Source organism: Salmo salar, chromosome ssa04, assembly GCF_905237065.1.
Source record: "Salmo salar chromosome ssa04, Ssal_v3.1, whole genome shotgun sequence".
NCBI lineage: Eukaryota > Metazoa > Chordata > Actinopteri > Salmoniformes > Salmonidae > Salmo > Salmo salar.
The window spans coordinates 4,218,127-4,281,078 of NC_059445.1; the positions used below are offsets into that span (position 1 = coordinate 4,218,127).

Here is a 62,952-nt window from a genome sequence, read left to right on the forward strand (position 1 = left end):
TATATTTTAACTTTGAACTTTCTTCTACTACAAATCTACCATTCCAGTGTTTTACTTGCTATATTGTATTTACTTTGCCACCATGGCCTTTTTTGCCTTTACCTCCCTTATCTCACATCATTTGCTCACATTGTATATAGTCTTATTTTTTCTACTGTATCATTGATTGTATGTTGTATTACTCCATGTGTAACTCGGTGTTTTTGTATGTTGTCGAACTGCTTTGCTTTATCTTGGCCAGGTCGCAATTGTAAATGAGAACTTGTTCTCAACTTGCCTACCTGGTTAAATAAAGGTGAAATAAAATAAAAAAATATACTACCAGACAGGTTGGTAGTAGGTACAGTATATATCTACCTGGTTTATGGGTTGTAGAAGGGTCAATATACTGCCAGACAGGTTGGTAGTAGGTACAGTATATATCTACCTGGTGTATGGGTTGTAGTAGGGTCACTATACTGCCAGACAGGTTGGTAGTAGGTACAGTATATATCTACCTGGTGTATGGGTTGTAGTAGGGTCAATATACTGCCAGACAGGTTGGTAGTAGGTACAGTATATATCTACCTGGTTTATGGGTTGTAGTAGGGTCACTATACTGCCAGACAGGTTGGTAGTAGGTACAGTATATATCTACCTGGTGTATGGGTTGTAGTAGGGTCAATATACTGCCAGACAGGTTGGTAGTAGGTACAGTATATATCTACCTGGTTTATGGGTTGTAGTAGGGTCAATATACTACCAGACAGGTTGGTAGTAGGTACAGTATATATCTACCTGGTTTATGGGTTGTAGTAGGGTCAATATACTACCAGACAGGTTGGTAGTAGGTACAGTATATATCTACCTGGTTTATGGGTTGTAGTAGGGTCAATATACTGCCAGACAGGTTGGTAGTAGGTACAGTATATATCTACCTGGTTTATGGGTTGTAGTAGGGTCAATATACTACCAGACAGGTTGGTAATATGTCAAATGGCAATGGAAGAGTTGGTTAGATTATGCTTTTTAAAGTTTATTTGAACAGGGACAATGTACAACAAAAACACAAGTCTCAATTCCAGTTGAGAAATGATGGTTAGAAGCCTACCAGATCTAGCTAGCAGCTATTTCCATCTGCAGTCCCCAGGCAGGGGAACAACCAGGGCTGGTCCTCCAGGGCTGGTCCTACATTCAAATCAAATTTTATTTGTCACATGCGCCGAATACAACAGCCTGACAGTGAAATGCTGAATAATCAAAATCAAATCAAATGTATTTATATAGCCCTTCTTACATCAGCTGATATATCAAAGTGCTGTACAGAAACCCAGCCTAAAACCCCAAACAGCAAAAAAATGCAGGTGTAAAAGCACGGTGGCTTGGAAAAACTCCCTAGAAAGGCCAGAACCTAGGAAGAAACCTAGAGAGGAACCAGGCTCTGAGGGGTGGCCATTCCTATTCTGGCTGTGACGGGTGGAGATTATAACAGAACATGGCCAAGAATACAACAGGTGTAGTAGACCTGACAGTGAAATGCTTACTTACAAGCACTTAACCAACAATGCAGTTTAAGAAAATACCACAATAAAAGTATGAGATAAGAAAAACAAATGATTAAAGAGCAGCAGTAAATAAATACATGGGGAGACCTGTCTGATTGGCTCCTGTCTGAGTGGACTGATCCATTGTGGAGGCTGTGGGGATGGACCAGTCCATCAGTCTAAGACACCTGTCTGATTGGCTCCTGTCTGAGTGGACTGATCCATTGTGGAGGCTGTGGGGATGGACCAGTCCATCAGTCTAAGACACCTGTCTGATTGGCTCCTGTCTGAGTGGACTGATCCATTGTGGAGGCTGTGGGGATGGACCAGTCCATCAGTCTAAGACACCTGTCTGAGTGGACTGATCCATTGTGGAGGCTGTGGGGGATGGACCAGTCCATCAGTCTAAGACACCTGTCTGAGTGGACTGATCCATTGTGGAGGCTGTGGGGATGGACCAGTCCATCAGTCTAAGACACCTGTCTGATTGGCTCCTGTCTGAGTGGACTGATCCATTGTGGAGGCTGTGGGGATGGACCAGTCCATCAGTCTAAGACACCTGTCTGATTGGCTCCTGTCTGAGTGGACTGATCCATTGTGGAGGCTGTGGGGGATGGACCAGTCCATCAGTCTAAGACACCTGTCTGATTGGCTCCTGTCTGAGTGGACTGATCCATTGTGGAGGCTGTGGGGATGGACCAGTCCATCAGTCTAAGACACCTGTCTGATTGGCTCCTGTCTGAGTGGACTGATCCATTGTGGAGGCTGTGGGGATGGACCAGTCCATCAGTCTAAGACACCTGTCTGAGTGGACTGATCCATTGTGGAGGCTGTGGGGATGGACCGGTCCATCAGTCTAAGACACCTGTCTGAGTGGACTGATCCATTGTGGAGGCTGTGGGGATGGACCGGTCCATCAGTCTAAGACACCTGTCTGATTGGCTCCTGTCTGAGTGGACTGATCCATTGTGGAGGCTGTGGGGATGGACCAGTCCATCAGTCTAAGACACCTGTCTGAGTGGACTGATCCATTGTGGAGGCTGTGGGGATGGACCAGTCCATCAGTCTAAGACACCTGTCTGATTGGCTCCTGTCTGAGTGGACTGATCCATTGTGGAGGCTGTGGGGATGGACCAGTCCATCAGTCTAAGACATTCTCCTGTCTGAGTGGACTGATCCATTGTGGAGGCTGTGGGGATGGACCAGTCCATCAGTCTAAGACACCTGTCTCTGATTGGGCTGCCTGTCTGAGTGGACTGATCCATTGTGGAGGCTGTGGGGATGGACCAGTCCATCAGTCTAAGACACCTGTCTGATTGGCTCCTGTCTGAGTGGACTGGTCCATTGTGGAGGCTGTGTGGGATGGACCAGTCCATCAGTCTAAGACACCTGTCTGATTGGCTCCTGTCTGAGTGGACTGATCCATTGTGGAGGCTGTGGGGGATGGACCAGTCCATCAGTCTAAGACACCTGTCTGATTGGCTCCTGTCTGAGTGGACTGATCCATTGTGGAGGCTGTGGGGATGGACCAGTCCATCAGTCTAAGACGTGCTACTGAAATTGTACGTGGTTGTATTATATAAGAACAATGGTCTAACACTAATATAATTATTATTTCATAACAAATGCTCTTTCTCTCCCACGTTGGATAGCGGTCGCTGTCCGCTGTTCTGAAACACATCAGTGCACTGTTGAATCGTTGCCTTTTCCTAGACCATGTTGCTATGTGCATAATAGCAAAGTTAACCAGCATATTGGCGTTGGGAACAATGTAGTGGAAATTAGGAGACGAGGAAAACAGCCCTTGTCTTAATTGTTTAACAAAAGTGAGGAGAGAGGAATCCAACTTAATTAGATCTATAATCCTAACTGTTAAATTATGTCATTGGGCAGGTAGCATAGTGGTTAGTCTCTGCTTTGCTGTAATAAGGGCTTTACACTTTGTTTCTGTTAGAACAGCCTCTCTGGTATTACTTATCATTTATTTTGTGTTTACACTGTTCCAAATTGTCAGACAAATTATAATAATAATCCTCTTTTTTCTTGATCTCCTTGTCATTATTACTATGATCATCATTATAATTTGGGGTGGCAGGTAGCCTAGTGGTTAGAGCAGGTAGCCTAGTGGTTAGAGCAGGTAGCCTAGTGGTTAGAGCTGTCACGTCCTGACCAGTACAAGGGGTTGTTTGTTATTATAGTTGTGGCAGGGGGTGTTTGTTTAGGGTGTTTCGGGGTGTTTTTGTTTATGTTCTATGTTAGTGTATTTCTATGTTCGTTCTATTTGTTCTATTTCTATGCGTAGTTTATTGGGTTGACCTTCAATTGGAGGTAGCTGTTCCTCGTTGCCTCTAATTGAAGGTCATATTTAATAGAGGTGTTTTTGTCATGGGATTTGTGGGTAGTTGTTTCTCTGTATAGTCATTTTGTCCTTACGAGACAGTTTTTTCGTCGTTGTTTTTGTTTAAGTGTTTTGTATCACGTTTCTTTATAAATAAAGAAGAAGATGAGCACTTACATTCCCGCTGCGTTTTGGTCCACTCCATACGACAAACGTGACAAGAGCAGGTAGCCTAGTGGTTAGAGCAAGGCAGTTAACCCACTGGTCCTAGGCCGTCATTGTAGATAAGAATTTGTTCTTAACTGACTTGCCTAGTTAAATAAATAAAATAATAAGTAATGTCTATCATTAGTAGGCTTAGTATAGCAGCCTTGTATAACCACCATCCTGTTTAGTCTTAACTTACTAAGGCCTATATTTCAATACTTACAGTGCATTGGGAAAGTATTCAGACCCCTTGACTTTTTCCACATTTTGTTACGTTACGGCCTTACTCTAAAATGGATGAAATAGTTTTTCCCCCACATCAATCTACACACAATACCCCACAATGAGAAATCAAAAAGCTGTTTTTTTAAATTTTTTTGCAAATGTATTAAAAATAAAAAACATGACATTTACATAAGTATTCAGACCCTTTACTCAGTACTTTGTTGAAGCACCTTTGGCAGCGATTACAGCCTCGAGTCTTCTTAGGTATGACTCTACAAGCTTGGCACACCTGTATTTGGGGAGTTTCTCGCATTCTTCTCTGCAGATCCTCTCAAGCTCTGTCAGGTTGGATGGGGAGCGTCGCTGCACAGCTATTTTGAGTCTTTCCAGAGATGTTCGATCGGGTTCAAGTCCGGGGTCTGGCTGGGCCACTCAAGGACATTTAGAGACTTGTCCCAAAGCCACTCCTGTGTGCTTAGGGTCGTTGTCCTGTTGGAAGGTGAACCTTCGCCCCAGTCTGAGTTCCAAGGATTTCTCTGTACTTTGCTCTGTTCATCTTTCCCTTGATCCTGACTAGTCTCGCAGTCCCTGCTGCTGGAAAAACATCCCCACAGCATGATGCTGCCACCACCATGCTACACCGTCGGGATGGTGCCAGGTTTCCTCCATACGTGACGCTTGGCATTCAGGCCAGAGTTCAATTTTGGTTTCATCAGACCAGAAAATCTTGTTTCTCATGGTCTGAGAGTCCTTTAAGTGCTTTTTGGCAAAATCCAAGCGGGCTGTCATGTGCCTTTTACTGAGGAGTGGCTTCCATCTGGCCAATCTACCATAAAGGCCTGGTTGGTGGAGTGCTGCAGAGATGGTTGTCCTTCTGGAAGGTTCTCCCATCTCCATAGAGGAACTCTAGAGCTCTGTCAGAGTGACTATCGGGTTCTTGGTCACCTCCCTGACCAAAGCCCTTCTCCCCCAATTGCTCAGTTTGGCCAGGCAGCCCGCTAGGAAGAGTCTTGGTGGTTCCAAACTTCTTCTATTTAACAATGATGGAGGGCATTGTGTTCTTGGGGACTTCCAATGCTGCAGAAATGTTTTGGTACCCTTCCCCAGATCTGTGCCTCAACACAATCCTGTCTCGGAGCTCTGATATGCTCTGTCAACTGTGGTATTTTATATAGACAGGTGTGTGCCTTTCCAAATCATGTCCAATCAATTGAATTTACCACAGGTGGACTCCAATCAAGTTGTAGAAACATCTCAAGGATGATCAATGGAAACAGGATGCACCTGCGCTCAATTTTCAGTCTCATAACGAAGGGTCTGAATACTTATGTAAAAAAGGTATTTCTGTTTTCGCTTTGTCATAATTGGGTATTGTGTGTAGATTGATAAAAAATATATATATATATATTTGATCCATTTCAGAATATGTTTGTAACCTAACAAAATGTGGAAAAAGTCAAAGGGTGTAAAGGCTGTCTTCAGGAATGGACCAAAATGCGGCGGAGTTAGGGTTCGTCAAATTTAATTGAACGATCACTTTACAACTACACAAAACAAGAAAAACTGACAGCCAACACAGTCCTGTCAGGTGCAACCACAATGACAAGAACAATTACCCACGAAACACAAAGGAAACGTAGGCAACTTATGTGTTACTCCCAATCAGCCACAACCCTCTACAGCTGTGCCTGATTGGAAGTCACACGGCCAAAATAAACGAAACAATCAAAAACAACCCTCTCTTCTGCCACGTCCTGACCCAACTACACCCTCTACTGGTCAGGACGTGACAGTACCCCCCCCCCCCCTCAAAGGTGCATACCCCGAAATGCACCTACACAACACACAGAAAAAAAACAGAACGACAACAAACAAAAAAATCCCCTAAACAAAAAGGGAGGGAAGGGAGGGTGGCTGCCGTCAACGACGGCACTGTGCTACACCCTCCCTCCCCCAACCCACCTATCCTGGAGGTGGCTCAGGTGCGGGACGTAAACCTCGCTCCACCTTCGGCGTCGTCCACTTTGGTGGCGCCGATAGCTGCGCCGGGCAGACGAGCCACTCGGGCTGACCCTGGCAGACGGACCACTCGGGCTGGGCCGGAGGACAGGCGGGCCACTCGGGCTGGGCCGGAGGACAGGCGGGCCACTCGGGCTGGGCCGGAGGACAGGCGGGCCACTCGGGCTGGGCCGGAGGACAGGCGAGGCACCCTGGCAGATCCGGGCAGACGGGCCACTCGGGCTGGGCCAGAGGACAGACGGGCCACTCGGGCTGGGCCGGAGGACAGGCGGGCCACTCGGGCTGGGCCGGAGGACAGGCGAGGCACTCCGGCAGCTCCGGGCAGTCGGGCCACTCTGGCAGCTCCGGCACGACGGGCCACTCTGGCAGATCCGGCACGACGGGCCACTCTGGCAGATCCGGCTCAGGATTTACCAGGCTGGGGAGATATGAAGGAGGCCTGGCTCTGGGCGCAGGCCCTGGACTCACCAGTCTGGGAAGACCCGCTGGAGGCCTGGTTTGAGGAGGTGGCACAGGAGAGACCAGGGTGGAGAGATCCACTGGAGGACTGGTCCTTGGAGGAAGCACAGCCTTGACCAGGATAGGGAGACCCACTGGAGGACTGGTCCGTGGAGGAGGCACGGGCTTGACCAGGATAGGGAGACCCACTGGAGGACTGGTCCGTGGAGGAGGCATGGGCTTGACCAGGATGGGAAGACATGCAGGAGGCCTGGTTCTGGGTGTAGGTACAGGACGTGCAGGGCTGGGAAGACATGCAGGAGGCCTGTTTCTGGGCGCAGGCACAGTCTTTACCAGACAACCAGCACGCACCTCAGGACGAGTATGGAGAGCTGCCTCAGGTGACATCATTCCCACGACACGCTCATTAGGGCGAATGCCGTACTTTATGCACCACACTAGCAGCTCTCTCATCTCTCTCTCCTTTAATTTCCCCATTAACTCCTTCACAGTCTCTGCCTCGTACCCCTCGCTCACCTCCAATGTCAACCCGACTGGCTCTGGTTCCGACCTCGGCTCCGCCGACTGTCCCGTGTGCCCCCCCAAAAAAAATTATTGGGGCTGCCTCTCGTGCTCGTTGCGCTCTCTCTCCTCGTAATAGCGCCTCTCCGCTCTCGCCGCTTCAATCTCCCACTGCGGGAGGCGATAATCCCCAGCCTGAGTCCATGGTCCCTCTCCGTCCAGGATTTGTTCCCATCACGCTGTACTCCTGCTGCTCCTTCCTCCTCCGTCGCTTGGTCCTGGTTTGGTAGGTAATTCTGTAACGGCTGTCTTCAGGAATGGACCAAAATGCGGCGGAGTTAGGGTTCGTCATATTTAATTGAACGATCACTTTACAACTACACAAAACAAGAAAAACTGACAGCCAACACAGTCCTGTCAGGTGCAACCACTATGACAAGAACAATTACCCACGAAACACAAAGGAAACGTAGGCAACTTATGTGTTACTCCCAATCAGCCACAACCCTCTACAGCTGTGCCTGATTGGAAGTCACACGGCCAAAATCAACGAAACAATCAAAAACACACACTTCTCTTCTGCCACGTCCTGACCCAACTACACCCTCTACTGGTCAGGACGTGACAATAATAGACCAATGAGAAGAGGAGACACTAATATAATATGATGTCCATATAATAGACCAATGAGAAGGACAGACACTATGATGTTGTCCATATAATAGACCAATGAGAAGAAGAGACACTAATACAATATGATGTTGTCCATATAATAGACCAATGAGAAGGAGAGACACTAATATAATATGATGTTGTCCATATAATAGACCAATGAGAAGGAGAGACACTAATATAATATGATGTCCATATAATAGACCAATGAGAAGGAGAGACACTAATATAATATGATGTTGTCCATATAATAGACCAATGAGAAGGAGAGACACTAATATAATATGATGATGTCCATATTATAGACCAATGAGAAGGGGAGACACTAATATAATATGATTTTGTTCATATAATAGACCAATGAGAAGGAGAGACACTAATACAATATGATGTTGTCCATATAATAGACCAATGAGAAGGAGAGACACTAATATAATATAGTGTCCATATAATAGACCAATGAGAAGAGGAGAGACACTAATATAATATGATGTTGTCCATATAATAGACCAATGAGAAGGAGAGACACTAATACAATATGATGTTGTCCATATAATAGACCAATGAGAAGGACAGACACTAATATAATATTGTCCATATAATAGACCAATGAGAAGAGGAGAGACACTAATATAATATGATGTTGTCCATATAATAGACCAATGAGAAGGAGAGACACTAATATAATATGATGTTGTCCATATAATAGACCAATGAGAAGGACAGACACTAATGTCCGCCATTTTACCTACCAAGAGAATTCTCGTCAGTTATAGTCACAGCTGTGTACATTCCCCTTCAAGCGAACACCAAGACGGCCCTCAAGGAACTTCACTGGACTCTATGTAAACTGGAAGCTATATATCCGGAGGCTGTATTTATTGTAGCTGGGGATTTAAACAAAGCAAATTTGAGAACAATGCTACCTACATTTTATCAGCATATTGATTGCACGACACGTAGGGCTAATACTCTCGACCACTGCTACTCTAACTTCCACGATGCATACAAAGCCCTCCCCGCCCTCCATTCGGCATATCCGACCACAACGCCATCTTACTCGTCCCGGCTTATAGGCAGAAACTCAAACAGGTTGTGCCAGCGACGAGAACCATTCAACGCTGGTCTGACCAATCGGAAGCCACGCTTCAAGATACTTTTGATCTGGAATGGAATGTTCTGGTCAGCCTCAGAGAACAACATTGACCTATACGCTGACTCGATGAGTGCGTTTATAAAGAAGTGCATTGGAGATGTCATACTCACTGTGACTATTAAAACCCTAACCACAAACCGTGGATGGATGGTGGAATTCGTGCAAAACTGAAAGCGCAATCCACCGCATTTAACCATAGAAAGATGTCTGGAAATATGGCTGAATATAAACAATGTAGTTATTCCCTCCGCAAGGCCATCAAACAAGTGAAATGCCGGTACACGGACAAGGTGGAGTCGCAATTCAACGTCTCAGACACGAGACGTACAGTATGTGGCAGGGTCTACAGGAAATCACGGACTACAAAAACAGCCACGTCACAGACACCGACGTCACGCTTCCAGACAAATTAAACATCTTCTTTGCCTGCTTTGAGGATAATACAGTGCCACCGTTGTGACTTGCTAACAACAACTTTGTCCCCCCCTCCTTCTCAGTGGCTGACGTGAGTAAAACATTTAACCTGTCTGGTACCAGTGGGACGGTAGCGTCCCACCTTGACAACAGCCAGTGAAATTGCAGGGCACCAAATTCAAAACAACAGAAATCCCATAATTAAAATTCCTCAAACACACAAGTATTATACACCATTTTAAAGATAAACTTCTTTTAAATCCAACCACAGTGTTCGATTTCAAAAAGGCTTTACGGAGAAAGCACACCATGCGATTATGTTAGGTCAGTGCCTAGTCACAGAAAACCATACAGCCATTTTCCAGCCAAGGAGAGGGCTCATAAAAGTCAGAAATAGCGATTAAATGAATCACTAACCTTTGATGATCTTCATCAGATGGCACTCCCAGGTCTCCATGTTAGACAATAAATGTTTGTTTTGTTCGATAATGTCCCTCTTTATTTCCAAAAACCTCCATTTTGTTGGTGCGTTTCATTCAGTAATCCAAAGGCACAATTCGCACTCTCTACATCAGACAAAAAAGTCAAAAAAGTACAATAAAAGTTAGTAGAAACATGTCAAACGATGTTTAAAATCAAACCGCAGGTTGTTTTTGTCATAAATAATAAATAATATTTCAACCGGATAAAAGCATCGTCAATAGAAAGGAGAAACAAGAAAGGCGCGTTCCCGATCACGCGCTGGGCTCATGGCTGGAAATTTCCACTGTCCACTCATTGAAAGTGCTGTATCTCCCTCATTTCTCAGAGTAAAAGCCTGAAACAATGCCTAAAGACTGGCCACATGTAGAGGAAGCCATAGAGATCGTGAACTGGTTCCTAAGTCTTTGTATGTTGGATAGGCTTTCAATGGAAAAACAGCCTTTCAAAATAATAGTACTTCCTGGTTGGATTTTCCTCAGGTTTTCGCCTGCCATATCAGTTCTGTTATACTCACAGACATTATTTTAACAGTTTTTGAAACTTTGGAGTGTTTTCTATCCAGATATACTAATTATATGCATATCCTAGCTTCTGGGCCTGAGTAGCAGGCAGTTTAATTTGGGCACGCTTTTCATCCAAAATTCCGAATGCTGCCCCCTACCCTAGTGAAGTTAAACTTGTTAACCCTCGCAAGGCTGCTGGCCCAGACAGCATCCCTAGCTATGTCTTCATAGCTTGCGCAGACCAGCTGGCTGGTGTGTTTACGGACATATTAAATCTCTCCCTATCCCAGTCTGTTGTCCCCACATGCTTCAATATGGCTACCATTGTTCCTGTACCCAAGAAGACAAAGACAACTAAACTAAATGACTACCGCCCCATAGCACTCATTTCTGTCATCATGAAGAACTTTGAGATGCTAGTCAAGGATCATATCACCGCCACCTTACCGGCCACCAAAGACCCACTTCAGTTTCCATACCGCCCCAACAGGTCCAAAGATGACGCAATCGCCATCACACTGCACACTGCCCTATCCCATCTGGACAAAAATAATACCTATGTAAGAATGCTGTTCATTGACTAAAGCTCACCATTCAACACCATAGTACTCTCCAAGCTCATCATCAAGCTGGAGGCCCTGGGTCTCAACCCCTCCCTGTGCAACTGGGTCCTGGACTTCCTGACAGGCCGCCCCCAGGTGGTGTGGGTAGGAAACAATATCTCCACTTCGCTGACCCTCAGGAAATCTTAAGTCTTATTACATACAGCCGGGAAGAACTATTGGATATAAGAGCAATGTCAACTTACCAACATTACGACCAGGAACACGACTTTCCCGAAGCGGATCCTCGGTTTGGACCACCACCCAGGACAATGGATCGGATCCCAGTAGCCGAACCAAATCAATGGCGCCGCAGAAGGGGCAGACAGAGCGGTCTTCTGGTCAGGCTCCGTAGACGAGTACATCGCTCACCGCTCCCGAGTATACTACTCGCCAACGTCCAGTCTCTTGACAACAAGGTAGACAAAATTCGAGCAAGGGTTGTCTTCCAGAGAGACATCAGAGATTGTAACATTCTCTGTTTCACGGAAACATGGCTCACTCGGGATATGTTATCAGAGTCGGTACAGCCACCCGGTTTCTTTACGCATGGAGCCGACAGAAACAAATATCTCTCTGGTAAGAAGAATGGCGGGGCTGTATGCCTTGTGATTAACGAGTCGTGGTGTGTGTCACGTCCTGACCCTTGTAAGGGGTCATTTTCTATAGTAGACTGGTCAGGGAGTGACAGGGGGTGTTTTGGGTGGTTTTCTTGCTTTCTGTTTCTATGTGGGTTTTCTAGATTTCTATTTCTATGTTGGGGTTATTGGGATGATCTCCAATTAGAGGCAGCCGGTTCTAGGGCGAAGATGGACATTGAGCCAGGAAGGAGTAGGCCTGCTCAGCATGCCTGGTCTCCAGTTTGCCTCCATCGTCCGGTACGTACTGTGCCTCCTCCCCGCACTCGCCCTGAGGTGCGTGCTACCAGTCTGGCGCCACCTAGGCCAGTTCCACGCATCAGACCTCCAGTGCGCATGCCCAGTCCGGAGTGTCCTGTTCCTGCTCCCTGCACTGGTTCTGAGGTGCGTGTCACCAGTCTGGCGCCACCTAGGCGAGTTCCACACACCAGACCTCCAGCGACGCTCTCCAGTCCGGAGCCTCCAGCGACGCTCCTCAGTCCGGAGCCTCCAGCGACGCTCTCCAGTCCGGAGCCTCCAGCGACGCTCTCCAGTCCGGGAGCCTCCAGCGACGCTCTCCAGTCCGGAGCCTCCAGCGACGCTCTCCAGTCCGGAGCCTCCAGCGACGTTTCCCCAGTCCGGAGCCTCCAGCGACGTTTCCCCAGTCCGGAGCCTCCAGCGACGCTCCCCAGTCCGGAGCCTCCAGCTAGGCCTCCCAGTCTGGAGCCTCCGGCGATGCTCCCTAGTCCGGAGCCTCCGGCGACGCTCCCTAGTCCGGAGCCTCCGGCGGCGGTCTGCAGCCCGGAGCCTCCGGCGGCGGTCTGCAGCCCGGAGCCTCCGGCGGCGGTCTGCAGCCCGGAGCCTCCGGAGGCGGTCCGCAAGCCCGGAGCCTCCGGAGGCGGTCTGCCGCCCGGAGCCTCCGGAGGCGGTCTGCCGCCCGGAGCCTCCGGCGGCGGTCTGCCGCCCGGAGCCTCCGGCCGAGGTCTGCAGCCCGGAGCCTCCGGCCGAGGTCTGCAGCCCGGAGCCTCCGGCCGAGGTCTGCAGCCCGGGCATTCTGCAGCCCGGAGCCTTTGGCGGCGGTCTGCAGCCCGGATCCTCCCGCGGCGGCCTGTAGGTCGGAACCTCCAGCGGCGGTCGGCAGCGCAGAGCCTCCGGTATTGATCTACAGTCCGATTCCTCTAATGATCCACAGGTCGGTGGTACAGAAGCGGAGGGATCTGTGGGCGGAATGGGGGTTACGCCCTGAGCCAGAGCCACCTCCGTTGCTGGAGGATCGGAGGGAGAGGAAGGTTCTGGGTGTAGCACGAGAGCCGCCATAGACTTTTTCACCCTCCCTACCCTCCCTTTGTTTTTGGGGTTGTTTTGTTGGGTTTTGTTTGGGGTGCAGTCGGGGTCTGCACCTTAGGGGGGGGGGGGGTACTGTCACGTCCTGACCCTTGTAAGGGGTCATTTTCTATAGTAGAGTTGTCAGGGCGTGACAGGGAGTGTTTTGGGTGGTTTTCTTGCTTTCTGTTTCTATGTGGGTTTTCTAGATTTCTATTTCTATGCTGGGGTTATTGGGATGATCTCCAATTAGAGGCAGCCAGTTCTAGTTGTCTCTAATTGGAGATCATATTTATGTAGGGGGTTTTCCTTTTGTATTTTGTGGGTTGTTAATTTTTGAGTAGTGTTTGCCTGCTCTGCGTTACGACTTTTGTTGTTTTGTTATTTAAAGTGGTTGGTGTATTGCATTTAGTTTCACGGTTAATAAATAGATGTGGAACTACGTACACGCTGTGTTTTGGTCCGATCAGTCCGACAGCTGTGACAGTGTGATCATAACAACATACAGGAACTCAAGTCCTTTTGTTCACCTGACATAGAATTCCTTACAATCAAATGCCGACCACATTATCTACCGAGAGAATTCTCTTCGATTATAATCACAGCCGTGTATATCCACCCCCAAGCAGACACCTCGACCACCCTGAAAGAACTTCACTGGACTCTATGTAAACTGGAAACCATATATCCTGAGGCTGCATTTATTGTAGCTGGGGATTTTAACAAAGCTAATCTGAAAACAAGGCTCCCTAAATCTTATCAGCATATCGAATGCACGACCTGGGCTGGCAACATTTTGGATCATTGCTACTCTAACTTCCGTGACGGATACAAAGCCCTCCCTCGTCCTCCTTTCGGCAAATCTGACCACGACTCCATTTTGTTGCTCCCAGCCTATAGACAGAAACTAAAACAGGAAACGCCCGTGCTCAGGTCTGTTCAACGCTTGTCCGACTAATTGGATTCCACGCTTCAAGATTGCTTCGATCACATGGACTGGGATATGTTCCGGATAGCCTCAGACAACAACATTGATGTATACGCTGATTCAGTGTGCAAGTTTATTAGCAAGTGCATCAGTGATGTTGTACCCATGGTGACTATTAAAACCTTCCCCAACCAGAAACCGTGGATTGATGGCAGCATTCGCGCAAAACTGAAAGAGTGAACCACTGCTTTTTTCATGGCAAGGCGACCGGAAACATGACCGAATACAAACAATGTAGCTATTACCTCCTCAAAGCAATCAAACAAGCTAAGCGTCAGTATAGAGACAAAGAAGAGTCGCAATTTAACGGCTCAGACATGAGACATATGTGGCAGGGTCTACAGTCAATCATGGAATACAAAAAGAATACCAGCCCCGCCACGGACACCAACGTCTTGCTCCCAGACAAATTAAACAACTTCTTTGCTCGCTTTGAGGACAATACAGTGCCACTGACACGGCCCGCTACCAAAACCTGCAGGCTCTCCTTCACCGCGGCCAACGTGAGTAAAACATTTAAACGTGTTAACCCTCGCAAACTGAAATGGTCCACCCACACAGACAGCATGGTGAAGAAGAGACAACAGCGCCTCTTCAACCTCAGGAGGCTGAAGAAATTTGGCTTGTCACCGAAAACACTCACAAACTTTTACAGATGCACAATTGAGACCATCCTGTCGGGCTGTATCACCACCTGGTACGGCAACTGCTCCGCACACAACCGTAAGGCTCTCCAAAGGGTAGTGAGGTCTGCACGCATCACCGGGGGCAAACTACCTGCCCTCCAGGACACCTACACACCCAATGTCACAGGAAGGCCAAAAAGATCAAGGACAACAACCACCCGAGCCACTTGCTGTTCACCCCGTTATCATCCAGAAGGCGAGGTCAGTACAGGTAGACTGAAGAACAGCTTCTATCTCAATGCCATCAGACTGTTTTAAACAGCCATCACTAACATTGAGTTGCTGCAGCCAACATACTGACTCAAATCTCTAGACACTTTAATAATAAGAAATTGTATGTAATAAATGTATCACTAGTCACTTTAAACATTGCCATATAATGTTTACATACATACCCTACATTACTCTTCTCATATGTACAGTTGAAGTCTGAAGTTTACATACACTTAGGTTGGAGTCATTATTAAAACTCGTTTTTTCAACCACTCCACACATTTCTTGTTAACCTCTTATCCTCTATGGGCTATGTGGGACACCTGCGGGACACACTCCCAACAGCCAGTGAAATAGCAGGGCGGCAAATTCAAAACAGCAAAAATCTCATAATTCAAATTTCTCAAACATGCAACTATTTTACACCATTTTAAAGATACACTTCTCCTTAATCCAACCACATTGTTTGATCTCAAAAAGGATTTACGGCGAAAGCAAAACATTAGATTATGTTAGGACAGCGCCTAAAAAATAAAAGCCACACAGCCATTTTCCAAGCAAGGAGAGGCGTCACAAAAACCAGAAATACAGCTAAAATTAAGCACTAACCTTTGATTATCTTCATCAGATGGCACTCATAGGACTTCATGTTACACAATACATGTATGTTTTGCTCGATAAAGTTCATATTTATATCCAAATACCCCATTTCACATTGGCCCGTAATGTTCAGAAATGCTTTTCCTCCAAAAACTTCCGGTGAATGATCACATCAATTTATAGAAATACTCATCATAAACGTTGATAAAATATTAAACTGTTATTCAAAGAATTATAGATAAACATCTCCTTAATGCAACCGCCGAGTAGCAGGCAGTTTAATATGGGCACGTCATTCATCCGTATTTCCGAATACTGCCCCCTGTCACTAAAAAGTTATGCAAGGGGGCAGTATTTCCACGTCCTGATGAAAATCGTGCCCATAGTAAACTGCCTGTTACTCAGGCCCAGAAGCTAGAATATGCATATAATTAGTAGATTTGGATGGAAAACACTCTAAAGTTTCCAAAACTGTTAAAATAATGTCTGTGAGTATAACAGAACTCATAGAAAAATCCAACCAGGAAGTGGGGAAATCTGAGGTTTGTAGTTTTTCAAGTGATTGCCCATCCAATTTACAGTGTCTATGGGGTCAGATTGTACTTCCTAAGGCTTCCACTAGATGTCAACAGTCTTTAGAACGTTGTTTCAGGCTTCTACTATGAAAGGGGAGCGAATAAGAGCTATTGAAACCAGTGGTCTGGCAGAAAGCCTTGAGTTTAGTCACGCGCACAGCCGTGATCACGAGCTCCGTTCCCTTTCATTTCTAATGACATAGGAATTGTCCGGTTGGAATATATTTGAAGATTTATGATGAAAACATCCTAAAGATTGATTATATACATCGTTTGACATGTTTCTACAAACTGTAATGGAACTTTTTTGACTTTTCGTCTGGACTTAGTGCCCGCACGTTGTACATTTGGATTACTAGACTAAGCGCGCAAACAAAAAGGAGGTACTTGGACATAAATGATGGACTTTATCAAACAAAACAAACATTTATTGTGGAACTGGGATTCCTGGGAGTGCATTCCGATGAAGATCATCAAAGATAAGTGAATATTTATAATGCTATTTCTGACTTTTGTTGACTCCACAACATGGCGGGTATCTATGGTGGCTGAGCACTGTACTCAGATTATCGCATTGTGTGCTTTTGCCGTAAAGCTTTTTTGAAATCTGACACAGCGGTTGCATTAAGGAGAAGTTTATCTTTAATTCTATGCAACACTAAGTTATATTATATAAATGAATTGCTAGATGTATCATATGTGTAATATGAGTAGTATTTTAATATCCTACTCAAGGAGAAGTACTGTTACTGATATGTATGGAAGAGATCATGTACAACAACGTTCAGGTAACCTTAGTGCAGTTAATTTCTGCCCAATGAATGAGTTCAAATGTCATCCATCTTTGATCTGACCCCATCAAAACCCCAAATATACTCTTGTTTTTCTCCATTGTTATAGATACATTCACATGTAGTTGGTGTATGTTTTGTTTACATGGGATAAAAAGTTTAACTTAAAAATAAACCTAATCATTACTTGACTGTTCTACTATTGACTGACTATGTACTGTCTTCTTCCAGAGATCCTACGTGTTGAAACATACCAGTGATGCTGCAGAAACAACCCTCAGACATGGCTTCTACAAGACAATCTGCTTTAGAGTACATTACAAATGGAAGGCGACGTCTCATTGGAAGGCTCCAGAATCTGCCCCTTATTGTGGAAAACCTGTTCCAGCGCAAGGTTCTTCACGAGGAGGAAGTAAGTAAAATTCAGGCTGAAGTTGACTGTTTTGACCAAACCAGAAGAATTCTGGACTGGGTCTCAGCCAAAGGAGAGGCTGCATGCTACGAGTTACTGACAATTCTAGACATCACAAGGAAGAGGACCTTAGATGACGCTGACTTACAGCAATGGATCAGCTGTTTCCCCTTCAAGGAAGACCCAGAGATGACAGACTACCTTGTTGGTAAGTGATTGTATAGTATCCTATTAGTTTACACTATATACAGTTGAAGTCGGAAGTTACCATACACCTTAGCCAAACACATTTAATCTCCGTTTTTCACAATTCCTGACATTTAATCCTAGTAAAAATCCCTGTCTTAGGTCAGTTAGGATCACCACTTTATTTTAAGAATGTGAAATGTCAGAATAATAGTAGAGAGAATTATTTATTTAATCTTTTATTTCTTTCATCACATTCCCAGTGGGCCAGAAGTTTACATACACTCAATTAGTATTTGATAGCATTGCCTTTAAATTGTTTAACTTGGGTCAAACGTTTTGGGTAGACTTCCACAACCTTCCCACAATAAGTAGGGTGAATTTTGGCCCATTCCTCCTGACAGAGCTGGTTTAACCTGTCTGGGCTAGGGGGCAGTATTTTCACGGCCGGATGAAAAACGTACCCAAGGTTACTTCTCTGGCCCAGAAACGAGAATATGCATATTATTAGTAGATTTGGATAGAAAACACTCTGAAGTTTCTAAAACTGTTTGAATGGTGTCTGTGAGTATAACAGAACTCATATGGCAGGCAAAAACCTGAGAAAAATTCAAGCAGGAAGTGGAAAGTCTGAGAATTGTAGTTCTTCTTTTGATTCTCTATCAAAGCTACAGTGTCTGTTGGGTGATGTTGCACTTCCTAAGGCTTCCATTGGCTGTCTAAAGCCTTCAAAAAGTGGTTTGAGCATTTTCCTGTTGCTGGGCAGAGTATAGGAGCTCAGTTACTGAGTGGTCTGCCTGGCAACAAAGGGATTGGATATGCTCAGTCACGCGAGCACGCCGTTTCTTATTTTTCTTTTTGAATGAATATGCTATTGTCCGGTTGGAATATTATCGCAATTCTACGTTAAAAATACAATAAAGATTGATTTTAAACAGCGTTTGACATGCTTCTAAGTACGGTAATGGAACATTTTGACATTTCGTCTCTCGTTCCGCGCTCACGCGTTATTCCTTTGGATAAGTGATCTGTACGCACAAACAAAAATTTGTTTGTACATAAATATGGATTATTTGGAACAAAAACAACATTTCTTGTGGAAGTAGCAGTCCTGGGAGTGCATTCTGACGAAGATCAGCAAAGGTAAGAGAATATTTCTAATGCTAATTCTGAGTTTAGGTTGCCCCGAACTTGGCAGGTGTCTGAATAGCTCACCGTGATTGCTGAGCTATGTACTCAGAATATTGAAAAATGTGCTTTCTCCGTAAAGCTATTTTAAAATCTGACACAGCGGTTGCATCCAGGGGTAGTCCATCTATAATTCTTTAAACAATTGTTATATATTTTGTCAACGTTTATGTTGAGTATTTTTGTAAATTGATGTGCACATTCACCGGGCGTTTTGGTGGGAATACATTTTCTGAACATCACGCGCCAATGTAAAATGCTGCTTTTGGATATAAATATGAACTTTATCGAACAAAACATACTTGTATTGTGTACCATAATGTCCTAGGAGTGTCATCTGATGAAGATTGTCAAAGGTTAGTGCTTCATTAAGCTGTGTTTTGGGTTTTATTGACACATGTCCTTGCTTGGAAAATGGCTGTGTGATTATTTTTGTCTATGTACTCTCCTAACATAATCTAGTATTTTGCTTTCGCTGTAAAGCCTTTTTGAAATCGGACAATGTGGTTACATCAAGGAGAAGTGTATTTTTAAAATGGTGTAAAATAGTTGTATGTTTGAGAAAGTTGAATTATGATATTTTGTTGTTTTTGAATTTGCCGCCCTGAAATTTCACTGGCCCGCTAGCGTCCCACCTAGCCCATAGAAGTTAACTGATTCAGGTTTGTAGGCCTCCTTGCTCGCACACGGGTTTTCAGCTCAGCCCACAAATGTTCTATAGGATTGAGGTCAGGGCTTTGTGATGGCCACTCCAATACCTTGACTTTGTTGCCCTTAAGCCATATTACCACAATTATGGAAGTATTCTTGGGGTAATGTCAATTTGGAAGAACATTTTGCGACCAAGGTTTAACTTCCTGACTGATGTCTTGAGATGTTGCTTCAATTTATCCACATAATTGTCCTTCCTCATGAAGCCATCTATTTTGTGATGTGCACCAGTCCCTCCTGCAGCAAAGCACCCCCATAACATGACGCTGCCACCCCCGTGCTTCACGGTTGGGATGGTGTTCTTCGGCTTCGCAAGCCTCCCTATTTTTCCTCCAAACATAACGATGGTCATTATGGTCAAACAGTTCTATTTTTGTTTAATCAAACCAGAGTACATTTCTCCAAAAAGTATGATCTTTATCCCCATGTGCAGTTGCAAACCGTAGTATGGCGGTTTTTGGAGGAGGGGTTTCTTCCTTGCTGAGCAGCCTTTCAGGTTATGTCGATATAGGACTTGTTTTACTGTGGATATAGATACTTTTGTACCTGTTTCCTCCAGCTGTCACGACTTCTGCCGAAGTCGATGCCCCTCCTTGTTCGGGTGGTGCTCAGCGGTCGACGTCACCGGTCTTCTAGCCATCATTGATCAGTTTTTCATTTTCCATTGGTTTTGTCTTGTCTTCCTACACACCTGTTTCCAATCCCATTAATTACATGTGCATTTAACCCTCTGTTTCCCCTCATATTCTTGTCGGTGATTGTTTGTTATGTTATGTACTTGTGGATTATGTATCGGTGTGCTACGGGTTATTTTTACCCGGGTTATTTTGTACGTTGGTTTTGGAGTTTGTTTTTTGTAATAAATACTCCAGTTAAACCATTTTGGTTTCTCCTGCGCCTGACTTCCCTGCCACCTACAAACACGGATATGACAGAATCACCGACCAACATATTGAAGTCAGCAGGAGAAGATACCCCGGACAGGGGAGGTGGAGGAGCGCATCCAGGAGAATGCGGAGAAGCTACACCATCTATGCGCCGCCATGGATCGCGTTGTCCAGAATATGGACCGCTGGGAGAGACAGGGATTTCATCCAGCGCCTCCACCAGCACAACCGGGGTCGATCCGAAGCACCCCGTGTCAACCTGAACCCGGTGGCATCCGTCTAGCCATGCCTCAGGGTTACGACGGAAGTGCTGCCAACTGCCAGGGTTTCCTGCTCCAATTAGAACTTTATCTGGCCACAGTCCACCCAGTTCCATCAGACCGGGAGAAGCGTTTCGCCCTCATCTCGTGCCCTGGAATGGGCCAGCGCTGAGTGTGGCAGAGGATTATGCGGCGTTGGACCGTTATGAGGAGTTCATCCGCCGTTTCCGGGCTGTCTTCGACCACCCACCCGAGGGCAGAGCGGCAGGTGAGCGCCACTACCATCTGAGGCAGGAGACGAGGAGCGTCCTGGATTTTGCTTTGGAGTTCAGGACCCTTGCAGCCGTTGCGGGATGGAATCACGGGGTCCTGATCGACCATTATCGCTGCAGTCTGCGTGAGGACGTCCATCGGGAGCTGGCCTGTAGAGACACCACCCTCACCTTCGACCAGCTGGTGGATCTGTCCATCCGGCTGGATAATTTGCTGGCTGCTCGCGGACGTCCAGATCGGGGTCTGGTGGTTCCATCCTCCCGCACCCCCTCTCCTATACCCATGGAGCCGGGAGAGAGGGTGCACAGGGAGACCGGAGGGGGTTCCCGCTCGTGCACCATCGGTGACCTCAGAGGTCACACTGCTGGTCGGGTGCCGGGTAGCTTCTTCTGGGAATCGAGGTAGCAGGCAGGGGCGCTCTGGCGCCACCCCAGGTGAGTAGGCACCATTCTCATCCAGAGCCCTCTGTTGCCCATATATTTGTGTCTGTCACTTTTCCAGATTTTTTCCCCCCTCATTCCCAGCATAAGGCGCTAGTAGATTCAGGTGCGGCTGGGAATTGTATTGATCAAACGTTTGCTCATAGTTTAGGGATCCCTATTGTACCGGTGGAAGTGCCTTTCCCCGTTCACACCTTAGATAGTCGACCATTAGGGTCAGGGGTTGATCAGGGAGGCCACAGCTCCTTTGAGTATGGTGACGCAGGGGGGTCATATGGAGAAGATTAGTCTGTTCCTTATTGACACTCCTGCGTATCCCATGGTGCTGGGCCTGCCCTGGTTAACTAGTCATAACCCCACTTTTTCTTGGCCACATAGGGCTCTCACGGGGTGGTCGCGAGAGTGCTCAGGTAGGTGTGTAGGGGTTTCCGTTGGTGCTACTACGGTGGAGAGTCCAGACCAAGTCTCCACCGTGCGCATTCCCCCTAATATGCCGATTTGGCTCTCCCCTTCTGTAAAAGGAAGGCGACTCAATTACCACCCCATCGACAGGGGGATTGTGCGATAAATCTCATGGTAGACGCTGCACTTCCCAAGAGTCACGTGTATCCCCTGTCGCAAGCGGAGATGGTGGCTATGGAGACATATATCTCCGAATCCCCGCCTCAGGGGTACATTAGGTCCTCCATTTCACCCGTCTCCTCGAGTTTCTTTTTTGTGAAGAAGAAGGATGGAGGTCGTGCGCCTGTGCATTGCTTATCGAGGTCTCAATAAATCACAGTGGGGTTAATGCATGGGGCGCGCTTCTTCACTAAACTGGATCTCAGGAGTGCATACAATCTGGTGCGTATCCGAAAGGGAGATGAGTGGAAGACAGCATTTAGTACCACCTCAGGGCATTATGAGTACCTAGTCATGCCGTACGGGTTGAAGAATGCTCCATCAGTCTTCCAATCTTTTGTAGATGAGATTTTCAGGGACCTGCACGGGCAGGGTGTAGTGGTGTATATCGATGACATTCTGATATACTCCGCTACACGCGCCGAGCATGTGTCCCTGGTGCGCAAGATGCTTGGTCGCTTGTTGGAGCATGACCTGTAGGTCAAGGATGAGAAATGCCTGTTCTTTCAACAGTCCGTCTCCTTTTTAGGGTACCGCCTATCCACGTCAGGAGTGGAGATGGAGAGTGACCGCATTGCAGCAGTGAGTAATTGGCCGACTCCCACCATGGTGAAAGAGGTGCAGCGATTTTTAGGGTTTGCCAATTACTACCGGAGGTTTATCCGGGGTTTTGGTCAGGTAGCTGCTCCCATTACCTCACTGTTGAAGGGGGGTCCGGTGCGTTTGCAGTGGTTGCAGTGGTCGGCTGGGGCGGACAGGGCTTTTAGGCAACTGAAGGCTCTGTTTACCTCGGTTCCTGTTTTGGCTCATCCGGATCCTTCTTTGCAATTCATAGTGGAGGTGGACGCTTCTGAGGCTGGGATAGGAGCTGTGCTCTCTCAGCGCTCGGGTACGCCACCTAAGCTCCGCCCCTGTGCTTTCTTCTCACAGAAGCTCAGCCCGGCGGAGCGAAACTATGATCTGGTGGACCGGGAGTTGTTAGCTGTCGTCAAGGCTTTGAAGGTGTGGAGACATTGGCTTGAGGGGGCTAAACACCCCTTTCTCATCTGGACTGACCACTGCAATCTGGAGTACATCCGGGAGGCATGGAGACTGAATCCTCGCCAGGCAAGGTGGGCAATGTTTTTCACCCGATCACCCGTTTTCACCCATTTTTTCACCCTCACTTACAGACCAGGTTCCCAGAACGTTAAGGCAGACTCACTGTCCCGGCTGTATGACACAGAGGAGCGGTCCATAGATCCTACTCCCATAATCCCAGCCTCTTGTTTGGTGGCACCGTTAGTATGGGAGCTGGACGCGAACATTGAGTGGGCGTCACGTGCAGAGCCCGTTCCCCTCAGTGTCCAGCCGGGTGTCTGTACGTTCCGTCCGCTGTCCGCGACCGATTGATCTACTGGGCTCACACGTCACCCTCCTCTGGTCACCCCTGGGATCGGTCGGACAATGCGCTGTCTTAGTGGGAAATACTGGTGGCCCACTTTAGCTAAGGACGTGAGGGTTTATGTTTCCTCCAGCTCAGTGTGCGCCCAGCGCTCCTAGACCTACCCAGAGGTAAGTTACAACTCTTACCCGTTCCACAACGGCCGTGGTCGCACTTGTCGGTGGATTTCCTAACCCGATCTTCCACCTTCACAAGGTAACACCACGATCCTGGTCGTTGTGGATCGTTTTTCTAAGTCCTGTTGTCTCCTCCCTTTGCCCGGCCTCCCCACGGCCCTACAGACTGTGGTGGCTCTGTTTACCCACGTCTTCCGGCACTACGGGTGCCTGAGGATATAGTGTCTGATCGTGGTCCCCAGTTTACATCAAGGGTCTGGAAGGCGTTCATGGAACGTCTGGGGGTCTCGGTCAGCGTTACCTCGGGTTTTCACCCTGAAAGTAACGGGCAGGTGGAGAGAGTAAACCATGATGTGGGTAGGTTTCTGAGGTCTTATTGCCAGGATCCGGAGTGGGCGGCGTTCGTGCCCTGGGCAGAGATGGCCCAGAACTCACTCCGCCACTCCTCCACTAACCTCTCAGCCAGTTCTGGCTCCTTGGCATGAGAGTCAGACCGAGGCTCCTGCGGTGGACAACTGGTTCTGGCGCGCGGAGGAAACCTGGGACGCCGCTCACGTCCACCTTCAGCACGCCGTTCGATGTCAGAAAGTTGGCGCAGACCGTCACCGCAGTGAGGCCCCGGTGTTTGCACCGGGGGACAGGGTCTGGCTCTCAACCCGAAACCTGCCCCTCCGCCTGCCCTGCCGGAAGTTGGGTCCGCGGTTTTGTGAGGCCGTTTAAAGTCCTGAGGAGAGTGAACGAGGTATGTTATAGGTTAAGGCTTCCCCCACATTACCGCATTAACCCCTCGTTCCTATGTTATGTACTTGTGGATTATGTATCGGTGTGCTACGGGTTATTTTTACCCGGGTTATTTTGAACGTTGGTTTTGGAGTTTGTTTTTGTAATAAATACTCCAGTTAAACCATTTTGGTTTCTCCTGCAACTGACTTCCGTGCCACTGACTTCCCTGCCACCTACATACACGGATATGACACCAGCATCTTCACAAGGTCCTTTGCTGTTGTTCTGGGATTGATTTGCACTTTTCCCACCAAAGTACGTTCATCTCTAAGAGACAGAACGCGTCTCCTTCCTGAGCGGTATGACGGCTACGTGGTCCCATGGTGTTTATACTTGCGTACTATTGTTTGTACAGATTAATGTGGTACCTTCAGGCTTTTGGAAATTGCTCCCAAAGATGAACCAGACTGATGAACCAAAGATGAACCAGAAATTGCTCCCAAAGATGAACCAAACTCAATGAGGCACTGAGTTTGAAGGTAGGCCTTGAAATACATTCACAGGTACACCTCCAATTGACTCAAATTATGTCAATTAGCCTATCAGAAGCTTCTAAAGCCATGACATCATTTTCTGAAATTTTCCATGCTGTTTAAAGGCACAGTCAACTTAGTGTATGTAAACTTCTGACCTATTGGAATTGTGATACAATTAATTATAAGTGAAATAATCTGTTTGTAAACAATTCTTGGAAACATTACTTGCATCATGCACAAAGTAGATGTCCTAACCGACTTGCCAAAACTATAGTTTGTTAACAAGAAATTTGTGGAGTGGTTGAAAAACGGGTTTTAATGACTCCAACCTAAGTGTATGTATACTTCCGAATTCAACTGTAGTATACAATTGGCTGGGCTGAAAATAGCAGACATGTTGAAATTTGTCTTTCAAATATTATTTTAGGTGTGGTTAATTTAGCTTACTGTGCGACTCAGTGAACAGGGTTTGTACTTTTGGCACTATTCCTTTGGTTCCATTGTGCTGGGGAAGCTATTTGAAGCGCACATTGAAGGGGGTTAATGTACCTTTTTAGATTGTTAATCAAAAACTAGGACGACCAATGCCCTTTTCATGAAGAAAAAAGGCTTCATTATGATGGCATGTTCAATAGAGATTTGTGTCATTGTACTCCCTGACGAAGGCTATGCTGAAACGTGTCAGAATTTTAATAGGTAATGTTCTGTTGAACACGCCATAATAACAAAGGCATTTTAACTTTGTTTTTAGTGTTCCCTCGGTCCTTCTTGTTTTTGATGACCATTTATCCCCAAAAGATCACCTTAAATCTATGAAGATCTACTAGTGTATCCTTGTAGCTTTCTATCCTGATATTCTCTAGTCCTTTAGATTGGCTTTGATTTGTTGGCACAGTGCATTTACTCTTTCTCTTCCCTCTTCTCCCTATTCTCTCTACCCTTATTTTAGGTTCAAAACCCTGTCACAGATATCAGACACAGCTGAAATGTGAAGCACAGAGGATCACCGAGAGTGCATGGAAACAAAGTTGTAGTCTCCTATCAGAGAGATTTAGAAATGAGGGGACTTTCTCTTACACCCCTCTTGTGTTAGATACAGATGTGCATTCATCTGACTCTAAAATTAAAATGAAGAATAAAAGATGCAAGAAAGTTCGGCGTAAAAAGCTAAAGAGCTTCATCCCCATGGCCAAACAGGAAACATCCCCTGCTGAGCTGCTAAAAACACATGAGAAAAAAATCCTCCTGATTGGAAAACCTGGAATTGGAAAAACAACAGTCGCCCATCAAATGTTGAACCTCTGGGCAGAGAAAGATCACAGAGAACTAGATTACGTGTTTTATTTTGACGTGAGAGACATTTCACACAGAAAACCCATGAACCTGGAGGACCTTCTCTTTAACATGAACAGTGAGCCAAAAGAAAGCAAAGAAGAAGTGTTACAGGATATTAAGAAGAACTCTGAAAATGTTGTCATTATATTTGATGGAATCACAGACCTCTCCTATCTATCGGTAGTAAAGAACCTTGTGGAGAAACTCCTCCCTGATGCAAAGATTGTGACCACATGCAGACCAGATCAATCTGAAGACTTCCTGACATACTGGCCCGTAGACTGGTTCAGAGTGGAGGTGAAAGGTTTCAGTGATGAATCCATTAGGACTTACTTAACACAGATGCTGAGTGCTGAGCTTGACTCCTTGAGCAGTGTGTTAAACAACCTAGAGTTGTTCAGTCTGTGTCATGTCCCAATGTATGCACTGATGGTGGTTACCTGCATTTATTTCCCTACCTCAGAGGCTTCTAAACAGACATGCACTATAACTGGAATGTACAGCAACATCCTCCGTCACTGCATCCAAAAACACAGTGCCAAACGACTTAAGGATATCAACAATTGTCTCAAAGAAAACAGAGAGAAAATATTGTCTTTGGCAGAAATTGCTTTTGATGCAACAAATGAAAAAAACATGAACTTGACAACACTGAGTTGTGAAGAAAGCAGTGTCCATTTTGCGTTCTTGGGGGCATTTATGGTTAAGGTTGCACCCACAGCATCAGACACTTACGCTGCATTTCTCCACTACACAATGCAGGAGTTCTTTGGTGCCCTTTGGCTCTTACAGAATCCAGACAAAATCAGAGAGGTTCTAGAGAAGTGCCAGACTGAAGAATGGAAACACACAAAACACTTGATTCCTTTCCTGTGTGGGCTTCTGAATGAGAAGAATATTAGATTGGTAAACAGTCTAGTTCCAGCTCAACAGATCAGGAAGACGTCAGATTGGTTCTTAAAGGAAGTTGTGAACACATTTCTTCCATCTCAAACAAACCAAGATGATGCAGAAGGTGGGGCTCCTGAGTTTGAGGTAGATGTTCTGTTTTTGTGTCAGTGCTTGTATGAATATCAGTCTACTGAGGCCTGTCTGCTTCTCCTGGACAAACTAGACTATCATCTAGACCTGAGTGGAGAACATCTTGATCCTCACCAGTGCTGTGCAGTCTCTTATGTCACCAGTCAGTCTGCAGAGAGAAAGGTTGGCTTGGACCTGAACGGCTGCACTGTGTCAGACCAAGGAGTAAGGCTGATACTGGGCTCTCTGAAGAATGTCAGACATCTTGGGTAAGGTTATTATCTGTGTTCAAACTAACCTAGTCAAATAAAGGAATCACCATTCATGCAACTACTTTAATTCCTTGTTTGTCACAGCTGATACCATTTGAGGTCAGGATACATCTCTCTGTAAATTTTAAAACTGTCTCAAGACTTTTCCCTACTGATTAAATCAACCCCATATCCCTGCAAATAAGTTATCTTGAGGAATGCAACATTCACTGGTATTATCAGCCATTTTACTGAGTTAGTTGTCAAGATGACAAAATGCTCATGCTACTTCCAAAAATGTAAGATTTGAATGTCACAACTTCTGCCGAAGTCGATGCCTCTCCTTGTTCGGGCGGTGTTCGGCGTTCGAAGTCGATGCCTCTCCTTGTTCGGGCGGTCGAAGTCGCCGGTCTCCTAGTCATCACCGATCCATTTTTCATTTTCCATTTGTTTTGTCTCGTTTTTCCACACACCTGGTTCTCATTTCCCTCATTTTGTATTGTGTATATAACCCTGTTTTCCCCATGTCTTTGTGTGGTATTGTTGATTGTTTCGTGTATGCACACGTTAGACTGGTTGCACTGGGTTGTTACCCGTATTGTGTTTAGTGTGCTTAGTGCCGTGTGTTTTTGCCTAAATAAAAGGCTCCGTTTGCTAGCCACATTCTGCTCTCCTGCGCCTGACTACCTTACAGCCAGTTACACATACCTGACATTGAATTAAAGATCAAATCTGTTTACTGATGATACATCTGACCCTTCAATGCATGTCAGACATCTTGGGTAATATTTGTGTTATCTAATTCACCAGTTTATTTCCAATTAACCAGTAAAAGAAAGATATATTTTTAAGATGGGTTGTTTCATCACAATGTATCTTATATTCTCTTCCATTCAGATACTGAGTTATAAACACTTCTGTTTCATGCTACTTTGAAATAATCAGTATATATTATCTTTTAAAGACCATCCTCTGATGATTCATCTGACCCCTCAATGCTGTGTCAACTCTGGATAACTTTGCTGAGCAGTGAGGCAGAAATGGACTTCACCACCTTACTTGGTCTCTGTGGAAATGAGTTGCAGCTTCCAGTCCAGGGTGAAATACGAGTGTTTGAGAGAGCAGAAGAAGTGATGAAGCAGAGTCTAGAGAGGGTTCATCTCTGTCTACACTGGGATCAGAGAACTGTTCTCAGTGAAGCTCTCAGCAAAACCATCTTAAAGTGTCTACCAAATATCATCAAGTTCAGGTGAGTGCCCACATGAACAAATAATTACACTTTACTATAGAATACTACAGTAAATACTACAATAAATTCCCCAAAATACTACAGTAATTACTACTGTAAAGATTTTTTTTAACTACAGTAAATACTGCAGTCTAGTATACTAGTATTTTTTATGAAGACATTACAACAACACAACAAGATAGACACACATGACAACAGTATTCAGTCTGTAAAAGAGCCAGCAGTCACATTCTCCCTGCTTCTATCTGAACATAGACATTCTTATGTTTTATGGGTTACAGGTTTACCCCTCTACAACATCAGAGAGGATCCCTTGAAAGACTGGAAACAGAAGAGAAAGCAGCCCTACTAGATTTGTGTCTACAAGCAGCACTAGATCACAGAGAAACGCTCCAGAGAACTGTGAACACACTGCTGTCAATGTTCTCTGTGTATCAAACTGAGAGATATGACATCCTGCTGGATCTGTACTCTCATGTGAAGTACAATAGGAATCAAACAGCCAGGAGTGTCCTTCCATCATTGAAGCCACTTTACCAGTCAGCCAGTCATGTAGTCTGGTCCATAGACCTCTCAGAGAGAAAGGCCTCCCTCCTCCTAGAAGTGCTGAAACTCCAACCAGAGAAGAAACCAGTAGAGCTGAAGGGCTGGTCAGATGAAGAGAGTGAAGTGAGGAGTTTCCTTCAGTGTCTGCCCTACATCTCACAGCTGAGGTGAGTGAGTTTATCCAACAAGAGTCCATATGTCATTGAACTGGTGTAGATAGTATTTATGTTTTACACTGTCTTTATCTTTTTAATACATGCACATATGAAGATGCTGTAGAAACTCTAATTCAGTAGGAATTTAAATTGAACAAAATTCCAATTCATAGTTGCATTGTTTTAAAAGATGGAGTCATATGGAGCTATTAGTTTTCAGTTCCCCAACCCCGTTACTCATATCAGTCCTCATCACTCACCTGTATATCATCTGTGTTGTAAACTGTTTGTTCAGATTTCCTCCACTGAAGGATAATCTAGAGAGGAGAAAGAGAGAGAAGACATTCCTACTGGATCTGTGTCTTCAAGCAGCTCTCCATGAGAGAGGAACCATACAAACAACTGTAGAGAAAGTGTTGTCCCTGTCTGAAGTATATCACAATCAGAAAGATGTTTTCCTGCTGGATCTGTACTCACATGTGAAGGACTATGAGACTCAAACAGGCAGGAGTGTCCTTCCAGCATTACAGCCAGTTTACCAGTCAGCTCCTGCAGTCTGGTCCATAGACCTCTCAGAGAGAAAGGCCTCCCTCCTCCTAGAAGTGCTGAAACTCCAACCAGAGAAGAAACCAGTAGAGCTGAAGGGCTGGTCAGATGAAGAGAGTGAAGTGAGGAGTTTCCTTCAGTGTCTGTCCTACATCTCACAGCTGAGGTGAGTGAGTTTATCCAACAAGAGTCCATATGTCATTGAACTGGTGTAGATAGTATTTATGTTTTACACTGTCTTTATCTTTTTAATACATGCACATATGAAGATGCTGTAGAAACTCTAATTCAGTAGGAATTTAAATTGAACAAAATTCCAATTCATAGTTGCATTGTTTTAAAAGATGGAGTCATATGGTGGTATTAGTTTTCAGTTCCCCAACCCTGTTACTCATATCAGTCCTCATCACTCACCTGTATATCATCTGTGTTTTAAACTGTTTGTTCAGATTTCTTCCACTGATGGATAATATAGAGAGGAGAAAGAGAGAGAAGACATTCCTACTGAATCTTGTGTCTTCAAGCAGCTCTCCATGAGAGAGGAACCATACAAACAACTGTAGAGAAAGTGTTGTCACTGTCTGAAGTATATCACTATCAGAAATGTAATTTCCTGCTGGATCTGTACTCACATGTGAAGGACTATGAGACTCAAACAGGCAGGAGTTTCCTTCCAGCATTACAGCCAGTTTACAAGTCAGCCAGTCCTACGGCCTGGTCCATAGACCTCTCAAAGAGAAAGGCCTCCCTCCTCCTAGAAGTGCTGAAACTCCAACCAGAGAAGAAACCAGTAGAGCTGAAGGGCTGGTCTGATGAAGAGAGTGAAGTGAGGAGTTTCCTTCAGTGTCTGTCCTATATCTCACAGCTGAGGTGAGTCTGAACATGTGTGGTGGTTAGTGATTATGTGATGCTAGTGGCTATTATCTTGTAGAAACATTTGACATATAAAACTTCAAGTGTTGGTAAATCTTGTAGCAGTATTGTTAGAGAGGGGTAAAGGTAAAGATTTTGTTGAGCGCCAGGCAGGTATTAACCCTGCAGAAAGGAACGGAGTAGGATAGAGAGAGACCCACTACCAGACACACACACATCAGCAGAAGAGACTGTCTAGAGTGTAGCCTGTTAGCCAGATAGCCAGTGGAGAGAAAAGATAAGACACACCATATAAAACACCCATCACAGCACAGGGGAAATCCCACCAATAATACCTCATACAATAATGATGGCAGAGCAATTTAACGGCAACTTCATAGAAACTATTTACAAGAAAGAACCCAGTCATCAACATTAGAGGATTTGTAATAATCTGTATTACCTCCCAGTGGAGGAGTGCAGAGGGTATGAATGGTGGGGGGGTCATAGACAAACAAAGACCTTAAAATGTCCACAATCTTCTGGGCCACATGTCATTAGTACCACATCAATACAGTTCAAACAACAAGACACAATAAACTGGCAAGAAACCTCCCTTTAACTAAAATGTCAACCCAAATATGTCTGGCAGGGCAATAATAGTCCAGCGACGCTGAACCTCAAAGGGAAGAGCATTGAAAACAATAATAAAGACTGCTGCAGTGTAAAGCACTGGAGAGAGTGAGAGTGAGAGAGAGAGAGAGAGAGAGAGAGAGAAGAGGGAAATGAGAGAGAGAGAATGAGGGAAATGAGAGAGTGAGGGGGAATGAGGGAAGAGAGAGAGTGAGGGGAGAGAGGGAGAGAGTGAGGGGAGAGACGGAGAGAGAGTGAGGGAAGAGAAAGAGAGAATGAGGGAAGAGAGAGAGAGAATGAGGGAAGAGAGAGAGGGTGTGCGGGAAGGGAGAGAGGGTGTGCGGGAAGGGAGAGAGAGTGAGGGAAGAGAGAGAGTGAGGGAAGAGAGGGAAATGAGAGAGGTAGTGAGGGAAGAGAGTGCGTGAGGATGAGAGTGCGTGAGGGATGAGAGAGAGAGTGAGGGAAGAGAGAGAGAGTGAGGGAAAGAGAGAGAGTGAGGGAAGAGAGAGAGGGAGTGAGGGAAGAGAGAGTGAGGGAAAGAGAGAGAGAGTGAGGGAAGAGAGAGAGGGAGTGAGGGAAGAGAGAGAGGGAGTGAGGGAAGAGAGAGAGGGAGGGAAGAGAGAGAGAGTGAGGGGAGAGAGGGAGAGAGAGTGAGGGAAGAGAAAGAGAGAATGAGGGAAGAGAGAGAGAGAATGAGGGAAGAGAGAGAGGGTGTGCGGGAAGGGAGAGAGGGTGTGCGGGAAGGGAGAGAGAGTGAGGGAAGAGAGAGAGTGAGGGGAGAGAGAGAGATGGTGTGAAGAGAGAGAGAGTGAGGGAAGAGAGGGAAATGAGAGAGGTAGTGAGGGAAGAGAGGTAGTGAGGGATGAGAGTGAGTGAGGGATGAGAGAGAGAGTGAGGGAAGAGAGAGAGGGAGTGGGGGAAGAGAGAGAGGGAGGGAAGAGAGAGAGAGTGAGGGGAGAGAGGGAGAGAATGATGGAAGAGAGAGCGAGAGAGTAAGGGAAGAGAGAGAGTGAATGAGAGAGTGAGGGATGAGAGAAAGTGAGGGAAGAGAGAGAGAAAGAGGGAGGGTAGAGAGATAGAGGGAGGGAATAGAGAGAGTGAGGAAAGAGAGAGTGAGGGAAGAGAGAGAGAGTGTGAGGGAAGAGAGAGAGTGAGGAAAGAGAGAGTGAGGGAAGAGAGAGAGAGCGTGAGGGAAGAAAGAGAGGGTGTGAGGGAAGAGAGAGAGAGTGAGGGAAGAGAGAGAATGAGGGAAGAGAGAGAGGGTGTGCGGGAAGAGAGAGAGAGAGTGAGGGAAGAGAGAGAGAAATGGTGTGAAGAGAGAGTGAGGGAAGAGAGGGAAATGAGAGAGGTAGTGAGGGAAGAGAGCGAGTGAGTTAGGGATGAGAGAGAGCGTGACAGAAAGAGAGAGAGGGAGTGAGGGAAAAGAGAGAGAGAGAGGGAAGAGAGAGAGAGTGATGGAAGAGAGAGAGAATGAGGGAATAGAGAGGGAGAGAGTGAGGGAGAGAGAGAGTGAGTTTGAGAAGAGAGAGAGAATGAGGGAAGAGTGAGAGATGAGTGAGGGAAGAGAGAGAGGGGGAGAGAGTGAGGGAGAGAGAGAGAGAGAGTGTGGGAAGAAAGAGAGAGGGAAGAGAGAGAGTAAGGGAAGAGAGAGAGAGTGAGGGAAGAGAGTGAGGAGAGAGATAGTGAAAAAGAGAGTGAGGGATGGGAGAGAGAGTGAGGGATGAGAGAGATAGTGAGGAAGAGAGAGAGAGTGAGGCAAGAGAGAGAGAGTTAGGGAAAGAGAGAGAGTGAGGGAAGAGAGAGAGTGAGGGAAGAGAGAATGAGAGAGAGAGAGAGAGTGAGAGTGTGGGAAGAGAGAGAGAGTGAGTGTGAGAAGAGAGAGGGAGAATGAGGGAAGAGAGAGTGAGGTAAGATAGAGAGTGAGGGAAGAGAAAAGAGTAAGGAGAGAGAGAGTGAGAAAAGAGAGAGAGTGAGGGAAGAGGGAGTGAGGAGAGAGGGAGTGGGAGAGAGTGAGTGAGGGATAAGAGAGAGTATGAGAGACTGAGGGAAGAGGGAGAGAGTGAGGGAAGAGGGAGAGAGTGAGGGAAGAGGGAGAGAGTGAGGGAAGAGAAAGTGAGGGGGTGAGAGTGAGTGAGGGAAGAGATAGAGAGAGACTGAGATAGTGAGGGAAGAGAGAGAGAGAGTGAAGAGAGAGAGAGATAGAGAGAGAATGAAGCGAGAGAGAGTGAGGGATGAGACAGAAGAGATAGGGAAGAGAGAGAAGAGAGAGAGAAGGAAAGGTCAGTGAGTGAGTGAGTGAGTGAGTGAGTGAGTGAGTGAGTGAGTGAGTGAGTGAGTGAGTGAGTGAGTGAGTGAGTGTGTGAGTGAGTGAGTGAGTGAGTGAGTGAAGAGAGAGAAAGAGAGTGAGTGAGGGAAGAGAGAAAGAGAGAGAGAGTGAGTGAGGGAAGAGAGAGAGAGTGAGGGAAGTGTTAGAGAATGAGGGAAGAGAGAGAGAAAGAGAGGTGAGAGTGAGTGAGGGAAGAGAGAGAGAAAGAGAGGTGAGAGTGAGTGAGATAAGAGAGAGAGAGGGGAGAGAGAAGAGAGAAAAACCAGAGTTGTGCAGCATCACACTATCAAACTGCCCCCAGAGAGTCTCCTTTCTGACTGCTGATGCAAAGTGGCAGCACACGGTGAAGGCTCCGTATAAAACTACACATGTTGGTGAATCTGGGAACATTTATCAGCCCATTTCCTGACATAACTAATGTTGCATTACTAAATGTCACAGATAAATCATGTGAATGTCTCTAAAAACTAAATACTTTAACATATAACCAAAGCACATTATGTAAATGTATAACTACTTCATATATCTTTAACTATGACTGGTTTCATGTGTTCATCCATGTCTGAATCAGCTGTTACTGTCCTTGTTGCAGTTTCTGTCCACGGAGGTCTGATCCCTCAAAGCGGATCAAGTTCCTGGTGGATCTCCTGTCTCAAGCAGCAGAGTGGGAGGAGCAGACAGGAGAGAAGACACTGAAGCTGGTATCATCAGTGTGTACTTACAACACCTTTCCTTTTCCCAATGGAGACAATTCTGAACAGAGTGATTTCCTGCTGGATCTGTACTCACATGTGAAGGACTATGAGACTCAAACAGGCAGGAGTGTCCTTCCAGCATTACAGCCAGTTTACCAGTCAGCTCCTGCAGCCTGGTCCATAGACCTCTCAGAGAGAAAGGCCTCCCTCCTCCTAGAAGTGCTGAAACTCCAACCAGAGAAGAAACCAGTAGAGCTGAAGGGCTGGTCAGATGAAGAGAGTGAAGTGAGGAGTTTCCTTCAGTGTCTGTCCTACATCTCACAGCTGAGGTGTGTCTGAACATGTGTGGTGGTTAGTGATTATGTGATGCTAGTTGTTATTATCTTGTAGAAACATTTGACATATAAAACTTCAAGTGTTGGTAAATCTTGTAGCGGTATTGTTAGAGAGGGGTAAAGGTAAAGATTTTGTTGGGGCGCCAGGCAGGTATTAACCCTGCAGAAAGGAAAAGAGTAGGATAGAGAGAGACCCACTACCAGACACACACACATCAGCAGAAGAGACTGTCTAGAGTGTAGCCTGTTAACCAGATAGCCAGTGGAGAGAAAAGATAAGACACACCATATAAAACACCCATCACAGCACAGGGGAAATCCCACCAATAATACCTCATACAATAATGATGGCAGAGCAATTTAACGGCAACTTCATAGAAACTATTTACAAGAAAGAACCCAGTCATCAACATTAGAGGATTTGTAATAATCTGTATTACCTCCCAGTGGAGGAGTGCAGAGGGTATGAATGGTGGGGGGTCATAGACAAACAAAGGCCTTAAAATGTCCACAATCTTCTGGGCCACATATCATTAGTACCACATCAATACAGTTCAAATAACAAGACACAATAAACTGGCAAGAAACCTCCCTTTAACTAAAATGTCAACCCAAATATGTCTGGCAGGGCAATAATAGTCCAGCGACGCTGAACCTCAAAGGGAAGAGCATTGAAAACAATAATAAAGACTGCTGCAGTGTAAAGCACTGGAGAGAGTGAGAGTGAGAGTGAGAGAGAGAGAGAGAGAGAGAGAGAGAGAAGAGGGAAATGAGAGAGAGAGAATGAGGGAAATGAGAGAGTGAGGGGGAATGAGGGAAGAGAGAGAGTGAGGGGAGAGAGGGAGAGAGTGAGGGGAGAGAGGGAGATGGTGTGAAGAGAGAGAGAGTGAGGGAAGAGAGGGAAATGAGAGAGGTAGTGAGGGAAGAGAGCGCGTGAGGGATGAGAGTGCGTGAGGGATGAGAGAGAGAGTGAGGGAAGAGAGAGAGAGAGTGAGGGAAAGAGAGAGAGTGAGGGAAGAGAGAGAGAGAGAGTGAGGAAGAGAGAGAGAATGAGGGAATAGAGAGGGAGAGAGTGAGGGAGAGAGAGAGTGAGGAGAAGAGAGAGAGAATGAGGGAAGAGAGAGAGAGGAGTGAGGGAAGAGAGAGAGGGGGGAGAGAGTGAGGGAGAAGAGAGAGAGAGAGTGTGGGAAGAGAGAGAGGGAAGAGAGAGAGTGAGGAGAGAGATAGTGAGAAAAGAGAGTGAGGGATGGGAGAGAGAGTGAGGGAAGAGAGAGAAGGTGAGGAAGAGAGAGAGAGTGAGGGAAGAGAGAGAGAGTGAGGAAGAGAGAGAGTGAGGGAAGAGAGAGAGTGAGGGAAGAGAGAAGAGAGAGAGAGAGAGAGTGAGAGTGAGGGAAGAGAGAGAGAGTGAGTGTGAGAAGAGAGAGGGAGAATGAGGGAAGAGAGAGAGAGGTAAGAGAGAGAGTGAGGGAAGAGAAGAGTGGAAGGAGAGAGAGAGTGAGGAAAAGAGAGAGAGTGAGGGAAGAGGGAGTGAGGAGAGAGGGAGTGGGAGAGAGTGAGTGAGGGATAAGAGAGAGTATGAGAGACTGAGGGAAGAGGGAGAGAGTGAGTGAGGGAATTGAGAAAGATAGATTGAGGGAAGAGACAGAGAGTGAGGGAAGAGGGAGAGAGTGAGGGAAGAGAAAGTGAGGGAGTGAGAGTGAGTGAGGGAAGAGATAGAGAGAGACTGAGATAGTGAGGGAAGAGAGACCGAGAGAGTGAGGGAAGAGAGACCGAGAGAGTGAGGGAAGAGAGAGAGAGAGTGAAGAGAGAGAGAGATAGAGAGAGAATGAAGCGAGAGAGAGTGAGGGATGAGACAGAAGAGATAGGGAAGAGAGAGAAGAGAGAGAGAAGGAAAGGTGAGTGAGTGAGTGAGTGAGTGAGTGAGTGAGTGAGTGAGTGAGTGAAGAGAGAGAAAGAGAGTGAGTGAGGGAAGAGAGAAAGAGAGAGAGAGTGAGTGAGGGAAGAGAGAGAGAGTGAGGGAAGTGTTAGAGAATGAGGGAAGAGAGAGAGAAAGAGAGGTGAGAGTGAGTGAGGGAAGAGAGAGAGAAAGAGAGGTGAGAGTGAGTGAGCTAAGAGAGAGAGAGGGGAGAGAGAAGAGAGAAAAACCAGAGTTGTGCAGCATCACACTATCAAACTGCCCCCAGAGAGTCTCCTTTCTGACTGCTGATGCAAAGTGGCAGCACACGGTGAAGGCTCCGTATAAAACTACACATGTTGGTGAATCTGGGAACATTTATCAGCCCATTTCCTGACATAACTAATGTTACATTACTAAATGTCACAGATAAATCATGTGAATGTCTCTAAAACTAAATACTTTAACATATAACCAAAGCACATTATGTAAATGTATAACTACTTCATATATCTTTAACTATGACTGGTTTCATGTGTTCATCCATGTCTGAATCAGCTGTTACTGTCCTTGTTGCAGTTTCTGTCCACGGAGGTCTGATCCCTCAAAGCGGATCAAGTTCCTGGTGGATCTCCTGTCTCAAGCAGCAGAGTGGGAGGAGCAGACAGGAGAGAAGACACTGAAGCTGGTATCATCAGTGTGTACTTACAACACCTTTCCTTTTCCCAATGGAGACAATTCTAAACAGAGTGATTTCCTGCTGGATCTGTACTCACATGTGAAGGACTATGAGACTCAAACAGGCAGGAGTGTCCTTCCAGCATTACAGCCAGTTTACCAGTCAGCTCCTGCAGTCTGGTCCATAGACCTCTCAGAGAGAAAGGCCTCCCTCCTCCTAGAAGTGCTGAAACTCCAACCAGAGAAGAAACCAGTAGAGCTGAAGGGCTGGTCAGATGAAGAGAGTGAAGTGAGGAGTTTCCTTCAGTGTCTGTCCTACATCTCACAGCTGAGCTGAGTCTGAACATGTGTGGTGGTTAGTGATTATGTGATGCTAGTGATTATTATCTTGTAGAAACTTTTGACATATAAAACTTCAAGTGTTGGTAAATCTTGTAGCGGTATTGTTAGAGAGGGGTAAAGGTAAAGATTTTGTTGGGGCGCCAGGCAGGTATTAACCCTGCAGAAAGGAACGGAGTAGGATAGAGAGAGACCCACTACCAGACACACACACATCAGCAGAAGAGACTGTCTAGAGTGTAGGCTGTTAGCCAGATAGCCAGTGGAGAGAAAAGATAAGACACACCATATAAAACACCCATCACAGCACAGGGGAAATCCCACCAATAATACCTCATACAATAATGATGGCAGAGCAATTTAACGGCAACTTCATAGAAACTATTTACAAGAAAGAACCCAGTCATCAACATTAGAGGATTTGTAATAATCTGTATTACCTCCCAGTGGAGGAGTGCAGAGGGTATGAATGGTGGGGGGTCATAGACAAACAAAGGCCTTAAAATGTCCACAATCTTCTGGGCCACATGTCATTAGTACCACATCAATACAGTTCAAATAACAAGACACAATAAACTGGCAAGAAACCTCCCTTTAACTAAAATGTCAACCCAAATATGTCTGGCAGGGCAATAATAGTCCAGCGATGCTGAACCTCAAAGGGACGAGCATTGAAAACAATAATAAAGACTGCTGCAGTGTAAAGCACTGGAGAGAGTGAGAGTGAGAGTGAGAGAGAGAGAGAGAGAGAGAGAGAGAGAGGGAAATGAGAGAGGGAGAATGAGGGAAATGAGAGAGTGAGGGGGAATGAGGGAAGAGAGAGAGTGAGGGGAGAGAGGGAGAGAGTGAGGGGAGAGAGGGAGAGAGAGTGAGGGAAGAGAAAGAGAGAATGAGGAAGAGAGAGAGAGAATGAGGGAAGAGAGAGAGGGGTGTCTGGGAAGGGAGAGAGGGTGTGAGGGAAGGAGAGAGAGTGAGGGAAGAGAGAGAGTGAGGGAGAGAGGAGAGAGAGGGTGGGAAGAGAGAAAGAGAGAGGAAGTGAGGGAAGAGAGAGAAGGGAGAGGGAAGAGAGAGAGGGAGGGAAGAGAGTGAGGGAGTGAGGGAAGAGAGTGAGGGAAGAGAGAGAGAGAGTGAGGGAAGAGAGAGAGAGTGAGGGAAGAGAGAGAGGGAGTGAGGGAAGAGAGAGAGCGAGGGAGAGAGAGAGAGAGTGAGGGAGAGAGAGAGAGAGAGTGAGGGAAGAGAGACGAGAGAGTAAGGGAAGAGAGAGAGTAGAATGAGAGGTGAAGATGAGAGAGAGTGAGGGAAGAGAGAGAGAGAGAGGAGGGTAGAGAGAGAGAGGAGGGAAGAGAGAGAGTGAGGGAAGAGAGAGAGAGTGAGGGAAGAGAGAGAGAGAGTGAGGGAAGAGAGAGAGAGAGAGTGAGTGAGGGAAGAGAGAGAGTGAGGGAAGAGAGAGAGTGAGGGAAGAGAGAGAGAGAGAGGGAGCCAAGAGAGAGAGAGAGTGAGGGAAAGAGAGAGAGAAAAGAGAGAAGAAGAGAAGAGAGAGAGAGTGAGGGAAAGAGAGAGAGAGAGAAGAAGAGAGGGAAAAGAGGAGAGGAAAGAGAAAGAGGAAGAGAGAGAAAGAGGAGAGAGAAAGAGAGAGTGAGGGAAGAGAGAGTGAGGGAAGAGAGAGAGAGAGGGAAAGAGAGAGTGAGGGAAGAGAGAGAGTGAGGGAAGAGAGAGAGAGTGAGGGAAGAAAGAGAGAGTGTGAGGGAGAGAGAGAGAGTGAGGGGAAGAGAGAGAATGAGGGAAGAGAGAGAGGGTGAGGGAAGAGAGAGAGAGAGAGGGAAGAGAGAGAGAAATGGTGGAAGAGAGAGTGAGGGAAGAGAGGGAAATGAGAGAGGTAGTGAGGGAAGAGAGCGATGAGTTAGGGATGAGAGAGAGCGTGACAGAAGAGAGAGGGAGTGAGGGAAAAGAGAGAGAGAGAGGGAAGAGAGAGAGAGTGATGGAAGAGAGAGAGAATGAGGGAATAGAGAGGGAGAGAGTGAGGGAGAGAGAGAGTGAGTTTGAGAAGAGAGAGAGAATGAGGGAAGAGAGAGAGATGAGTGAGGGAAGAGAGAGAGGGGGAGAGAGTGAGGGAGAGAGAGAGAGAGAGTGTGGGAAGAAAGAGAGAGGGAAGAGAGAGAGTAAGGGAAGAGAGAGAGAGTGAGGGAAGAGAGTGAGGAGAGAGATAGTGAAAAAGAGAGTGAGGGATGGGAGAGAGAGTGAGGGATGAGAGAGATAGTGAGGAAGAGAGAGAGAGTGAGGCAAGAGAGAGAGTTAGGGGAAAGAGAGAGAGTGAGGGAAGAGAGAGAGTGAGGGAAGAGAGAATGAGAGAGAGAGAGAGAGTGAGAGTGTGGGAAGAGAGAGAGAGTGAGTGTGAGAAGAGAGAGGGAGAATGAGGGAAGAGAGAGTGAGGTAAGATAGAGAGTGAGGGAAGAGAAAAGAGTAAGGAGAGAGAGAGTGAGAAAGAGAGAGAGTGAGGGAAGAGGGAGTGAGGAGAGAGGGAAGTGGGAGAGAGTGAGTGAGGGATTAAGAGAGAGTATGAGAGACTGAGGGAAGAGGGAGAGAGTGAGGGAAGAGAGAGAGAGAGTGAGGGAAGAGGGAGAGAGTGAGGGAAGAGAAGAGTGAGGGAGTGAGAGTGAGTGAGGGAAGAGATAGAGAGAGACTGAGATAGTGAGGGAAGAGAGACCGAGAGAGTGAGGGAAGAGAGACCGAGAGAGTGAGGGAAGAGAGAGAGAGAGTGAAGAGAGAGAGAGATAGAGAGAGGAAGAGAGAGAGTGAGGGAAGAGAGAGAAGAGATAGGGATGAGACAGAAGAGAGAGAAGGAAAGGTGAGTGAGTGAGTGAGTGAGTGAGTGAGTGAGTGAGTGAGTGAGTGAGTGAGTGAGTGAGTGAGTGAGTGAGTGAGTGAAGAGAGAGAAAGATAGTGAGTGAGGGAAGAGAGAAGAGAGAGAGAGTGAGTGAGGGAGAGAGAGAGAGAGTGAGGGAAGTGTTAGAGAATGAGGGAAGAGAGAGAGAAAGAGAGGTGAGAGTGAGTGAGGGAAGAGAGAGAGAAAGAGAGGTGAGAGTGAGTGAGATAAGAGAGAGTGAGGGAAGAGGGAAAATAAACTAGAGTTGTGCAGCATCACACTATCAAACTGCCCCCAGAGAGTCTCCTTTCTGACTGCTGATGCAAAGTGGCAGCACACGGTGAAGGCTCCATATAAAACTACACATGTTGGTGAATCTGGGAACATTTATCAGCCCATTTCCTGACATCACTAATGTTACATTACTAAATGTCACAGATAAATCATGAATGTCCCCAAAAACTAAATACTTTAACATATAACCAAAGCACATTATGTAAAATGTATAACTACTTCATATATCTTTAACTATGACTGGTTTCATGTGTTCATCCATGTCCGAATCAGCTGTTACCGTCCTTGTTGCAGTTTCTGTCCACGGAGGTCTGATCCTCAAAGCAGATGTTCCTGGTGGATCTCCTGTCTCAAGCAGCAGAGAGGGAGGAGCAGACAGGAGAGAAGACACTGAATCTGGTATCATCAGTGTGTACCTACAGCACCTTTCCTTTTGCCGATATGAGAGACAATTCTGAACAGAGTGATTTCCTGCTGGATCTGTACTCACATGTGAAGGACTATGAGACTCAAACAGGCAGGAGTGTCCTTCCAGCATTACAGCCAGTTTACCAGTCAGCTCCTGCAGCCTGGTCCATAGACCTCTCAGAGAGAAAGGCCTCCTCCTCCTAGAAGTGCTGAAACTCCAACCAGAGAAGAAACCAGTAGAGCTGAAGGGCTGGTCAGATGAAGAGAGTGAAGTGAGGAGTTTCCTTCAGTGTCTGCCCTACATCTCACAGCTGAGGTGAGTCTGAACATGTGTGGTGGTTAGTGATTATGTGATGCTAGTGTGTTATTATCTTGTAGAAACATTTGACATATAAAACTTCAAGTGTTGGTAAATCTTGTAGCGGTATTGTTAGAGAGGGGTAAAGGTAAAGATTTTGTTGCGGCACCAGGCAGGTATTAACCCTGCAGAAAGGAACGGAGTAGGATAGAGAGAGACCCACTACCAGACACACACACATCAGCAGAAGAGACTGTCTAGAGTGTAGGCTGTTAGCCAGATAGCCAGTGGAGAGAAAAGATAAGACACACCATATAAAACACCCATCACAGCACAGGGGAAATCCCACCAATAATACCTCATACAATAATGATGGCAGAGCAATTTAACGGCAACTTCATAGAAACTATTTACAAGAAAGAACCCAGTCATCAACATTAGAGGATTTGTAATAAATTGTATTACCTCCCAGTGGAGGAGTGCAGAGGGTATGAATGGTGGGGGGTCATAGACAAACAAAGACCTTAAAATGTCCACAATCTTCTGGGCCACATGTCATTAGTACCACATCAATACAGTTCAAATAACAAGACACAATAAACTGGCAGGAACCTCCCTTTAACTAAAATGTCAACCCAAATATGTCTGACAGGGCAATAATAGTCCAGCGACGCTGAACCTCAAAGGGAAGAGCATTGAAAACAATAATAAAGACTGCTGCAGTGTAAAGCACTGGAGAGAGAGAGGGAGAGGAGAGAGAGAGGGGGAGAGAGAGAGAGAGAGAGAGAGAGAGAGGAGAGAGAGAGAGAGAGAGGAGGGGAGGGGAGAGAAGAGAGAGAGTGAAGAGGGAAGAGAAAGAGGAAGAGAGAGGAGAGAGAAGGAGAGAGGGAAGAGAGAGAAGAGGAGAGAGAGAGAGAGGAGAGAGAGAGGAGAGAGGGAGAGAGGAGAGAGGAAGAGAGAGAGGAGAGGGAGAGAGAGAGTGAGGGAAGAGAGGAGAGTGAGAGAGAGAGTGAGGGAAGAGAGAGAGAGTGAGGGAAGAGAGAGAAGTAGAGGGAGAGAGAGATGAGGGAAAGAAGAGAGAGAGAGAGTAGGAAGAAGAGAGAGGAGGGAAGAGAGAGAGAGAGAGAGAAGAGAGAGGAGGAGGGAGAGAGAGAGGAGGGAGAGAGAGAGAGAGAGGGAGGGAGGGGAGAGTGAGGGGAAAGAGAGAGAGGGAGGGAAGAGAGAGAGTGAAGAGAGAGAATGAGGGAAGAGAGAGAGAGAGTGAGGGAAGAGAGAGTGAGGCAAGAGGGAGTGAGGGAAGAGAGTGAGGCAAGAGAGAGTGAGGGAAGAGAGAGAGAGAGAGTGAGGGAAGGGAGAGGGTGAGGGAAGAAAGTGAGAGAGAGATTGAGAGAGAGAGTGAGAGAGAAAGACTGAGGGAAGACAGAGAGAAAGACGGAGGGAAGAGAGAGTGAGTGAGGGAGTGAGTGTGTGAGGAAAGAGAGAGAGAGTGAGGAAAGAGAGAGAGAGTGAGGGAAGAGAGAGAGTGAGGGAAGAGAGAGATAATGAAGGAAGAGAGAGTGAGTGGGACAGGGAGAGCGGGAGAGAGTGAGTGAGGGAAGAGAGAGAGAGTGAGGGAAGAGTGAGAGTAAGTGAAGAGAGTGAGAGAGAGACAAAGAGAGACAGACAGAGAGAGTGAGAGAGAGAGAGTGAGGGAGAGAAAGAGTGAGGGAGTGTGGGAAGAGAGAGAGCGAGTGTGGGGGAGAGTGTGGGGAGAGAGAGTGGGAAGAGAGAATGACGGAAGAGAGAATGAGGGAAGGGAGAATGAGGGAAGGGAGAGTGAGGGGAGAGAGAGTGATGGAAGAGGGGGAGAGAGAGAGAAAGAAAGAGAGAGAGAATGAGGGAAGAGCGAGAGAGAGAGTGAGGGAAGAGAGAGAGAGTGAGGGATGAGAGAGAGTTTGAGGAAGAGGGAGAGAGAGAGTAAGGGAAGAGAGAGAGAGTGAGTAAAGAGAAAGAGACAATGAGGGAAGAGAGGGAGAGAGGGAAGTCAGAGTGAAAGAGAGATAGAGGGACATGAGAGAGACGAGAGAGAGAGTGAAGGAAGAGAGAGAGTGGGACAGGGAGAGTGGGAGTGAGTGAGGGAGGAGAGAGAGAGAAAGAGGAGAGAGAGAGAAAGAGGCGAGAGAGAGAAAGAGGCGAGAGAGTGAGTGAGGTCAGAGAGTGAGTGAGGGAAGAGAGAGAGAGAGTGAGGGAAGAGAGAGAGTGAGGGAGGGAAGAGAGAGAGAGTGAGGGAAGAGAGAGAGAGAATGAGGGAGGTGAGAGAGGGAGAGAGTGAGTGAGGGAAGAGAGAGAGTGAGTGAGGGAAGAGAGAGAGTGAGTGAGGGAAGAGAGAGTGAGTGAGGGAAGAGAGAGAGGAGTGAGGGAAGAGAGAGTAGAGTGAGGGGAGAGAGAGTGAGTGAGGCAAGAGAGAGAGAGTGATTGAAGGAAGACAGAGAGAGTTAGGGGATAGAATGAGTGAGGGAAGAGAGAGAGTAAGTAAAGGAAGAGGAGTGAGGGAAGAGAGAGAGTGAGCGAGGGACGAGAGAGAGAAGAGTGAGGGAAGAGAGAGGAAAGAGAGATAGAGGGAAGGAGAGAGAGGAGGAAGAGGGAAAGAGAGAGAGAGTGTGGGATGAGAGATAGAGTGAAGGAAGAGAGAGAGTGGGACAGGGAGAGTGGGAGAGAGTGAGTGAGGGAGGAGAGAGAGAGTGAGTGAGGGAAGAGAGTGAGTGAGGGAAGAGAGTGAGTGAGTGAGGGAAGAGAGAGAGAGAGTGAGGGAAGAGAGAGAGAGTGAGGGAAGAGAGAGAGAATGAGGGAAGTGAGAAGGAGAGAGTGAGTGAAGGAAGAGAGAGAGTGAGTGAGGGTAGAGAGAGAGTGAGTGAGGGAAGAGTGAGTGAGGGAAGACGGAGAGTGAGCGAGGGACGAGAGTGAGTGAGTGAGCGAAAAGAGTGAGTGAGGGAAGAGAGAAAGAGAGTGAATGAGGGAAGAGAGAGAGTGAGTGAGGGAAGAGAGAGAGTGAGTGAGGAAGAGAGAGAGTGAGTGAGGGAAGAGAGAGAGTGAGCGAGGGACGAGAGTGAGGAGTGAGGGAAAAGAGAGTGAGTGAGGGAAGAGAGAAAGAGAGTGAATGAGGGAAGAGAGAGAGAGTGAATGAGGGAAGAGAGAAATAGTGAGTGAGGGAAGAGGGAGAGAGAGAGAGAGAGTGAGCGAGGGATGAGAGTGAGTGACGGAGTGAGTGAGGGAAGAGAGTGAGTGAGTGAGGGAAGAGGGAGTGAGTGAGTGAGGAGGAGGAGAGAGAGAGTGAGTGAATGAGTGAGGGAAGAGAGAGAGTGAGTGAGGGAAGAGAGAGAGAGTGAGTGAGGGAAGAGAGAGAGAGAGAGTGAGTGAGAGAGAGAGTGAGTGAGGGAAGAGAGAGAGTGAGTGAGGGAAGAGAGAGTGAGTGAGGGAAGAGAGAGTGAGTGAGGGAAGAGAGAGAGTGAGTGAGGGAAAGAGAGAGAGGATGAGGGAAAGAGAGAGTGAGTGAGGGAAGAGAGTGAGTGAGGGAAGAGAGAGTGAGGGAAGAGAGAGAGAGTGAGGGAAGAGAGAGAGAGGGAGTAGAGAGGGAGAGTGAGGGAAGAGAGAGAGAGTGAGGGAAGAGAGAGAGTGAGTGAGGGAAGAGAGAGAGTGAGTGAGGGAAGAGAGAGTGAGTGAGGGAAGAGAGAGAGTGAGTGAGGGAAGAGAGAGTCAGTGAGTGAGGGAAGAGAGAGAGAGAGTGAGGGAAGAGAGAGAGTGAGGAGGGGAGAGAGAGAGAGTGAGTGAGGGAAGGAGAGTGAGTGAGGGAAGAGAGTGAGAGGAAGAGAGAGAGAGTGAGGGAAAAGAGAGTGAGGGAAGAGAGAGGAGAGTGAGGAGGAAAGAGTGAGGGAAGAGAGAGTGAGGAGTGAGAAAAGAGAGAGTGAGTGAGGGAAGAGAGAGAGTGAGGGAAGAGAGAGAGAGAGTGAGGGAAGAGAGAGAGAGTGAGTGAGGGAAGAGAGAGTGAGGAGGGAGAGAGAGAGTGAGTGAGGGAAGAGAGAGAGTGAGTGAGGGAAGAGAGAGAGTGAGTGAGGGAAGAGAGAGAAGTGAGTGAGTGGGAGAGAGAGAGAGAGTGAGGGAAGAGAGAAGTGAGGGAAGAGAGAGAGAGAGAGGAGAGAGAGAGGAGAGAGAGAGAGAGAGAGTGAGTGAGGGAAGAGAGGAGAGAGTGAATGAGGGAAGAGAGAGAGAGTGAGTGAGGGAAGAGAGAGAGTGAGTGAGGGAAGAGAGAGAGAGTGAGTGAGGGAAGAGAGAGGAGTGAGGGAAGAGAGAGAGTGAGTGAGGGAAGAGAGAGAGAGAGTGAGGGAGAGAGAGTGAGTGAGGGAGAGAGAGAGCGAGTGAGGGAGAGAGAGAGAGCAGAGTGAGGGAGAGAGAGAGAGAGTGGAAGAGAGAGGTGAGGAGGGAAGAGAGAGAGAGTGAGTGAGGGAAGAGAGAGAGAGTGAGTGAGGGAGAGAGAGTGAGTGATGGGAGAGAGAGAGAGTGAGTGGGGAAGAGAGAGAGAGAGTGAGGGAAGATGAGTGAGGGAGAGAGAGTAAGTGAGGGAAGAGAGAGAGTGAGTGTGGGAAGAGAGAGAGTGAGTGTGGGAAGAGAGAAAGAGAGTGAATGAGGAGAGAGAGTGAGTGATGGAAGAGAGAGAGTGAGTGAGGGAAGAGAGAGAGAGTGAGGAATGAGTGAGGGAAGAGAGTAAGTGGAGGGAAGAGAGTAAGTGAGTGTGGGAAGAGAGAGTGAGTGTGGGAAGAGAGAGTGAGTGAGGGAAGAGAGAGAGAGTAATTGAGGTAAGAGAGAGAGAGGGAGTGAGGGAAGAGAGAGAGAGAGTGAGGAAAGAGTGAGTGAGGGAAGAGAGATAGTGAGTGAGGGAAGTGAGAGAGAGAGTGAGGGAATTGAGAGAGTGAGGGAAGAGGGAAAGAGTTAGTGAGGGAAGAGAGTGAGAGAGAGTGAGGAAAGAGAGAGAGTGAGTGAGTGATGGAAGAGGGAGAGAGAGTGAGTGAGGGAAGAGAGAGAGTGAGTGAGTGTGGGAAGAGAGAGAGTGAGTGAGTGTGGGAAGAGAGTGAGTGAGGGAAGAGAGAGAGTGAGTGAGGGAAGAGAGAGATAGTGAGTGTGAGTGGGAGGAGAAAGAGAGAGTGAGGTAAGAGAGAGAGTGAGGGAAGAGAGAGAGAGGGAGGAGAGAGAGAGGGAAGAGAGAGGGAGAGAGGAGTGAGAGGGAAGAGAGAGAGAGTGAGTGAGGGAAGAGAGAGAGAGTGAATGAGGGAAGAGAGAGAGAGTGAATGAGGGAAGAGAGAGTGATTGAGGGAAGAGAGAGAGAGTGAATGAGGGAAGAGAGAGAGAGCGAAAGGAGGGAGAGAGAGCGAGTGAGGGGAGAGAGAGAGCGAGTGAGGGGAGAGAGAGAGCGAGTGAGGGGAGAGAGTGAGTGAGGGAAGAGAGGAGAGTGAGTGAGGGAAGAGAGAGAGAGTGAGGGAAGAGAGAGAGAGTGAGTGAGGGAGAGAGAGAGTGAGTGAGGGAAGAGAGAGAGAGTGAGTGAGGGAAGAGAGAGAGAGTGAGTGAGTGAGGGAAGAGAGTGAGTGAGGGAAGAGAGAGTGAGGTGGGAAGAGAGAGAGTGAGGGAAGAGAGAGAGAGAGTAAGTGAGGGAAGAGAGAGAGAGTGAGTGAGGGAAGACAGAGAGAGCGTGAGTGAAAGAGTGAGTGAGGGAAGAGAGAGAGTGAGTGAGGGAAAGAGAGTGAGTGAGGGAAAAGAGAGTGAGGGAAGAGAGAAAGAGTGAGTGAGGGAAGAGAGAGAGAGAGTGAGGGAAAGAGAGAGAGAGAGTGAGTGAGGGAAGAGAGAGAGAGAGTGAGTGAGGGAAGAGAGAGAGAGAGTGAGTGAGGGAAGAGAGAGAGAGAGTGAGTGAGGGAAGAGAGAGAGTGAGTGAGGGAAGAGAGAGAGTGAGTGAGGGAAGAGAGAGAGTGAAGTGAGGGAAGAGAGAGAGTGAGTGAGGGAAGAGAGAGAGTGTGAGTGAGGGAAGAGAGAGAGTGTGAGTGAGGGAAAGAGAGAGTGAGTGAGGAGAGAAAGAGAGAGTGAGTGAGGGAAGAGAGAGTGAGTGAGGGAAGAGAGTGAGTGAGGAAGAGAGAGAGTGAGGGAAGAGAGAGAGTGAGGGAAGAGAGAGAGCGAGTGAGGGAAGAGAGAGAGAGAGTGAGGGAAGAGAGAGAGAGAGTGAGGGAAGAGAGAGAGAGAGTGAGGGAAGAGAGAGTGAGAGTGAGGGAAGAGAGAGTCAGTGAGTGAGGGAAGAGAGAGTGAGTGAGTGAGGGAAGAGAGAGTCAGTGAGTGAGGGAGGAGAGAGAGAGTGAAGAGAGAGCGAGTGAGTGATTGAAGAGAGAGAGTGAGTGAGCGAAACGAGAGAGTGAGTGAAGGAAGAGGGAGAGTGAGTGAGGGAAGAGAGAGATAGTGAGTGTGAGTGGGAGGAGAAAGAGAGCGTGAGGTAAGAGAGAGAGTGAGGGAAGAGAGAGAGGGAGGAGAGAGAGAGGGAAGAGAGAGAGAGAGAGAGTGAGTGAGGGAAGAGAGAGAGAGTGAGTGAGGGAAGAGAGAGAGAGTGAGTGAGGGAAGAGAGAGAGAGAGTGAGTGAGGGAAGAGAGAGTGATTGAGGGAAGAGAGAGAGAGTGAATGAGGGAAGAGAGAGAGAGCGAGTGAGGGGAGAGAGAGCGAGTGAGGGAGAGAGAGAGCGAGTGAGGGGAGAGAGAGAGCGAGTGAGGGGAGAGACTGAGTGAGGGAAGAGAGAGAGAGAGTGAGTGAGGGAAGAGAGAGAGAGAGTGAGTGAGGGAAGAGAGAAAGAGAGTGAATGAGGAGAGAGAGTGAGTGATGGAAGAGAGAGAGCGAGTGAGGGAAGAGAGAGAGAGAGTGAGTGAAGAGTGAGGAAGAGAGTAAGTGAGGGAAGAGAGTGAGTGAGGGAAAAGAGAGTGAGTGAGGGAAGAGAGAGAGAGTGAGTGAGGGAAGAGAGAGAGAGGAGTGAGGGAGAGAGAGAGAGAGTGAGGGAAGAGTGAGTGAGGGAAGAGAGAGAGTGAGTGAGGGAAGTGAGAGAGAGAGTGAGTGAGGGAATTGAGTGAGTGAGGGAAGAGGGAGAGAGTGAGTGAGGGAAGAGAGTGAGAGAGTGAGTGAGGAAAGAGAGAGAGTGAGTGAGTGAGGGAAGAGGAGAGAGAGTGAGTGAGGGAAGAGAGAGAGAGAGTGAGTGAGGGAAGAGAGAGAGAGTGAGTGAGGGAAGAGAGAGAGTGAGTGAGTGAGGGAAGAGAGAGAGTGAGTGAGTGTGGGAAGAGAGTGAGTGAGTGAGAGAAGAGAGAGAGTGAGTGAGGGAAGAGAGAGAGTGAATGAGGGAAGACAGAGAGAGAGTGAGTGAGGGAAGAGAGAGTGTGAGTGAGGGAAGAGAGAGTGAGTGAGAGAAAAGAGAGAGTGAGTGAGGGAAGAGAGAGTGAGTGAGGGAAGAGAGAGAGTGAGTGAGGGAGAGAGAGAGTGAGGGAAGAGAGAGAGAGAGTGAGAGAAGAGAGAGCGAGAGTGAGGGAAGTGAGAGGGAGAGTGAGGGAAGAGAGAGGGAGAGTGAGGGAAGAGAGAGCGAGAGTGAGGGAAGAGAGAGAGAGTGAGGGGAGAGAGAGAGAGTGAGTGAGGGAAGAGAGTGAGTGAGGGAAGAGAGTGAGGGAGAGAGAGAGAGAGAGAGAGAGAGAGAGAGGAAAGAGAGAGAGAGTGAGGAAAGAGAGAGTGAGGGAAGAGAGCGAGAGGAAGTGAGGGAAAGAGAGTGAGGGAAGAGAGAGAGAGAGTGAGGAAAGAGAGTTAGTGAGGGAAGAGAGAGATTTAGTGAGGGAAGAGAGTGAGAGAGAGTGAGGAAAGAGAGAGAGAGTGAGTGAGGGAAGAGAGAGTGAGGGAAGAGAGAGAGAGTGAGTGAGGGAAGAGAGAGCGAATGAGTGAAGGAAGAGAGTGAGTGAGTGAGTGAAGAGAGAGATAGTGAGTGTGAGTGGGAGGAGAAAGAGAGAGTGAGGGAAGAGAGAGAGTGAGGGAAGAGAGAGAGAGGGAGGAGAGAGAGAGGGAAGAGAGAGGGAGAGAGAGTGAGTGAGGGAAGAGAGAGAGAGTGAGTGAGGGAAGAGAGAGAGAGTGAATGAGGGAAGAGAGAGAGAGTGAATGAGGGAAGAGAGAGAGAGTGAATGAGGGAAGAGAGAGAGAGCGAGTGAGGGGAGAGAGAGCGAGTGAGGGGAGAGAGAGAGCGAGTGAGGGGAGAGAGAGAGCGAGTGAGGGGAGAGACTGAGTGAGGGAAGAGAGAGAGAGTGAGTGAGGGAAGAGAGAGAGAGTGAGTGAGGGAAGAGAGAAAGAGAGTGAATGAGGAGAGAGAGTGAGTGATGGAGGAGAGAGAGAGTGAGTGAGGGAAGAGAGAGAGAGAGTGAGTGAATGAGTGAGGGAAGAGAGTAAGTGAGGGAAGAGAGTAAGTGAGTGTGGGAAGAGAGAGTGAGTGTGGGAAGAGAGAGTGAGTGAGGGAAGAGAGAGAGAGAGTAATTGAGGTAAGAGAGAGAGAGGGAGTGAGGGAAGAGAGAGAGAGAGTGAGGAAAGAGTGAGTGAGGGAAGAGAGATAGTGAGTGAGGGAAGTGAGAGAGAGAGTGAGGGAATTGAGAGAGTGAGGGAAGAGGGAAAGAGTTAGTGAGGGAAGAGAGTGAGAGAGAGTGAGGAAAGAGAGAGAGTGAGTGAGTGATGGAAGAGGGAGAGAGAGTGAGTGAGGGAAGAGAGAGAGAGTGAGTGAGGGGAGAGAGAGAGAGAGTGAGTGAGTGGGAAGAGAGAGAGTGAGTGAGTGTGGGAAGAGAGTGAGTGAGGGAAGAGAGAGAGTGAGTGAGGGAAGAGAGAGATAGTGAGTGTGAGTGGGAGGAGAAAGAGAGAGTGAGGTAAGAGAGAGAGTGAGGGAAGAGAGAGAGGGAGGAGAGAGAGAGGGAAGAGAGAGGGAGAGAGAGTGAGTGAGGGAAGAGAGAGAGAGTGAGTGAGGGAAGAGAGGGAGAGTGAATGAGGGAAGAGAGAGAGAGTGAATGAGGGAAGAGAGAGTGAATGAGGGAAGAGAGAGAGAGTGAATGAGGGAAGAGAGAGAGAGCGAGTGAGGGGAGAGAGAGCGAGTGAGGGGAGAGAGAGAGCGAGTGAGGGGAGAGAGAGAGCGAGTGAGGGGAGAGACTGAGTGAGGGAAGAGAGAGAGAGAGTGAGTGAGGGAAGAGAGAGAGAGTGAATGAGGAGAGAGAGTGAGTGATGGAAGAGAGAGAGAGTGAGTGAGGGAAGAGAGAGAGAGAGTGAGTGAATGAGTGAGGGAAGAGAGTAAGTGAGGGAAGAGAGTAAGTGAGTGTGGGAAGAGAGAGTGAGTGTGGGAAGAGAGAGTGAGTGAGGGAAGAGAGAGAGAGAGTAAGTGAGGTAAGAGAGAGAGGGAGTGAGGGAAGAGAGAGAGAGAGTGAGGAAAGAGTGAGTGAGGGAAGAGAGATAGTGAGTGAGGGAAGTGAGAGAGAGAGTGAGGGAATTGAGAGAGTGAGGGAAGAGGGAAAGAGTTAGTGAGGGAAGAGAGTGAGAGAGAGTGAGGAAAGAGAGAGAGTGAGTGAGTGATGGAAGAGGGAGAGAGAGTGAGTGAGGGAGAGAGAGAGAGTGAGTGAGTGTGGGAAGAGAGAGAGAGTGAGTGAGTGAGGGAAGAGAGAGAGTGAGTGAGGGAAGAGAGTGAGTGAGGGAAGAGAGAGTGAGTGAGGGAAGAGAGAGATAGTGAGTGTGAGTGGGAGGAGAAAGAGAGAGTGAGGTAAGAGAGAGAGTGAGGGAAGAGAGAGAGAGGGAGGAGAGAGAGAGGGAAGAGAGAGGGAGAGAGAGTGAGTGAGGGAAGAGAGAGAGAGTGAGTGAGGGAAGAGAGAGAGAGTGAGTGAGGGAAGAGAGAGAGAGAGTGAGTGAGGGAAGAGAGAGAGAGCGAGTGAGGGAGAGAGAGAGCGAGTGAGGGAGAGAGAGAGAGCGAGTGAGGGAGAGAGAGAGAGCGAGTGAGGGAGAGAGTGAGTGAGGGAAGAGAGAGAGAGAGTGAGTGAGGGAAGAGAGAGAGAGAGTGAATGAGGAGAGAGAGTGAGTGATGGAAGAGAGAGAGAGTGAGTGAGGGAAGAGAGAGAGAGTGAGTGAATGAGTGAGGGAAGAGAGTAAGTGAGGGAAGAGAGTAAGTGAGTGTGGGAAGAGAGAGTGAGTGAGGGAAGAGAGAGTGAGTGAGGGAAGAGAGAGAGAGAGTGAGGTAAGAGAGAGAGGGAGTGAGGGAAGAGAGAGAGAGAGTGAGGAAAGAGTGAGTGAGGGAAGAGAGATAGTGAGTGAGGGAAGTGAGAGAGAGAGTGAGGGAATAGAGAGAGTGAGGGAAGAGGGAAAGAGTTAGTGAGGGAAGAGAGTGAGAGAGAGTGAGGAAAGAGAGAGAGTGAGTGAGTGATGGAAGAGGGAGAGAGAGTGAGTGAGGGAAGAGAGAGAGAGTGAGTGAGTGTGGGAAGAGAGAGAGAGAGTGAGTGAGTGTGGGAAGAGAGAGAGTGAGTGAGTGTGGGAAGAGAGAGAGTGAGGGAAGAGAGAGAGAGAGAGAGAGAGAGTGAGAGAGAACAGTGAGTGAGGGAAGAGGGAAAACAAACAGATGTTGTGCAGCATCACACTATCAAACTGCCCCCCAGAGAGTCTCCTTTCTGACTGCTGATGCAAAGTGGCAGCACACGGTGAAGGCTCCGTATAAAACTACACATGTTGGTGAATCTGGGAACATTTATCAGCCCATTTCCTGACATAACTAATGTTACATTACTAAATGTCACAGATAAATCATGTGAATGTCTCTAAAACTAAGTACTTTAACATATAACCAAAGCACATTATGTAAATGTACAACTACTTCATATATCTTTAACTATGACTGGTTTCATGTGTTCATCCATGTCTGAATCAGCTGTTACTGTCCTTGTTGTAGTTTCTGTCCATGGAGGTCTGATCCCTCAAAGCAGATCAAGTTCCTGGTGGATCTCCTGTCTCAAGCAGCAGAGTGGGAGGAGCAGACAGGAGAGAAGACACTGAAGCTGGTATCATCAGTGTGTACTTACAGCACCTTTCCTTTCTGGATGATGAGATGATGAGATCAAGGAATATCAATTTGATTTCCTGCTGGATCTGTGCTCACATGTGAAGGACTATGAGACTCAAACAGGCAGGAGTGTCCTTCCAGCATTACAGCCAGTTTACCAGTCAGCTCCTGCAGTCTGGTCCATAGACCTCTCAGAGAGAAAGGCCTCCCTCCTCCTAGAAGTGCTGAAACTCCAACCAGAGAAGAAACCAGTAGAGCTGAAGAGCTGGTCTGATGAAGAGAGTGAAGTGAGGAGTTTCCTTCAGTGTCTGCCCTACATCTCACAGCTGAGGTGAGACTGAACATGTGTGGTGGTTAGTGATTATGTGATGCTAGTGGTTATTATCTTGTAGAAACATTTGACATGTAACACTTCAAGTGTTGGTAAATCTTGTAGCTGTATTGTTAGAGAGGGGTAAAGGTAAAGATTTAGTTGGGGCGCCAGGCAGGTATTAACCCTGCAGAAAGGAACGGAGTAGGATAGAGAGAGACCCACTACCAGACACACACACATCAGCAGAAGAGACTGTCTAGAGTGTAGCCTGTTAGCCAGATAGCCAGTGGAGAGAAAAGATAAGACACACCATATAAAACACCCATCACAGCACAGGGGAAATCCCACCAATAATACCTCATACAATAATGATGGCAGAGCAATTTAACGGCAACTTCATAGAAACTATTTACAAGAAAGAACCCAGTCATCAACATTAGAGGATTTGTAATAATCTGTATTACCTCCCAGTGGAGGAGTGCAGAGGGTATGAATGGTGGGGGTCATAGACAAACAAAGACCTTAAAATGTCCAAAATGTTCTGGGCCACATGTCATTAGTACCACATCAATACAGTTCAAACAACAAGACACAATAAACTGGCAAGAAACCTCCCTTTAACTAAAATGTCAACCCAAATATGTCTGGCAGGGCAATAATAGTCCAGCGATGCTGAACCTCAAAGGGACGAGCATTGAAAACAATAATAAAGACTGCTGCAGTGTAAAGCACTGGAGAGAGTGAGAGTGAGAGAGAGTGAGAGAGAGAGAGAGAGAAGAGGGAAATGAGAGAGGGAGAATGAGGGAAATGAGAGAGGGAGAATGAGGGAAATGAGAGAGTGAGGGGGAATGAGGGAAGAGAGAGAGTGAGGGGAGAGAGGGAGAGAGTGAGGGGAGAGAGGGAGAGAGAGTGAGGGAAGAGAAAGAGAGAATGAGGGAAGAGAGAGAGAGAATGAGGGAAGAGAGAGAGGGTGTGCGGGAAGGGAGAGAGGGTGTGCGGGAAGGGAGAGAGAGTGAGGGAAGAGAGAGAGTGAGGGGAGAGAGAGAGATGGTGTGAAGAGAGAGAGAGTGAGGGAAGAGAGGGAAATGAGAGAGGTAGTGAGGGAAGAGAGGTAGTGAGGGATGAGAGTGAGTGAGGGATGAGAGAGAGAGTGAGGGAAGAGAGAGAGAGTGAGGGAAGAGAGAGAGAGTGAGGGAAGAGAGAGAGGGAGTGGGGGAAGAGAGAGAGGGAGGGAAGAGAGAGAGAGTGAGGGGAGAGAGGGAGAGAGTGATGGAAGAGAGAGGAGAGAGTGAGGGAAGAGAGAGAGAGTGAAAGAGAGAGTGAGGGAAGAGAGAAAGTGAGGGAAGAGAGAGAGAAAGAGGGAGGGTAGAGAGATAGAGGGAGGGAATAGAGAGAGTGAGGAAAGAGAGAGTGAGGGAAGAGAGAGATAGAGGGAGGGAATAGAGAGAGTGAGGGAAGAGAGAGTGAGGGAAGAGAGAGAGAGCGTGAGGGAAGAAAGAGAGGGTGTGAGGGAAGAGAGAGAGAGTGAGGGAAGAGAGAGAATGAGGGAAGAGAGAGAGGGTGTGCGGGAAGAGAGAGAGAGAGTGAGGGAAGAGAGAGAGAAATGGTGTGAAGAGAGAGAGTGAGGGAAGAGAGGGAAATGAGAGAGGTAGTGAGGGAAGAGAGCGAGTGAGTTAGGGATGAGAGAGAGCGTGACGGAAGAGAGAGAGGGAGTGAGGGAAAAGAGAGAGAGAGAGGGAAGAGAGAGAGAGTGATGGAAGAGAGAGAGAATGAGGGAATAGAGAGGGAGAGAGTGAGGGAGAGAGAGAGTGAGTTTGAGAAGAGAGAGAGAATGAGGGAAGAGAGAGAGATGAGTGAGGGAAGAGAGAGAGGGGGAGAGAGTGAGGGAGAGAGAGAGAGAGTGTGGGAAGAAAGAGAGAGGGAAGAGAGAGAGTAAGGGAAGAGAGAGAGAGTGAGGGAAGAGAGTGAGGAGAGAGATAGTGAAAAAGAGAGTGAGGGATGGGAGAGAGAGTGAGGGATGAGAGAGATAGTGAGGAAGAGAGAGAGAGTGAGGGAAAGAGAGAGAGTGAGGGAAAGAGAGAGAGTGAGGGAAGAGAGAGAGTGAGGGAAGAGAGAATGAGAGAGAGAGTGAGAGTGTGGGAAGAGAGAGAGAGTGAGTGTGAGAAGAGAGAGGGAGAATGAGGGAAGAGAGAGTGAGGTAAGATAGAGAGTGAGGGAAGAGAAAAAGAGTAAGGAGAGAGAGAGTGAGAAAAGAGAGAGAGTGAGGGAAGAGGGAGTGAGGAGAGAGGGAGTGGGAGAGAGTGAGTGAGGGATAAGAGAGAGTATGAGAGACTGAGGGAAGAGGGAGAGAGTGGAGAGGGAGAGAGTGAGGGAAGAGGAGAGAGTGAGGGAAGAGAAAGTGAGGGGGTGAGAGTGAGTGAGGGAAGAGATAGAGAGAGACTGAGAAGTGAGGAGAGAGACCGAGAGAGTGAGGGAAGAGGACCGAGAGAGTGAGGGAAGAGAGAGAGAGAGTGAAGAGAGAGAGAGATAGAGAGAGAATGAAGCGAGAGAGAGTGAGGGATGAGACAGAAGAGATAGGGAAGAGAGAGAAGAGAGAGAGAAGGAAAGGTCAGTGAGTGAGTGAGTGAGTGAGTGAGTGAGTGAGTGAGTGAGTGAGTGAGTGAGTGAGTGAGTGTGTGAGTGAGTGAGTGAGTGAGTGAGTGAGTGAAGAGAGAGAAAGAGAGTGAGTGAGGGAAGAGAGAAAGAGAGAGAGAGTGAGTGAGGGAAGAGAGAGAGAGTGAGGGAAGTGTTAGAGAATGAGGGAAGAGAGAGAGAAAGAGAGGTGAGAGTGAGTGAGGGAAGAGAGAGAGAAAGAGAGGTGAGAGTGAGTGAGATAAGAGAGAGAGAGGGGAGAGAGAAGAGAGAAAAACCAGAGTTGTGCAGCATCACACTATCAAACTGCCCCCAGAGAGTCTCCTTTCTGACTGCTGATGCAAAGTGGCAGCACACGGTGAAGGCTCCGTATAAAACTACACATGTTGGTGAATCTGGGAACATTTATCAGCCCATTTCCTGACATAACTAATGTTGCATTACTAAATGTCACAGATAAATCATGTGAATGTCTCTAAAATGAAGTACTTTAACATATAACCAAAGCACATTATGTAAATGTATAACTACTTCATATATCTTTAACTATGACTGGTTTCATGTGTTCATCCATGTCTGAATCAGCTGTTACTGTCCTTGTTGCAGATTCTATCCACGGAGGTATGATCCCTCAAAGCGGATCAAGTTCCTGGTGGATCTCCTGTCTCAAGCAGCAGAGTGGGAGGAGCAGACAGGAGAGAAGACACTGAAGCTGGTATCATCAGTGTGGACTTACAGCACCTTTCCTTTCTGTGATGATGATGATGATGAGATCAAGGAATATCAATGTGATTTCCTGCTGGATCTGTACTCACATGTGAAGGACTATGAGACTCAAACAGGCAGGAGTGTCCTTCCAGCATTACAGCCAGTTTACCAGTCAGCTCCTGCAGTCTGGTCCATAGACCTCTCAGAGAGAAAGGCCTCCCTCCTCCTAGAAGTGCTGAAACTCCAACCAGAGAAGAAACCAGTAGAGCTGAAGGGCTGGTCAGATGAAGAGAGTGAAGTGAGGAGTTTCCTTCAGTGTCTGTCCTACATCTCACAGCTGAGGTGAGTCTGAACATGTGTGGTGGTTAGTGATTATGTGATGCTAGTGGTTATTATCTTGTAGAAACTTCAAGTGTTGGTGTATCTGGTAACATTTATCAGCTGATTTCCTGACATAACAAATATGTTGCATTACTAAACGTCGCAGATATATTGTTCATTTATCTAAATGATGTGATGCTAGACATTTGTCTTTTAGAAATCTTGTGAATTTTATCTTTGAGAAATGTTGTAATATTAAACCTGAACCTTTATATTCAGAATATCTAATCTATAAACCAAATGTCATGTATATTATGTAACTTTCTCTGTGACATGGTGTTTCCATATGACAGGCAGGTATTCATGTACAGTGAGGAAGACGTATTGGGACAGTGATGCATTTGTTATTTTGTCTCTGTACACTTTGACATGATACAATGACTGAGGTTAAAGGTCAAACTGTCAGCTTTAATTTGAGGGTATTTTCACCATGTTTCTCAGGAAATTATATTTCAAATGTTTATTCCACTTAGTTTGACGATGATGTTTCTGTATTTAGTCAGTGGTGAAGAGTTATGTGTTTTATTTTTCATTCATTTCTTATTTTGACAAAAAAAATGTCAAATTCAATGAATTTTAATTCCAGGTTGTAACACAATAAAAAGTCTTAAGGGGATTGAAAACTATTGCAGGGGACTGTATGTACAAAAAGTGCTGTAATTTCTAAACAGTTCACCTGATATGTATGAAAATACCCTCGGATTAAAGCTGACCTTTAACCTCATAGTCACTGTATTATTTCAAAGTGCTGGAGTACAGAGCCAAAACAACAATCCATGTGTCACTGTCTCCTAAATATCTTATTCGATGTCCCCCATGTTTTGCTGTTTCAGCTGTGATGATGACAGGTTCTTCCAGACTGTGTGTGAATCCATCCCTGTGAGGTCCAGAGAGGAGGACCAGCAGTTGGCCTCTCTCCTCCAGGCCTTGGGCTCCACCCTGTCACTGGGAGGAGAGTTACCCAGGAAAACCTGCAGGTCTGTGGGGAGAGTCCTGGGTCTCTGTGCCTCCAGAGTGGACCTCACTCTCACCCCCAGCAAGATCTCTCTCCAAGGAGCCTTACTTCTTTTGAGACATGAGTCAAAGCTCCACAAGCTCAGGTATGTTCAGTAAGACAGCTTTTACAGGTCTATTGAACAGTTGATTTTCCTACTGAGTATTTATCTGACAAGGTTTCTCTGTTTCAAGTAACTTAAGGTTTGTCTTTTCATTCCAGGCTGAATGTGGGTATGGCAGTGAAACTGTCCAGACTGGTTATGAGGACAGAGAGAGGTGCTACTCCTCGGACTGTCCCAGAACTCTCCCTGGTCCTAAAGAGCAGCCAGCCACCAGAGAGAGTGTTATCCAGGGCTCTGAGTAGTGTGGCGTCCCTGCTGAGACTCTGGAGGGTTCAGTGTCTGGACCTGACTGACTTCTGGATCCAGGGTCACTCTCTCATCACACTGCTGTGTCACCAGGGACCTCTCTCTCTCAGGTCAGTCTGAAGCTGATGTTTTTTAAATAGAAATAGTAACTTCATTCATGTGTTTTTCTTCATATTTCTGACTGCCTGTGTGTTCCTACCTCCTAGACTGAACTCAGACACTCTGCAGCAGCTGACTGTAGTTGTGTATGAAGCTCAGGACAAGGACTTGACTCAGTGGTTCCTGGAGAAGGTTGGTGGAGACCTGACCTCCTGCAGGCTGGACTGGGAAGTGCTTCTCTCTCTGCTGCAGCATTCAACCCACAATATCACTGTGGACCTCAGGAAGAACAGGCTTCTAGAGAAGAACATCTCAGATCTTCTCCCCTTTCTGGGAAGAGTTACTCTCAAGAGGTGGGAGAACTTCTTTCTCTATTCAGACTTTCTAGAAATAATAAAATAACTATTTGTATCCAGTGACATGTTGTTCTGAGTTGTCCTCTGTAATATCATTATGGTTTTATTCAAGAGGTGGGAGATCTTTATTCAATATTTATAGACGTGAATTATTAATGTCCTATCCAGCCAGTTGTTACTATGTAAGTTATTCTTTATAAAACCTTGACATAACCACAACAATCCATTCTCCATGTTTGTTCAGGTCCAGTTCCAGCTTTGTAAAGTCCTCCATCAGACAGATCTATGACAGTAGAGCCAGTGACTGTGTGTCCAGTTTGTTGAGGTCTTCAGACCATTGGATCAACCTGAACAGCAGAGAGCTGGACAGAGTGGACTGTACTGCTCTGTGTTTTACCCTGCAGCACAGCCACCAAGTCAAAGTCAACCTGCTGTGGACCTCCATACCACCGGGGGAGATAGAGAGCATCCTGCCTCTTCTGGACAGAGTCTCCCAACTCAGGTTTAGTTGCCACTCTTTGACCCTGCTAGAATGGATAGAACTATGAGGCTTTCCACTTCCTGACTGATTTAACCTCTAACCCTAACCTTAGTGTAATGTACTAACCTTAACCTCAGCTAGGAGTGGAATTGAAGGGGAACGCCTGGGAGTTGACCTGACTAACAGAGTTGTAGTGTGTTTATCAGTGTTTTAATGTGTGATGCTGTGAAAATAGGTCTCTCTCTCTATCCTCTCTCATACTCTGTCTCTGTATCTCTGTGTCTCTCTCTGTCTCTCTCTCTCACTCTGTAGTGTTGACAGGAGGTTACTGCTGAGTTTCCTCCAGTGCTGTGCTGCCTCTCAGATCCAGCAGGGGGCACCACCACCACCAACAGCAGTATGGCTGCTCAGGTCTCTGCACTACAGGCTGGACTTCTCCTGCTCCTCCTCTGTGGACCTGTCAGCTCAGGACCAGGAGAAGGCTCTGTGTCTGACCACTGACCACTGCAGGGCCATCAGCTCTGTTCTGAAGCAGAACCAACACAGCACCCAGCTGGTCCAGAACCAGGTCCAGCTCATCCTAAGAGACTGTGAGGTGGAGGACAGAGCACTGAGGGAGCTGCTTCCCATCCTGCATATTGTCAAGCTGAGGTTAGACACACAAAGACAAACATTTGACCAACTAGTTTATCAGTAGGAGTTAGACCTACTCTGTGTCATAATGTTGTCTCTGCTTCTTGTCCTCTCAGCCCCAGCAAAGCTCTGCTACTTCAGCTGCTGGACCTTGTGTGTGAGGGGATTGAAGAGGGGCTGCTGAGGCACACAGAGTCCCTGTGCAGAGCCCTGGATGGGGAGCTGGACCTCAGTGAGACCAGGCTGGACCAGAAGGCCTGTGGATCTCTGGCCCTGGTTCTGGAACACTCAGAGGGTCTGTCAGAACTGGACCTCAGCCACTGTCAACTCACAGACCACCACCTACAGCCCCTGATCACACACCTGCATAAAGTACAAGTCCTGGAGTGAGTGGCTTTCACTGTGTGTGTGTGTTTCTGTGTCTGTGATACTAGATGACAAATGTCTGATCACTTGTTCTCTCTCTCGCTCTGTCTCTCTCTCGTAGCCTGAGTCACAATGACATCACTGATGCTCTGACTGACAGAATTCTCCAACTGGTCTCTACCAACACTTCATTACACACCGTACGGTAAGGGTGTGTGTGACGGTGAGCAGAGCATGTGTGTGTGTGTGAGATCATATGGGTGTGTCTGTTGCTGGGGGCAACAGTTGGAGGATGGAGATGTGTTGTCTAATGATGTACATTTACATTTTAGTAATTTAGCAGAAGCTCTTATTCAGTGAGTTTCATTTCAGTTTCATTTCATCCTTTTTTTCTTTCTTTTTTCTCCGTACTGGTCCCCCGTGGGAATCGAAACCACAACCCTGTCATTGCAAACACTCTACCAACTGAGCCACACAGGACTAGAATAATAATAATAATAATGATTAATAATTATCATGTTCTATAGACTCTTCAACAACAGAATCCAGGACAGAAGACCTTTCCTGACAGACAAGAGGTTTAATCGGTAAACAAAAGGTAGTCCAGGAGAGAAGGCGACAGGACAGAAGACCCTTCCTAACAGACAAGAGGTTTGAGATCTGGTAAAACATCAGGTCTTAGATGGACATAGTAGTTTCAAGAGTAGTAGGCAAGGCCCAGTTCTGTGACAGAGGACATGGTTAGGAAGGCCCCAATCACTCTCTCTCTCTCTCTCTCTCTCTCTCTCTCTCACACACACACACACACACACACACACACACACACACACACACAAAGAAGGTTCAGTCTCACCCACCACGTGGAACTCAAAGAAGAATGAACATTCTGAGAGAATTGACATTGATTAAAGAAAATAAGAAGAAATTAATTTATTAAGATAGTAATAAAATGTTAAATATGTTAAATGTTGGAAGCCTGGGGAAACATATAGTGGGAGATATTAAAATGTGATTCAAGTAATGCAGTGAAATGGTTCAGAATGTTTTAATGTTGGTTGCTTTAAGGTACGATGCTTGTAGACTGTGTTGGTTAGGTTTAAAGGACAAGGCCTTATGGTCTGTAGGAGGTTGGTAATGACATGTTATAATGATGAAATGGTATAATGTTGAAGTTTTTAAAAATGTTGAATGTTTAGGAAGTAATGGGAAGAATAAGTTCGAGTGGGATTATAATTGAGAAGGGAATGTTAATGTTTAAAAATGAATGTTTAGAAATAAATGTTTTAAAAGTTAATGATAATGGAGTGTACTGAGGGTGCTATCTTGCTTTGGGAATCCCCCGGTCAGAGCAGCCAGGAGGAGGCATCCTGTCTAGACGTCCTGCCTATGTGAGGAAAGATGGGGGTTAGTGGGTGCTGAAAGAGCACCTTTTGAGTGTTAGCCACAATGAGTTAACAGAAAGGAAGATGGAGGGTATAAAGGAGGCATCATTCTGGAGAAGGGTACGACTCTCTATTAGCTTCAACAACCTGTGGACTGATGGAAGAAGATTTCTGCTGTAGCTTTTTAGCTTGAAATATATTTTTATATATATTAAACTCATATTTAGATTTATATTATACTCATATTTAGATTTGTATTATTCTCAGTTAAAGTAAAATTCTAGGAGGGATCCTTAAGGTTTCCTCATTGATAGAAGTGTGTTAAAGTAGCTGGTAGAGTTTTTAGACGCCAACTGAGGGACTGATCATCCTGAGGGGGGAGATAAAAAACAGTATGTAAAGTTGTAGAAGGTAAGAACCTGTTTTTCTATATATTAATTACTGTGCTTCTCATAAAGTTGTAAAATACAAAACATATTTTATTGGCAATAAGGGTATAGTTATTAAGGGCTCTGAAGGTGTCTATCAATTTAATTTACTGTTGATGTTGCTTATCATTGATGGTGATATTGATTTGTGATTGACTGATTGATCTGGGATTTTTATGCCTCTTTCTGGGATTTTGAATAAACTTTCCTTATTGTTCTGAAACCTGTGTCATCAAAGAGTCATTCAAGTGCATGTCGTTTTACTTTCGGTTTCTGAAAAATATTTGATTAATTGAGTATTTTTAGCATCTGGTAAATTAGTCTAGAGGAGACCTGAGTGGCTGGTATAAAGTAACCTGAGACTAGACTATAGGTACTGAGTGCATTGGTAGGAGTCGTAAGAGGGGTGATTCTGGGCTAAACCAACCCAGTTTACAGGGGGCACCCCGTCATAGTGCTCTACAGCAGAAACTCGGTCCTGGATCATCCTGAAGAGGTGCAGGGTTTATAGAGTGAGGGCGAGGCAGCATAGGCATTAGGCTCTGAGGATAGCCCACTTTACTGTAAGACCCTTACTGTTGATTCTGAGGATAGCCCACTTTACTGTAAGACCCTTACTGTTGAGTCTGAGGATAGCCCACTTTAATGTACGGCCCTTACTGTTGAGTCTGAGGATAGCCCACTTTACTGTAAGACCCTTACTGTTGAGTCTGAGGATAGCCCACTTTACTGTAAGGCCCTTACTGTTGATTCTGAGGATAGCTCACTTTACTGTAAGACCCTTACTGTTGAGTCTGAGGATAGCCCACTTTACTGTAAGACCCTTACTGTTGAGTCTGAGGATAGCCCACTTTACTGTAAGACCCTTACTGTTGAGTCTGAGGATAGCCCACTTTACTGTAAGGCCCTTACTGTTGATTCTGAGGATAGCTCACTTTACTGTAAGACCCTTACTGTTGAGTCTGAGGATAGCCCACTTTACTGTAAGACCCTTACTGTTGAGTCTGAGGATAGCCCACTTTACTGTAAGACCCTTACTGTTGAGTCTGAGGATAGCCCACTTTACTGTAAGGCCCTTACTGTTGATTCTGAGGATAGCTCACTTTACTGTAAGACCCTTACTGTTGAGTCTGAGGATAGCCCACTTTACTGTAAGGCCCTTACTGTTGAGTCTGAGGATAGCCCACTTTACTGTAAGACCCTTACTGTTGAGTCTGAGGATAGCCCACTTTACTGTAAGGCCCTTACTGTTGAGTCTGAGGATAGCCCACTTTACTGTAAGACCCTTACTGTTGAGTCTGAGGAT

At 46.8% G+C, this 62,952-nt stretch overlaps 1 protein-coding gene across 3 annotated transcripts; it reads left to right on the plus strand.

The window, feature by feature from the left end:
• The first annotated feature begins 28,806 nt into the window (after nucleotides 1–28,806).
• Nucleotides 28,807–60,746, plus strand: LOC123742387 (uncharacterized). 3 transcript variants are annotated; one of them, XM_045716332.1, is made up of 15 exons: nucleotides 28,807–29,260; nucleotides 29,544–29,960; nucleotides 34,198–34,629; nucleotides 37,109–37,305; nucleotides 52,601–52,835; nucleotides 56,055–56,498; nucleotides 57,371–57,637; nucleotides 57,754–58,011; nucleotides 58,108–58,353; nucleotides 58,601–58,858; nucleotides 59,150–59,488; nucleotides 59,587–59,856; nucleotides 59,958–60,041; nucleotides 60,364–60,414; nucleotides 60,488–60,746. In XM_045716332.1, exons 1-15 carry the CDS (start codon nucleotides 28,818–28,820, stop codon nucleotides 60,501–60,503), a joined length of 3,957 nt encoding a protein of 1,318 aa, XP_045572288.1. In that variant the 5' UTR covers nucleotides 28,807–28,817; the 3' UTR covers nucleotides 60,504–60,746. The 3 variants fall into 3 exon arrangements, with proteins under 3 accessions (XP_045572288.1, XP_045572290.1, XP_045572289.1); XM_045716334.1 differs by lacking the exon at nucleotides 37,109–37,305 and having other exon boundaries at nucleotides 34,198–34,394; XM_045716333.1 differs by lacking the exon at nucleotides 29,544–29,960.
• Nucleotides 60,747–62,952: the final 2,206 nt, after the last annotated feature.

What these genes read in the sequence shown, in the direction of transcription:
- LOC123742387 (XM_045716332.1), top strand. Translation starts at nt 28,818, where the DNA reads ATGGGTTACAGGTTTACCCCTCTACAACATCAGAGAGGATCCCTTGAA. An exon ending in TCCTACATCTCACAGCTGAG is followed by an intron (nt 34,630 to 37,108) that starts GTGTGTCTGAAC and finishes TCCTTGTTGCAG; the next exon opens with TTTCTGTCCACGGAGGTCTG. An exon ending in TCCTACATCTCACAGCTGAG is followed by an intron (nt 56,499 to 57,370) that starts GTGAGTCTGAAC and finishes TTGCTGTTTCAG; the next exon opens with CTGTGATGATGACAGGTTCT.